The sequence below is a fragment of the Mus musculus genome, chromosome 5, assembly GCF_000001635.26.
Source record: "Mus musculus strain C57BL/6J chromosome 5, GRCm38.p6 C57BL/6J".
In the NCBI taxonomy this organism is placed as follows: Eukaryota; Metazoa; Chordata; class Mammalia; order Rodentia; family Muridae; genus Mus; species Mus musculus.
Window position 1 is genome coordinate 91,227,120 of NC_000071.6, and position 72,089 is coordinate 91,299,208.

At 40.0% G+C, this 72,089-nt stretch overlaps 1 long non-coding RNA gene across 1 annotated transcript; it reads right to left on the bottom strand.

Annotated features, from left to right (window-relative positions):
- Positions 1–30,451: 30,451 nt before the first annotated feature.
- Gm19619 (predicted gene, 19619) lies at positions 30,452–55,957 on the bottom strand. Its single transcript, NR_040428.1, has 6 exons — positions 55,877–55,957; positions 54,301–54,499; positions 52,605–53,783; positions 46,618–46,882; positions 37,514–37,590; positions 30,452–31,506 (listed from the first exon to the last, which is right to left on the bottom strand). It is a non-coding gene; the product is annotated as a predicted gene, 19619 (long non-coding RNA).
- Between the last annotated feature and the right edge of the window lie 16,132 nt (positions 55,958–72,089).

Below are 72,089 nucleotides of genomic sequence, written 5' to 3' on the forward strand. Positions count from 1 at the left end.
ACAGCTGTCAGCGCCATCTTGTAACGGCGAATGTGGGCGCGGCTCCCAACATCTCCCCCTATCCTTTTAATAAGAGCAAATAGGCCACCCATATTAATGAGAGTGGAGATAGAGGTCAAATCCCCAGTGTGTAGGTAAAGGAGCCATGTACAGGATTAGCTCTTAGGCTTACAGGCTTTTACCCAGAGCGACCCTGACCTGCTCCCGTGTCGTTTTGCCTGGGGGAAGGGAACTAGGACACTGAACCTTCATGAAAGATGACATGTCTCCCTAGAATAGGCTCATATATGCCGCAGAGCCTTTCCATTGCAGTGCTTAGCCTTGCAACTCTCTCGGGCTGCTGAAGCACACTCACTCTATCCCGTGCAATGAGACTAGCCTCGTGGGATATAAGAGCTGAGTGGCCAGCGACCTATTGCCTAAGCATAGATAAATCATATATCAGGGGGAGCTCTATGTTCTAGTCCTGCAAGCGCCTGGGCAATAACCACCTTGTCTCTCCTAGTTTGGGCCTTAAGCTTACAGACCAATCAAAGAAGCAACACTAATCCACAGCAAAGTGTATCTCCAAATAATATTAATCCCACCCATTTTTTAAAGAAAGAAAATGCTGAGGAGATCCAATTGGGTAATCCTTTGGTCAGCGACAGGTCCAAGCGCGTGGAGTTGACCTGAAGTCTCAATTCCCGAAGGATCTGTTCAAATTCAGCCATCCAATTCTGTAACATATACTGAAAAAGACTTTTTGACAAATTAGCTGTCCTAGTAAATTTAACATACTGAATGGAAATAACACACAATCCCGGAAACTTTTGTTCACATCCCTGCTGAGTTATTTGTCATAATACATCTAGTTGTATCTGGACAAGATCTATGAGTTGATTAACCAGCATGAGACCTCTCTGTATCTTGACATTAGCTGAGGCCTGTTCATCTATGACTGTAGTCACTGAGGCTGACAAAGTGTTAATGGTGTCAGTCGTCTGGACCTGTCCAGACAGAGCCAAGGCTGTCTGAATCAAGGCCAAACCCAGTTCCTAGTTAGTGGTAAAAAAGCAGGAGAATACTTGAGCATTATACATCACCGTCATTGGGAGTGGAAATGTCGACATTATCCCCCAACGCTGCTCTCTCTTTATTATTGACGCCCTGGACATCACCAAGACGAGGGACATTAGTATTCCCTTGGTCAGTCTGGATTTTTCGGGTGAGTCTTTCTGGTACCCAAAATGGGTTGTCTTCATTCTGTGGGAAAACACAGATAGCTCCCCTGGATCTTATCAAAATAGGATCCGGGCCATACCATTTATTATCAAGGACATTTTTCCATTTAACCATCTCATTGGGCCTATCTGGCTCTGAACAATGACGTTCAGCCGCAGTATGGCCATGAGCATCAATATTTAAAAAATTGAGTGTAAAGAGTGCCAAAGACACCGACACTCTTGGTGCTCGGGGTACAGTCTCCTCAAAAGTTCCCCTCTTCTGTTTTATAAGATAGGCTTTGAGGGTGCGATGCGCACGCTCAACAATACCCTGTCCTTGAGGGTTGTATGGAAGTCCAGTCAGGTGGGTCACGTCCATCTGACGGCAGAACTGTTGGAATTTTTGAGACGTATAAGCTGGTCCATTATCAGTCTTAAGGAGTCTGGGTTTCCCCCAAGCACTCCATGCCTCAAGGCAATGTTGAATCACATGTGAGGCTTTTTCTCCGGTTAACGGAGAAGCAAACATGATGCCAGAACATGTGTCAATGGACACATGGAGATATTGAAGTTTTCCAAAGGAAGAAACATGTGTAACATCCATTTGCCAGACCTGTAGAGGTCGAATACCGCGTGGGTTAATTCCCACATGAGGAACTGGCAAGAACTCACAGCAGCTTTGACATTGAGTAACAATGTCACGGGCTTCTTTTCTTGTCAAGGAGAAACGACTGCGTAATGTTTCAGCCGTCACATGAAAATTGTTATGAAAATTTCTTGCAGCCTCTACCGGGGATGATAGGGCAGCAGCCACCACTTTAGTGGCCTTATCTGCCAAATCATTTCCCAGAGCCATGGGGCCAGGTAGGCCTGAATGGGCTCTAACATGAGTAATATAAACAGGAGATCTTCTAGATAACAAAACTAATTGTATCTGCTGAAAAATATTGGCAACTCTACTGGAAGGCTTAATCACTCCAGCCACTTCTAAAAGATTTACTGCATTAACCACATAATAGGAATCTGACACAATATTAAGGGGTTTTAAAAAGGTTTTTAAAACTTCTAAGACCACTAAACATTCTACCACTTGAGGTGAATTTTCATTATACTGTTTGGATACCACTTTACCATTAGCCACATAGGCACCTATGCCAGTTTTTGATCCATCAGTATATACCACAATCCCATTTTTAAGTGGGTTTCTTACTGTTATTTGTGGAAACACAACAGATTGATTTTGGGCAAACTGTAAGATTGGATGTTTTGGATAATGGTTATCTATTTTTCCTGAAAAGGAGGTAACTAAAACTGCCCAATCATTAGATGTGGCTGCCAAGGTTTGAACCTGTGCAGCGGTATAAGGTACAATTAAAAGATATGGACTTTGCCCAAAGTGGGTGATTGCTGCTTTTAGACCTTTAAGGGCAAGCTGTGCAATTGCATCAGGATACCAATCTATTATTTTAGCTGGGGATACGTTTGGATGGATCCACAACAATGGCCCATTCTGCCACAAAACTGCAGTTGGCAATTGTGCTGTCTTAAAGACACACAAACTGAAAGGTTGCGAATCTTCAATACGTTGTAATTGTGCATTCTGTAAGGCTTTTTCCACTTTTTGTAAGGCCTGGTTAGCAGCTAGAGTAAGAGTCCTAGGGGAGGAGATATGAGGATCTCCTTCTAAAATACTAAACAAAGGCCTTAACTCAGCGGAAGGAATCTTTAAAAAAGGTCTGAGCCAATTAATATCTCCCAACAGCTTTTGAAAATCATTTAAGGTATGGAGGTGATCTCTTCTTATCTCTACCTTTTGGGGCACAATCTTATCTGGGGACACCACAGAGCCCAAAAATTGTCCTGTATCAGAAATTTGGACCTTTTCTGTGGCTATCTGTAAACCCCACTGACTTAAAGTTTTAAGTAGAAAAGGATATGCCTTTTGTAGCATGGTAAGGTCTTTATGGCACAGGAGGATGTCATCCATGTAAAGGAGCAAAATTAAAGAGGGGAATTGTTTCCTCACTGGCAAAAGAGCTTCTTGCACATAAAGTTGGCACATTGTAGGACTATTGGACATTCCCTGTGGTAAGACCTTCCATTGATACCTCTTATCAGGTTCCATGTGATTAATAGAGGGGATGGTAAAGGCAAATCTGGGCCTATCTCTTGGACACAAAGGTATAGAAAAGAAACAATCTTTAATATCTATAATAATTAAATTCCAGCCACGTGGTAAGGCGGAAAGTACAGGGAGACCCCTCTGTACTGGGCCAAATAAGTTCATTTGCTCATTAATGGCTCTGAGGTCATGGAGCAGTCTCCACTTTCCTGACTTTTTCTTAATTACAAAAATTGGAGTATTCCAAGGTGAGGTAGAGGGTTCAATATGGCCTAATTTTAATTGTTCCTCTACCAGTTGAATCACAGCTTCTAGTTTTTCAGAGGATAGGTGCCATTGAGGAACCCACACTGGGTCCCCTGTTTTCCATGGTATGGGTCGTGCTGCCCCAATGGCCGCTAAGGAAAACCCAGACCCTGTCTGTCTTGGTTTCCATTAGGTGAGATGGGCTCTATCCTTCCCTGTTCTTGATGTCCTAACCCTTTTCCTTCTTTATAACCCATCTTTGCCATGATATTTTTTGCTTTAGCTGAATACCCTCCTGATGGGGCGTTTTCATTGGACAAAATAAGGCCCAAATGCTGCATAATATCCCTTCCCCAGAGGTTAACCGGGAGTGGGAGCACATAAGGTATGAATTTCCCTTGCTGCCCTTCAGAGGATTCCCACGTCAAGGCAACGGAGCTTATAGTGGGACATGATTGATATCCTAGGCCCTGTAATGAATGAGATGACTCTGTGGTGGGCCATGCTTTGGGCCACCAATGTGTAGAAATTATACTTTTATCTGCTCCGGTATCAAGGATGCCTTCAAACTCTTTTCCGTTGATCTTAAGGCGGAGCTTAGGTCTATCATTTAAAGATACAACCAAATAGGCAGAATCATTTCCTGAGGAGCCCATTTTCTTTATCTCAGGTCCTGCAGATTTCTCCCTGGTATTATCAGGGAGGAGCAGCAGCTGAGCTATCCTATCTCCTTTACTAATAGAAAAAACGCCCTTAGGGCTTGAGCACAGGACCTGTATTTCAGGGGAATGTTGACAATCCATAACTCCAGGGTGGACTACTAAGCCCTGCAAGGTGAGTGAACCCCGGCCGAGAATAAGGCCCATGGTTCCCGGGGGCAAGGATGGTATAGGCTCCACCGGCACCGGCTGAATACTCATTTGAGGCATTAATAGGAAGTCGGAGGCGGCACGCAGGTCCACCCTTGTGGGTCTTCCTGGGTCGCCTCTCTGACTGCTTCCTGGGTCCTGACAAACCGGTTCCCATATCTTTGAGGGCCCTGGGACCGAGGGCCCGATGACCCGTTTTTTGGCACATCAGTTGATTGACTATCAGGTGGGGGAAGAATTCTGCCCTTTATATCCCTCACAGAGCGACACTGGTCAGCTCTATGATAACCCTTGCCACACTTAGAGCAAAGAGTGAGAGTCCCTCCCTGTTTATCTGGAGCTCTGCAATCTTTCTTAAAATGCCCAGGCTTTCCGCAATTAAAACATGTCCTCTGATCATTTCTGCTCATGGAGCGGTTTTGGGATTGAAGGATGGCAGCCGCTAAACCTGCATTGCTGAGAGGTCCCCCAAGCTCTCGACAGACCCTGAGCCAGTCTTGTAAGCCTTTGTTCTTTCTTGGGGCTATGGCCGCTCGGCACTCCTTTGTGGCTTGCTCATAGATTAGCTGTTCTATTAGAGGCGCAGCTTGCTCTGACTCTCCAAAAATACGCTCTGCTGCCTCTGTCATTCTGGCCACAAAATCTGAGAAGGATTCCTGAGGTCCCTGGATTATCTTTGTTAACTGACCAGTGGTTTCACCTGCTCGAGAGAGCGCCTTCCAGGCCCTAATAGCCGTGGAAGAAATCTGGGCATAAGCTCCCCAATGGTAGTTTGTCTGATCAGCAGAATAAGCTCCCTGACCCGTTAACAAGTCAAAAGTCCAATCTCTCTGCTCTGGAGTCAAAGCAGCTGCGTTTGCTCGGGCCTGCGCTTGTGCAGCTTCGTGCCAAAGCGCTTTCCATTCCATATATTTGCCCATACTAGGGAGAGCGGCTTTTACAACCGTTTGCCAGTCAGCAGGAGTTAGTGCCATGCCGGCGAGCCTGTCTAACTGCACCAAGGTAAAATTAGCATTGGTTCCATATTTACGGACCGACTCGGCAAGTTCTTTAATCTGCACATATTCTACCGGAGCGTGGACACGCCCACCCTCGGCTCCTTCAAAGACTGGAAATGCCTGTTCTATTTTCCTTTGTTCCTCTCTGGGAATGAATGAGTCTGCGCACTGCCTCTCTGCGCACTGCCTCTCTGCGCATTGCTGACGCACTACGCAGGGCGGGGACTCCGCATAGGGCGGACCTTGAAGCCGACTGCCCTGAGGCCAATCAGCAAACTGGCCTTCGCCAGCCGCTTTTGGCTTTTTTCTTGACCAATTAGCTGGTTGGTAATGGGCTGCTTCTTCCTCCCAGTCTGTTTCCTCAGAGGAGAATTCTTCATCTGCTTCAGAACTACTAAGAGCTGGCTTCCTGAGCTCATCTAGTGACGAGTATCTCCTAGAGACCTCCGCTAATCGATCTTTTTTCTTTTCTTTTTTCTTTTCCTTCCTTCTAATCTCTCCCCAGGTATTCTTACCTGACCTAAACTTTTCCTCGGGTTCAAGACCCTTGGAAAGGCCTGTATACTTATTTTGTGTACCACATTTTCTTTTTGCTCCTACTTTCTCTCCCCGCTTTACTTCTGATAGATTACCCTGAATTTCCTCTAGAATCCGCCCTATCTTAACCACTTGATAACATGTGAAAAGGAACAAAAGGGCTCCTAACACCAGAAAAAATTCAAGGCCAAACATATTCCACTTTACTTCTGATAGACTGTCTTGAATTTCGTTAGAAAGTTCAAGGCCAGGCTTACCTCGTAAAGCTGTACTCACTGGTACTCTCGTTCCCCAGCTGAAAAGTTCTGAATTCATACAGTTGAATCCTTCTTAACAGTCTGCTTTACGGGAACCTTTATCACCGTCGTTCCCCAGCTGATGAGTTCTGAATTCGGCAGTTGAATCCTTCTCAACAGTCTGTGTTACGGGAACCTTTATAAACGTGATCCGCAGTTCTGGTTCTGAAATGAAGTATCCCTCCTGCGCCGGTGATGGTTAACTCCCTCCCGGGTTTTTCTTCCCGGTCTTTCGGCACCAATTGTTATTAGACGCGTTCTCACGACCGGCCAGGAAGAACACCACAGACCAGAATCTTCTGCGGCAAGGCTTTATTGCTTACATCTTCAGGAGCCAGAGTGCAAGAAGCAAGAGAGCAAGAAGCAAGAGAGCAAGAAGCAAGAGAGAGAGAAGCAAGAGAGCAAGAAGCAAGAGAGAGAGAAAACGAAACCCCGTCCCTTTTTAAGGAGAATTCTCCTTCGCCTCGGACGTGTCACTCCTTGATTGGCTGCAGCCCATCGGCCGAGTTGACGTCACGGGGAAGGCAGAGCACAAGTAGTCATAAGATACCCTTGGCACATGCGCAGATTATTTGTTTACCACTTAGAACACAGCTGTCAGCGCCATCTTGTAACGGCGAATGTGGGCGCGGCTCCCAACACCATTCTCTGCTACATATGTATCTGGAGCCAAAAATCCCTTTAAGTACACCCTTTGGTTGGTGGTCTAGTATCTGGGAGAACTGGGTAGTCAGACCAGCTTATGTTGTTCTTCCAATGGGGTTGCAACCCACTTCTGATCCTCCAGTCCTTCTGCCGGTTCCCTCACCAGGTTCTCAGAGTTCAGCCTGATGGTTGGCTCTAAGCAACTGCTTCTGCTTTGGCCAGTTGCTGGCCAGACCTCCCCAGGAACTGCCACACTTGGTTCCTGTCTGTAAGCACCTCTTGACAAACACAACAGTGTTGGGTTTGGTGTCTGCAGACCTGATGTATCCCAGAAGGGGCCATTGCCAGGTTGGCCCTTCCTTCAGTCTCTGTTCCATTTTTGTCCCTGTTCTTCCTTTAGACAGGAACATTTCTGGCTTAAAAAAAAACTTTGAGATGGGTGGGTGGCCCCATCCCTCAACCAGGGGCTGTGCCTATCTACTGGAGGCAATCTCCACAGGTTCTATCTTCCCCCTTCTCTGCACATTACAGCTAAACTTATTCCCATTAGATCCTGGGAGCCTCATGTTTCTCTGGTGTCTAGGGTCTGGTCCGGTGCTGGGTCTCTACTCCCGGTCAGCCAATTAAATAATTTTATGATGGGACAGGAACATCATCACGACATGAGAGTTGCACTAAAGAGTTACTGCATGAGGAAGGTAGAGAGCTGCTGCAGAGACTAGATGATACAAACGTTAGTTCAAGTTCCCACACATAAATGTGTAGCATTGCTAAGGTTCTGTCTGTCCCCATTAAAAAAGATGGACCAATAGTCAATACCTGTTACCAGTGTTCTTTCTTCTCTTTCTCTCTATGAAATGTAAACTTTCCACTAGCATCTGTAATGAATTGAGTTAATGCCAAGATAGTTCTTTCTCCAATTTATTCTCCCACTTGGTAGCCATACAAACACTTTTATTTTCAATTTTACTCCATTAAAATCTCCTGCATTTAAAGACAAGCTCAATTCTTTCTCTAATCCCACTCCTCCAACATATAATTGGCACTCAATAACATTTTGTTAAGTGAAAGGAGAGTTTACAAATATCATGATGATCTCCATGAATACTGAAGATTCACCTCATATAACCCTACCAGAAAAACTGGGAACTGGGAAAATACTCTAATCTGATAATAAGCCCTGGGCAGAATCAAGAGTGATGATGAAGAGCTTTGTAATTGCCCGGTTTGTGGCTCTGCTTTGATGATACCCTAATTTAGCTGTGTTTTCACCATGGTACTTTAAAACATACACATAAATACAAATTGATTGGAACATAAAAATTAATTTATATTTTAAAACAAGCAGACCGAGGAGTCATATAGTAAGTACATAGTGTTGATTCAACATGAAAGGTGCTGTTTTTGACAGAGTAAGGGAATAACTTCATTCAGGGCAATCCAAGAGGATACATTTCCTTCACATTGTGGAACAGAGATCATGTTCCATGAAGTCATTTTCAAAGGCATAGAGCTAACACAGTCAACATTGCTTAGGTGGAGATTATTGCTTTTCTTCAGCCTAATCTGCCTAACATGGTCAACAAGTTCAGGAGTTGGCTAAAACATCCAAGTTCTCATATGATACACAACAGAGAGCTGTCTTGCTTCATATATTAGTTTTGTTTCTATTGCTGCTATAATAAACTGCCTCAAAATCAGTGACTTAAAACAATACAAGCATAAAAATCAAGTTCTGGAAGCCAGAAATATAAAGCACGTCCATCAGGTTAAAGCCCTGTGCTTTGCCTCTAGAGGCTCAGGGCAGGCTGCTCCTCCTTCCCTGCCTCTAGTGGCCATGTGCCCTCTTCCATCATGATCTATCCTTCATCTTCACAGCCATCCTGCACAATGGACGCAATCATGATGTCCGTTCTCTGACTGTCCCTCTGACCTTTTGTGAGGACCCTTGGGATACACTGGTTCTACCCAGACAACCCAGGGTAATGTTTTCCTCTTCCAACCTAAGTGATTTGCTCTTTCTTCCATGTAAAGTAACATATCCATAGGCTCACAGGCTTGGACCTAGGTATCATTCGGGAGGTTTCATTCTGCCTATCAGTTTATGCTTATCATGTCGATTATAAGGTAAAACTCAGTATCTTTTGCATATGTGTTGTAATCTTTAGTATACATGTTGTCATAAATCTGCATTGTAACTGTAAAGCACTCAGTGCATTTGCTGACATACAATGTCATGATATGATTGCTAGCACATATGTTCTGTATCCTGATATCTAGTTAATGTGAGATGGTCTTCTATAGTGCAATTTTCTCAGCCCCATTCGTGGTATAAATAATGACACAGAATCTTTTTAATATTTTAAAGCTTAGACCTTTTGCTTGGGCAATTTCCCATCCAGCTCATCTTCTTAACCATACTATTTCTGACCTATGTCATACCACATGGCAAAGTCTAACTCTCTGCTTTGCTCTTGCCCATCCATCCACTGCTGAGTACACTGGTGAAAGTCCCACTTCTCAATTCTTCTTCCAGAGTCCCTATCTCTTTCTGCCTTTCACTTCCTGCTCAGCTATTGGCCATCAGCTCTTTATCACACCCAACAGGCAAGTAAGGAAGAGTGAATAAAATATAAGGCTGGTGGTAGGCCAGAGGAACAACAATACCAAGACCCAGCCAGTATTTAGCTTTCTGCTGGTGTAACATTAACAAGCACATACACAGAGACACACTTTCACACAATGTATTTATTCCAACAGTCTTCTATTGGCCACATAGACTTACAAAATTCACAGGAGTTTTAGCTCTTTATTTCCTAAAACTCAACATCTTCTGTGTCCTAATTTTGACAAAGCAGTGTGATCAATTTTCTTAAAAGAAAAGCACAAAGAAGGAAATAGTTTAAAATTTAAGGAAAAGATAAAGAAGGTCTAGCTTCGGGAATTTGAACAGAGATCATTTTAATACCGAGGACACAGTGACCCAGACGCTTTTCAGGTGCCCCTGGACCTCCACCAACTGGGCGTGATGAACAGAGATATTTTCAATTCTGTTTGCTACACTCATATTCATTTTATTAGCCAGTGAAATCCTTATGTGTACACAGTGGTTTGATATACACACAAGTCACTTCAAAGAAGAGCTTGTCACAAAATACTGTAAACAATGACCTTGTGGGACATGTGTGTAATCTCCCAAAGTAAGTTTCTTCTCTATGCTTATTTATGAAAACTACTGAAATTTTACTTGTAATCTGTGTAAATATGTGAATGTGTATTGCCAGAAAATAACTTGATTCCTCCCAAAACATATAATAATTAAATATATAATTATGCTTCCCCTAGCAGTTTGCCTAGTAGAAAAGTTTTTCTTTTGTTCTAGTTTGGTTTCTATAATAAAGACAATGACCAAAGCAAATCTGGGGGGGGGGGGGATGTGTGTTCATTTTGCTCACATTTCCACATCACATGCCATCATCAAGGGAAGTCAGAACAGGAAATCAAGCAGGAACCTGGAGGCAAGAACTGAAACAGAGGCCATGGTAGACCACTGATTTCTGTTTGTTCCCCATTGCTTGCTCACCTAGTCCCAGGGAGCAATCATTGAGATTGCCTATAGGCCAATCTGTGGGACACTTTCCAATCAAGGTTTATCTTTCTAGATAATTCTACCTTCTGTCAAGCTGACAAAAACTAATCAGGACAACAACTTTATATTGAATCAATTACTATTTTTTTCTACCAAAAAGAAAGAAAAAACTCAGTTACTCTTTGTGTAAATGATAGTCCAACACTTTAATACAGATCTAAAACTATCTGCACCAATGTATATTGTAACATGATAGTCGTACTGTGTGGTTCTCTGCTGATTCTATCTTAATTTCCCCCCTCGTTCTGTTTAAGCTTACACACTGTGAAGCTGTTGGCTGGTACTCTGAAATTTTTATAACTTGACTTAATTTTTCAAAGAAAAATAGTAATTGAACAAATTCATTTACTAAGACATATTTCCTCTCTATTGAATTTGAGAGGCACATAAGAACATGGCAACTGGAGACACTGATTTGCAATTCTGAAATTTACAAATAACAAAATATAAACAGGGGATAATAAACAAGTTTGTTTCTTTCTTGTGTCATTGCAATGACATGTCCTATGAGAAAAAGTAACAAAAGTAATGCCATATTGGGAAGAAAATTATTAAGACTATATATTTTAGATGAACTGCAAACATAGAAGTCTCCAATTGCCATCAGCTGGGAGATGGTCACTGCATCATCTTCCTTCCAATCATGAAATATTTTACATAAAATAAAATCAGACAAACATTTCATAACTAGAGCAAAGCAAAAATGAAACCAGATAACAACCATATCATATAGAGAAAAATAAAACTGTAAAAATTACAAAATGACCAAGTATGGCTTTCGTGCAGCTAATATAACTACAGCTGATTCTCACTATTTTTGTCACTTATAGATTAGTCTCATATAATTCTTTCTAGCTAAAGAAAAGGAATCTGTTAATATACTTTCCCTTGCTGAGTGACAATCTACAATCTAGAAGTAAAACTGTGCTTCACCGAATCTCTTCCAAAATTACTTAGCATAAATCTGAGTCTGTGATTTGCTCCTCTCACCACCTCAAAATGAGTACATTACACGACTCCCCCTAGTGTGCTAATTCTCTCCTTAAAGACAAGATACAGTATTAGCTATAGGCATGATCCTAGTAGTCTTTGGTTGCAAGGCATAGATAAGCAAAGTTATTGATTAAGTATCTGAATAAAACAAAAGAATAAACCACATAATTAAAATAAGAACAGGTAGAATCCTGTTGGCAGACCTCCAGCTTCCAGAATTACAAGAAAACAAGTGTATTATTTTCTGTTATCCATCAAACAGATAGCATTTTTTATGGTTACCTGAAATGACTAGAATGGCCCATGGTCAAGTTATTGATCTTATCATTCTTTAAGTAATTTCAAAATTTGGGAGGTTGTAATGTTTTAAATGAAAAGGACTCCCATATGCTCTGGCATTCGTGTACTTGGTCTCCAGTTGGTGTCCCTGTTTAGGTAAGTTTAGGAGGAAGGAATTATGCAAAATTCATAAAATACATGCGTGTCACAACCCAAATGTTTCATAATGTGCCATCCTCAAACCATAGTTGTCTCCTAAACAGGGAGGATTCAGAACTTTAGTCCATTATTATTATAGCAGGAATCATGGCATCATGCAGGCAAACATGGTGCTAGAGAATGAGCTGAGAGTTCTGTATCTTGATCTGACCTCAGCCAGGAGAGACTGACTTCCAGGCAGTTAGAAGGAGGGTCTTAAAGCCCACTTACATTAGTGACCCACTTCTTCTAACAAGGCCACACCTCTTAATAGTGCTACTCCCTGGGCCAAGAATATTCAAACCACCACAAGGAAATTAAAAAGACAAGTTAAAACTAACTTCAAGTCCTAACTGTTGCATCAGGTAAAAATTCTGCTTGATGTATGAGTCAAGAAGATGAGAAATGGGGAGACTATAAATGAACATCTCTAATTTGTACAAGTTAGATTTGTAATAACTGGTTTACAACTTTTTAATTCTTTATTGAAACAATGTTTACACATAATAAACTTTTTCCCAGCATCTATTGATGCTGAGGAATTATAGGATCTGTCAGCTGTGAAGCCATCAAATTACTAACGAGTTCTCTTTTCATTCAAGCTCTATTTTCTTCCTAGATGTTCCTTGTAAGCTTTGGGTTACAGTCAAGGAACAATATGGCTAGTGAAAGAGAGCTTACCAGTGAACACTGAAAGCAGAAAACCATCAAGTGTCCTTCCTATCCAGTTCTGTGGCAACCACCATTGTTCAGCGTCCCACTGGATGTCAGAGAGCTTGTCTCTTCCCTGCCTTCCCTCAGAGGGGCTTGGCAACTTGAGTTTAAATTCAAGTTGTTCTCCATGTGGTTGAGCAGCTTCAGTTTCCTACTGACCTTAAACAAAACAAAAACAAATGGGTGGGTAGGAGAGTGGGGGGGGGGGTGAGCGCCTTTTGGGATAACATTGGAAATGTAATTGAGGAAAATACGTAATAAAAAATTATAAAAAAACAAAACAAAACAAAAACATGGTTCTGTAGGCATTTTGGCTCATTCTCATGGTTATAGTAGAAGAAATGAATGGTTTCTTGTGACCTTTATTTTAATCTTGAATGGATGTTGAGGTCTTTTTATGTGGATGATGTTGGATCTCAAACATGTTGTTGTATAAACTTTCCTATGGAGTAAATATTTACATTGGAACAAAGGTCTATCTTTTGTAGATGTCTACATTTCTGAAATACTTTAGATTTCAAGTTTTAAAACATTCTATCAAGTTCTTTTTCTTTTTTACCAAATTCTTTACCAAAATATAGTTTGGGTACACACACACACACACACACACACACACCAAATAGTATATCAAAATTCTCCTATGAAATAAGTAAGTAAAAAGTGTGAAAGAAACCATGGCCTGTATCATGCATGGAAAGTTGTTTGAAAGCTTTTTATTGCCAAAATATAGTGTGAAAGATAAATTGCAATATAGTGTGAAATTATTTTTGTTTTGTTCTGCTTGAGGCAAGGTCATGCTATGTAGCCCTGGCTGTCCTGGTACTTGCTACGTAAACTAGGATGGGCTTGAACTCACAGAGATAAGACTGCTATAGTGCTGCCTCTATAGTGCTGGAAGTAAGGATTTGTGTCACATGGCTAATGCAATGTTATACAATTTAAAAGAGATGTGTATACATAGAAGTTTAGAGACACTATGGCTAGCACTGTGATGCCTAATTCTTGCATTGTTTTTTGTTTTGTTTTGTTTTGTTTTGTCTTGTCTTGTTTTGTGTTTTTCTTTTCTTGGAAAAATAATTGATTTCTCTGATTTAGACTGTGGCCTACTAAGTCTTTATCCAAACTCCTAGATTCTAGCAAGGACCATAAATTTTCATGGTGAGAGATATGTATCAATAATATCTTATTCAGCTAAGAAACCCCAAAACAAGAAGTCAAGAATAATTTGAAAATATATAATTATAATGGGTGTGGTCAAGGTAATGGGCCATATAAATAACATGGTCCCCACACTTATCGAAGGAGTAGGCATTTAATTTGTCTCATGTTGCTGATGTCATACAGCCAATCACAGAGACACAGGGATTTGAAACTTATGGGATGATCATTAAATCTTGCACAGGAGGAATCTAAGGCCTGGATGGGCTGGCACACCGTGGAATGATTTACTTACCACATACATATTTTGGCTAAAATTAAAATATATTACATTGGGCAATTTATAAAAAGATTCTGCCCCAGATGTTAATCACATTGTACATGAAATAGTGTAAAAATCTGAACAATAAAAATCACAAATACTTCCGCATTTTTAAAATTCAGATAAAGTCAAAGAGTGTAGCAAATTATAGCATATGTTTTGAGTTCTGTACATAATTTGTCATGGAGAATTTTGTAATTGCTCAGTTGCTAACTGGATAAGGGTGAAGGTTAGGATATTATTTTACTGTAAGTTGTCATTTATAAAAGAGCAACATAGAGGCAAAGTGACTGTCAGAGGAAACTTAAATAAGAAGAGAATAGCCAGTGATGTGATCCAAAAGTTCTTCACAGCTTCAAAGCAGTGTAAGAACAGAAGAGAAGAGGGCAAATGGGAGAGTTGCCAGAGACCAGCCTGGGGCCTCATACCATCCTTCAGAGTCATTCCACTTACTAAATACATAGCTATTCATCTCAGTAGCTGTCTGGATCCCAGATTACTGCACCTTTATTTAAAAAATCGCTTAACAGGAAATGAGAATGCTTAAATATTCTCATCTCGGGTCCTGGAAGCAAGTGCTTAAGGAGTACCATTGGGAGCGTGGGGTGTTTGCTCTCAAAGAATGAGTGTATTTGTTTATTAGTCATTACTTTATTAACTGAAATAGACAATAAATGTGTGACTAAGAATCCGTGAGAATGAATCAGTGACATTTATACCTGGGTGGTTCCACTGAAACTTATAGTTTTTAGATTAGATTGGAGCAATTACTTATACTCTGTTTGATTAATGAATGAGCCGGATTCTGGTCAGACTAATCCTGAATCCCCACTGGGGTCAATGCCCTCACAAACACCTTTAAAGAAATAATGAAAAAGTGAATTATTTCCCAAGTGCTTTTTTTTTAATCCCTTACATGGGGGAACACAGCTCTCTGCCCCAGGCCAGGCAGCACTGTCTTTTATCAGGGAAAACTGATAGGGACCTGAAAAGCTGGTCAGACCTTGACAAACAGCTTTCAGGAAGGGTGCCTGCTGCCAGGTTACCAGACAGAGCTCAAGGTGAAAGATGTAGTCTTTTAAACTTCATGTGTTGTGATTTACATTGAACCCCAAAGACTGACTCTTTATGGTCAAATCCATTAAGATGCTTCGTGACTCCAGGGTGCTCTATTATCCATGGGATATTCTACTTACTATTTAGATTGGTTAAAGCATTATGAAATACCTTTATACATAAATATTTAGCAAAAATTCAGATTATAAAATGTCTGAAGAATTAAACATATTTGCTAATTTGACACATAAAAAGGAATGTGTTTATTTTAGTTTATGTCTGTATATAGCTCAATGTCCTAATTTTCTGTTCAGTTAGTTATGGTTATTTGCCTCAATAATTAATGGAAATTGTTTATATATAACTTCTGTGATCATTTTTTTCTGTCATTGTTTTCTGTTGGACAGATTTTCATGGTTATTTATATGCCTTTTAGTTATATACAAGTTTTTATTTGAGCAGAGTATTAATTAAAACAAATGTAATAATTTATTGCCTTGTGACTTCCTCCAGGAATTTAATATTTAGACAACTATATGACAACTGCGTTTTCTTCCATTATTATTATTATTATATATAATAAAATGTGAAAATCTCTCCATATACAAAATACTATAATTTTAATGTTACATTTAAACATCTCAAACATAATGTTTCATAGAACATAGATACAAAGAGCCATATAATCAATTCATTTTATATATAGTTCTAATTAATGTATGATGTCAAAAGTCCAATAGTCATTGGTTTGGGAAGGAGTGAGGCTAAAGGTGTTCGGAGGAGAGAGAAGCTTTCTGCAACTTGCCTTCCATGATATGCTTTGATTCATGATAATTCCTCAAGAGGATTTTTCTGAATGTATATATTTTAAAATTGTCAAGTAATTACTCATAGTAGTTCATATTTTGTTTGAGGAAATATGTTATGATTTGCAAGTTATATCATATAAATCTTTAAAAATTCATCACCTTTTACAGGACATTTTATCCATGTTTCTAAAAACCAATGTAAAATTGTTTCTATTGTTATAATTTATATTTTTAAAATATATATATGCATATATATTATCTCCTGTTGGTTTTAACAGTACTAACTTAATAATTAGTTTTTCTGACTGTATATTACTACTAGGACTGTTAGAAAATAAACGTTTATCACTGTGCATTAGTTTTGTCCCATAAAAGTTATATGCATTTGTTCAGGAAGGTTTGTGTCTATCTAGTTCCTTTGTAAAATGTCGTGCTGTAGGGATTCTTATGCTGCTTATGTAGAAACAGCCTGTCCACTGCCTCAATGTAGAGCACTCCTTATGACTATACCTCACTTATCTACCCATAGTAGTGTTGAAGGATATATGACTTGTTTATACACTGAGATTATTATGAATGATGCTACTGTACACTGAATTTGCACACTCCTCCATCCTGATGCTCTTCCTCTTCCCTAAAAAAATGAAGCCAACAACTGTAGAAGAGAAACCTCCGAAAGCAGGAGCCAAAACATTTCCTCTTTTGTAGTTGACAGTCTCTGGTATTTTACTACAAGGATGAAAAGCTGATTAATGCTAAGATAATAAAATATTTCCTAAAGTAAGATTAGTTAACAGCAAAACTACAGGTTTGAGGGGAAGAAACATTTAAGAACATATATGAGATGTCTACATGAGAAGCAATGCTCCACAAACTTATGAATAACACAAGAAACACAGTCATAAAATAAACATTTAAAATAGAGCTCCTAGCTGAATTATAGAGGTTGGAGAGATGGATCAGCAGTTAAAGGCATTGGCTGCTCTTCCAGTGAACCTAGATTAGATTCTCAGCACCCACATGTGGCCAACAATTGTCAAAAACTCCAGGCCCAGGGCATCTGACACACTCTTCTGGCCTCTACAGGCACAACACATACACATGGTACACAGATATATACGTAGGCAAAACAGCCATAGGCATTAGTCTTCATATATATATATATATATATATATATATATATATATATATATATGTGTGTGTGTGTGTGTGTGTGTGTGTGTGTGTGTGTGTGTGTATATATACACACACACACATACACACATATATATATGGTGTATTTTCTTCTTTCTTCTTTTAAACCATTCATTTTTTTCCTTGTTTCACAATCTGTCCTTTTAGTCTTCAGAATCATAACTTGGTGCTTGTTTGCTTCAGCTTATAAATGATAGCCATTTATTTGTAGGGTCTCACAACTTCCTTTTTAAATCACACAAAGAACTCTATGAAACTTTTGAGTGTGCCAAAAATCAATTAACCTTTGTATATCTGGTGTTAAATCTCAAATGATTTTCACTTACTCAATAGATTGCAAAACTGGCCACCTGTATCTTACTGCTCTTCAATTAATAGTTACAGCTTTGAAAATGAGATTATAATTTTTGGAAAGATTCCAAACTACGGTATACTAACTCTTCAGTAAATGCCTGACCTCTAAATTAACTTGATAACTAAAATGGCTTTGTGTAGTAGGAGTTATTATTCCTTGATAACTGAAATAGCCTTGTGTAATAGGAGTTTTATAGATAAGGACAATGAAGCTTAGAGAGGCTAAGGAGATTGCCCAAAGCACACAGAAACCTGAGATAATGAACTCAAAATGCCCTGGATCTATATTCCACCTGACTACTTAGGGAACTGCTTCATGTTGGCAAAGTTGTGTAAAGAAAATTTTAAGGGAGCATAATTTCAAAACTCTATGACATGCAGAAAATGTACTGTGTAACTAACAGTAGGCTACGGGGTCTGGCGGTTGATGAACTTGACTACATTTAGATTCTCCTGAGAGTCTTAAGAATTATTTATAAGATTTTCCCTTGATAAGAGAGAGCACGGAGTTTTTCCTGATCATCTGGGAAGTATCTTGTGTTCAACTGACCTTGACCCTCATGAGACCAGCCATGGTCTAAAGGTCTCTGTACTGCTTAGTGTTGTCCACACTGGCATTTGGTTTGTAGCTGGCAGAATGCAAGAGTTATGGGGGCATGGAGGCTTCAACTCATCGTTTTCAGAAGGCCAGGGAGGCTAGTAATGATGTAGCAGGGCCCTCTGAGAAAATGATATGTGGATCAGTACAGATGTAGCCTAAGCTTTAATGAAAACCCTAGGATGTTTGAAGTGCCAAGAACGTGGAATGTCTGCCGAGGAAATCTGGGTGCAATGCATAGGAGACTGAATGTGAGAGTGCCAAATAGAAAGACCACAGAGGACAGGATGCCTTGTCCATTAGAACTCATAGCACTCCACCATATGCCCAGGATGGCAGATGTGGATCTTCGCTGATGGTTTTCAGTCTCACTTTGAACTCATCTCTCCTTCCTATGTACCCATCTCCCCTTTTGTAATAGAAACATTTACTCTGTGAAAGTGCGTAATCATTTGATTTTAAAGCATAGACAGATACAGTTTTGAACTAAGCACCAGAAGAGTATTTCAGCTGGAACTCTTGAGCCACATTGGAATACTTGGAGCTACGGACTAAATGCCTTTTGCTTTATGAGGTGGGCGTGAGCCTCTTGAGAACTAACTGCAGAATGTCATCTTTTTAAATGACAATTTTGGGTATCAAAGTGACAAAAGGGTGGACCTCTGATGGCTTACACTGTCAGCTTGACTGGATTTAGAATTATTATGGAGATTGGAGCACACCTCTGGGTTGCTGTGGGATTAACTGAAGACAGTAGTCCCACCATAAATGTGGGTGTGTCATAGCCCTAGGACCCAGATGGAATAAGAACGGCTAAGGGAGTTGTCCACCCAGCCCCAGCATTTCCTATTTCTCTGCTTCCTGATACAGCATGACATGAGCTCCTCATACCCAAGCCCTCCCTGCCATTACTCAACAGTCTAACACTCTGAGCAAAATACCTTCTGTCCTTTATGCCATTTCTGTTAGATGCTTCTGTCACAGTGCTGAGAAAGCTCACTAATGTAGTGTGCAAAGAGTATTTATGTCCTACCTAGATCACCCAGTGACTATGTTTATTGAGGCAAATAGAGCATAGGAATTTACTTAGCGGCCCCCTCCCCCCCGGAAAGATCGAAAGATGGTCTTTGTGTAAATCTAAGCTCTTTACTAATTAAATGACAATTCTTCAAAATGTGTTTTCCAATGTCATTTCTGGGGTCACATTCTGCCTCTATCCCATGAAAGCCCTTCCCTCCTTCTAAGCCTGCTTGTCATCTTCCTTTCATTCCAGACAACTGATGGGTGAGGAGAGAGGTTGAAGCAGTGGCTGCCATGTTTAAGACACTAAATTCAAATGTGTGTCAGCCACACAAAGGATGAAAGCAGCCCACATTTAAATTTAGCATTTAGATAGATTATTTGGGGATCGTTGGTGTTGTTATCTTTTTTTTCCTGAATGCACTTTCAATATGAATGTGAATAGTAAAGACTGATTTCAGAAGAGAGTAAAGACTATTGGAAAGTGTGCTGAAGGCCCTTCATGGCACATTCTGTCAAAAAAAAAATTCTCTACTTTTCCCCTATACCATGAAACCTCACTGGAGGCTGGATTTAGTAAGTACTCTTGAGAGCGCCTGGGTTCTTTCAGAGAAGCCTGGTGACTCTTTGCGGTGTCCTGAGAGACTCGATCTGCAGATTCTTCAGACTGACACAGGGAGGATGTGAGAGGCGCCACCGCATTCTTAGAAGATGGAATTTTAAAAGTATGTTATGTAAATTTCCTGGTGACGTCATGACAAAGTACTGAATTATTTAAACAAACAGGGTCATTTAGGTAATAGAAATGCCCTGTGTCGTTTCTGGAGGTTAGTAGGAGAGCTCTGAAGATTTCTCAAAGGGTTGAAAGGGAAAGTCCGCCCCATGCCCTTCGGTAACATCTAGTGATTTGTTTTTAAGAATCTTTGGCATTAACTGAACATAAATAGCATTCTGCCCTCTATCTTCATCTAGACCCAGCATAGTCTTAATACACACAGTTGGTTCCCCCCTGTTAAATTCACTCCTGTTATAGACACATATAAGGGTCATTTGGGGGTCCCATTTTATTAACTATTATATCGTCTTACCTCAGTTAATTACATTTTTAATTACATTCACATTCTGAGATATTATATGTCAAAAATTCAAGATAGGAATTTGGAAAGACATATTTAAGGCACTCAGTGTATTTCTGTTTTTGAAATGACCCAGTCTGTCTGGGTACATTATGCAATATGTACGCAAATGGCTCTATTCTTTATATGGAGCCGTTTGTGTTACAAAACACTCGGCTACAGTGCTGGTGTCGTGGGACAGCCCTGTGAGCTTGTACTAATCATCTTTAGTACAACTTGAGTAGAATTTCAGCAACTCTCATGGCTTTCATTTTTATGTGACTATATGCATGTACATTCCTTTCTTTAAAACTGTGACATTCTCTGCAATGGAGAAGGGACTGCATGCCAAAGCCCAAGTCAGGATAATGACTGTACCTGCATTGTTTCTATATTGCATTAATAGTCAGAATAAAGACTGTCCCTGCATTGCTTCTATATTGCATTAATAGTCAGGATAACGGCTGTCCCTGCATTGCTTCTATATTGCATTAATAGTCAGGATAACAACTGTCCCTGCATTGCTTCTATGTTGCATTAATAGTCAGGATAACTACTGTCCCTGCATTGCTCCTATATTGCATTAATAGACACTTTTTTTAAGGTATTTTCCTGGTTTACATTTTCAATGCTATCCCAAAGGTCCCCCATACCCACCCCCCCAATCCCCTATCCACCCACTCCCCCTTTTTGGCCCTGGTGTTCCACTGTACTGGGGCATACAAAGTTTGCAAGTCCAATGGGCCTCTCTTTGCAGTGATGGCCGACTAGGCCATCTTTTGATACATATGCAGCTAAAGACAAGAGCTCCCGAGTACTGGTTAGTTCATATTGTTGTTCCACCTATAGGATTGCAGTTCCCTTTAGCTCCTTGGGTAATTTCTCTAGCTCCTCCATTGGGGGCCGTGTGACCCATCCAATAGCTGACTGTGATCATCCACTTCTGTGTTTGCTAGGCCCCGGCATAGTCTCACAAGAGAGAGCTATATCTGGGCCCTTTCAGCAAAATCTTGCTAGTGTATGCAATGGTGTCAGCATTTGGAAGCTGATTATGGGATGGATCCCTGCATATGGCAATCACTAGATGGTCCATCCTTTCGTCACAGCTCCAAATTTTGTCTCTGTAACTCCTTCCATGGGTGTTTTGTTCCCATTTCTAAGGAAGGGTAAAGTGTCCACACTTTGGTCTTCGTTCTTCTTGAATTTCATGCGTTTGGCAAGTTGTATCTTATATCTTGGGTATCCTAAGTTTCTGGGCTAATATCCACTTATCAGTGAGTACATATTGTGCAAGTTCCTTTGTGATTGGGTTACTTCACTCAGGATGATACCCTCCAGGTCCATCCATTTGCCTAGGAATTTCATAAATTCATTTTTTTAATAGCTGAGTAGTATTCCATTGTGTAAATGTACCACATTTTCTGTATCCATTTCTCTGTTGAGGGGCATCTGGGTTCTTTCCAGCTTCTGACTATTATAAACAAGGCTGCTATGAACATAGTGGATCATGTGTTCTTCTTACCGGTTGGGACATCTTCTGGATATATGCCCAGGAGAGGTATTGCTGGATCCTCCGGTAGTACTATGTCCAATTTTCTGAGGAACCACCAGACTGATTTCCAGAGTGGTTGTACAAGTTTGCAATCCCACCAACAATGGAGGAGTGTTCCCCTTACTCCACATCCTCGCCAGCATCTGCTGTCACCTGAGTTTTTCATCTTAGCCATTCTGACTGGAGTGAAGTGGAATCTCAGTGTTGTTTTGATTTGCATTTCCCTGATGATTAAGGATGTTGAACATTTTTTCAGGTGCTTCTCTGCCATTCGGTATTCCTCAGGTGAGAATTCTTTGTTCAGCTCTGAGCCCCATTTTTTAATGGGGTTATTTGATTTTCTGGAGTCCACCTTCTTGAGTTCTTTATATATATTGGATATTAGTCCCCTATCTGATTTGGGATAGGTAAAGAACCTTTCCCAATCTGTTGGTGGCCTTTTTGTCTTATTGACGGTGTCTTTTGCTTTGCAGAAGCTTTGCAATTTTATGAGGTCCCATTTATCGATTCTTGATCTTACAGCAAAAGCCATTGCTGTTCTATTCAGGAATTTTTCCCCTGTACCTATATCTTCGAGGCTTTTCCCTACTTTCTCCTCTATAAGTTTCAGTATCTCTGGTTTTATGTGGAGTTCCTTAATCCACTTAGATTTGACCTTAGTACAAGGAGATAGAAATGGATCAATTCACATTCATCTACATGATAACCGCCAGTTGTGCCAGCACCATTTGTTGAAAATGCTGTCTTTTTTCCACTGGATGGTTTTAGCTCCCTTGTCAAAGATCAAGTGACCATAGGTGTGTGGATTCATCTCTGGGTCTTCAATTCTGTTCCATTGGTCTACTTGTCTGTCACTATACCAGTACCATGCAGTTTTGATCACAATTGCTCTGTAGTACAGTTTTAGGTCCGGCCTGGTGATTCCAGCAGAGGTCCTTTTATCCTTGAGAAGAGTTTTTGCTATCCTCGGTTTTTTGTTATTCCAGATGAATCTGCCGATTGCCCTTTCTAATTCGTTGAAGAATTGAGTTGGAATTTTGATGGGGGTTGCATTGAATCTGTAGATTGCTTTTGGCAAGATAGCCATTTTTACAATGTTGATCCTGCCAATCCATGAGCATGGGAGATCTTTCCATCTTCTGAGATCTTCTTTAATTTCTTTCTTTAGAGACTTGAAGTTCTTATCATACAGATCTTTCACTTCCTTAGTTAGAGTCATGCCAAGGTATTTTATATTATTTGTGACTATTGAGAAGGGTGTTGTTTCCCTAATTTCTTTCTCAGCCTGTTTATCCTTTGTGTACAGAAAGGCCTTTGACTTATTTGAGTTAATTTTATATCCAGCTACTTCATTGAAGCTGTTTATCAGGCTTAGGAGTTCTCTGGTGGAATTTTTAGGGTCACTTATATATACTATCATATCATCTGCAAAAAGTGATATTTTGACTTCTTCCTTTCCAATTTGTATCCCCTTGATCTCCTTTTGTTGTCTAATTGCTCTGGCTAGGACTTCAAGTACAATGTTGAATAGGTAGGGCGAGAGTGGACAGCCTTGTCTAGTCCCTGATTTTAGTGGGATTGCTTCCAGCTTCTCACCATTTACTTTGATGTTGGCTATTGGTTTGCTGTAGATTGCTTTTATCATGTTTAGGTATGGGCCTTGAATTCCTGATCTTTCCAAGACTTTTATCATGAATGGGTGTTGGATTTTGTCAAATGCTTTCTCAGCATCTAACGAGATGATCATGTGGTTTTTGTCTTTGAGTTTGTTTATATACTGGATTACATTGATGGATTTCCGTATATTGAACCATCCCTGCATCCCTGGGATGAAACCTACTTGGTCAGGATGGATGATTGTTTTGATGTGTTCTTGGATTCGGTTAGCAAGAACTTTATTAAGGATTTTTGCATCGATATTCATAAGGGAAATTGGTCTGAAGTTCTCTATCTTTGTTGGGTCTTTTTGTGGTTTAGGTATCAGAGTAATTGTGGCTTCATAGAATGAGTTGGGTAGAGTACCTTCCGTTTCTATTTTGTGGAATAGTTTGTGAAGAACTGGAATTAGGTCTTCTTTGAAGATCTGATAGAACTCTGCACTAAACCCGAATAGACACTTTTATAAGAGATTATTTTCATTATTCTGCCTTGCTTGGATAAACATTGAAATGAGTTTAAATTCTCTGAAACCATATCAACAGGAATTGGAATTTCTCACTAAGTTATGGAAATTAGTCATCGATTCAACACTGACTAGGAAATACACTTATGCCTTGGTTCTGTGAGCAGGTGAATTTTAGCACTATGTTAAAGTTTTAAAACATTTACAACAAGGAAAACTTAGCCTTTCATAAGAAATAGCCTTTCATATGACTAAAATGTATAACTTTGAAATTATTTTTCAAGATTTGGCAATTCAAATACCCAAATAAACTTACCTTGCCAACAGAGCTTTAATAGGGCCCCCTTACAATTCTTTTGCATGAACTTTTCTACAATCTTGGGAGAGAGTTTGCATGAGAAAGACAGAATACCACCACATAGCCTAGGATGGCTTTGAACTTTTACTTTTCTAAACTTAGTCTTTCATGCATTGGGGTTAAAGGCCTTTGTCACACTATACAGCATCCTGAATTCCAGAAATTTTATTTTTTAAATATAAAACATCAATTGTTTGGACAAAATCAAAGCTTTTGAATCTTCCTAGACAAGCCACTGTGCAGTGGAAGGCTTTCTTAGTAGTATTACACAAAGAGGATCTGTCTTGTGGAAGAAAAACAAGTCACCATATGAACAGTTCCTTCGCAGTGGAGACCTTGACTTCTTAGGGGCATCAAGTCTTAATAAATGTCACTGTAGATGTTGTGCTTCCAGGACACCTAAGAGATGATTTATAAACAATTGATTATGGATTATACTTGAAAATTGGTGTTACTCATGCTATTGACAAAGCATCATTAATGCCACACAGATTTCAGTAGAGCTAATCCAAAATTTCCTGTCTCCTGTATTCTCACTGTGAATTGATCTCTGGAGTATTGTATTTTCTTGTTCCTTTTTGTTGTTGTTGTTGTTTTAAGTCTTGACACTTTTCGGAATCAACACTGAAGAGACAGGGGTTGACTTTAATGCTATGGCCTCTGTCATGACCACTTCACACACACACACAAAAAAATGTCAACTAGAGAGAGAAAAAAAATGATTACCTAGGCAAGAGAAGTAGGCTATGCATACTTGGGAAAAAATACACTCTAAAATTAAATAACTAGAATTTCCTCATCCCCATATGTTACTATATCATGTCAGCTGAATTCCATATGCTTTTTTTTTATGAGCAATGCCTAACACATCCAGAAATTGCTATCAATTTCTTGGCTCTTTGCATGGACCCTTAAGGACCATCCAAGGAACATCTGCCCAGCAGTAATTAAAGCAAGGCAGCTTTGTATGGGTTTGTAGAGGAGGCTAACACTCAACTGCATTTTATTGACCTCCTAGGCAGATAATACTATCATCCTAGTTGCCTGACTTACAATGAATATCATAGGTTGGGTTTAAGAAAAAAGAGTTTCTCTCCATCATTAAGACATTGAGCATGAACCCACATCTTCAAATACATTTTTAACAGGATTGGGACCTGGCAGAGAGCACATGAAAGTCACTCAAAAATGGAAAATTACAAAAAGTCATGTGACTAATGAGTTGAAAAATGTTGTTTTTTCCCTGCCACTGCATAATCAGACAAGAGCTCTGAGGTGGGAAAAGGCCGTGATTCTTGATGCCCACCAAGGGTTAATATGACTGCACTATGTGACAGGAGGATTGTTTATTTTGTTTTTGCTTTGTCCTTAGATGAGCACTTATCACCTTATTTTCTTTACAGGATGGTGGTGGAGTTTCTAAGATAAGTAACAAAGCAGACAGCTAGTGTGTCCTTTACATAGTTCAAGGAACGGTACGGACAGCTGACTCTCATCCTCACAGACTCAGGGAATGTATTCATCAACAAACCAAGAGCCAGGACAAGCATGAGAGCATTAATTTACACGTAAACAAAGTCCTTACTGTATACAAAGCAGTGTAAGAAGGCATGAGTGAAAAAGCCAAATTATGACTTCCAGCTCAACATGATGGCATAGAATCATCACATTTTAGGCTTGGTGAAGTCAGTTTCACTGGGCACTCTGGGGAGGTTATACTACCCACACATATTGATGAAGATTCCTACTGCCACTACCAATAGAATGTCTGAGCATCCTTTGTTTATTTCATTTGGTGAGCATGACACTATCTGACCATTCTGATCATGTTACTTGGTACCTTTCTGCCTTACTGCATTAGATCATTAACTTAAGTTATAAAGGTAACTTTCTTCACATTGTATCATTACCTTTCAAACTCTTTTATTTTATTTTATTTTATTTTATTATGTATTTTCTTCAATTACATTTCCAATGCTATCCCAAAAGTCCCCCCCCCTCACCCCCCCCCACTCCCCTACCCACCCATTCCCATTTCTTGGCCCTGGCGTTCCCCTGCACTGGGGCATATAAAGTTTGCCTGACCAATGGGCCTCTCTTTCCAGTGATGGCCGACTAGGTCTTCTTTTGATACATATGCAGCTAGAGTCAAGAGCTCTGGGGTACTGGTTAGTTCATAATGTTGTTCCACCGATAGGGTTGCAGATCTCTTTAGCTCCTTGGATACTTTCTCTAGCTCCTCCATTGGGGGCCCTGTGATCCATCCAATAGTTGACTGTGAGCATCCACTTCTGTGTTTGCTAGGCCCCGGCCTAGTCTCACAAGGGACAGCTATATCACGGTCCTTGCAACAAAGGCTTGCTAGTGTATGCAATGGTGTCATCGTTTGGAGGCTAATTATGGGATGGCTCCCTGGATATGGTAGTCTCTAGATGGATCATCCTTTTGTCTCAGCTCCAAACTTTGTCTCTGTAACTCCTTCCATAGGTGATTGTTTCCAATTCTAAGAATGAGCAAAGTGTCCACACTTTGGTCTTCGTTCTTCTTCAGTTTCATATGTTTTGCATATTGTACCTTATATCTCGCTATACTAAGTTTCTGGGTTAATATCCACTTATCAGTGAGTACATTTCATTTGAGTTCTTTTGTGATTGGGTTACCTCACTCAGGATGATGCCCTCCAGGTCCAACCATTTGCCTCGGAATTTCGTAAATTCATTCTTTTTAATAGCTGAGTAGTACTCTATTGTGTAAATGTACACTTTTTCTGTATCCATTCCTCTGTTGAGGGACATCTGGGTTCTTGGCAGGATGAAATATAAGTGATAGACACTTCCCAGGGGTACCCTCATGTACATTGTGTAATAGTTTCTGCTGTTTCAAAATGATTTTGCCTAGTACCCTAGTCGTGTTTTCGGTCATACATTTCCTTAGATTCGTCATGTCATGTATAGCTTGAACATCATGAATTTATTAATATTCCATTACGCTAAAAAGATCATTAAGAAAAATATCCATACTGATTATAAGACTCAAGCAGCATTAAAAGTATTAAGATGTGTCGCTGGTTCCTTGATAGTACCTTGCAAATGATTGTGTTTGATAGTCAAGATTCCTTTTCCCTCTAATTTGTTATCTGGCTGGTTTCTCCTTCTCAAAACTATTTTATCATTACAAGATCCCTTGATCTAACCCTCCTTGCTAGGTCCTTAATAGTTAAGGTTTTATACCTCATCTCTCTCATCCTCGATCAAAATCACTGGCATCCAAAACTAACTACTAAAGTTCATACTGATAACTTTATTGTTTTAACTTTTTCTAAAAAAGAAAAAAAATCAAACCTCAGTGTGTGTGTGTGTGTGTGTGTGTGTGTGTGTGTGTGTGTGTGTATGCTTAAGCTCACATTGCAGTACCATGAGGGAGTCAGAGGACAATTTAGAGGAGTCGGCTATCTCTTACTGTCATGTGGATCTCTGAGATCAAACCTAGCTCCTATGGTTTTATAGTAAATGCCTTTACTCATTGAGCCATTTTCGTAGCCCTGATACCTTTCGTATTATTTTAAATGTTTTCAACTTATTTCACTTTATTATTGTGTGTTACTTTCACATACTATTGAAGTTTGGCATGGTATTTCTACACATTCATACAGTAAGCAGTAACCAAGTACAGCCTCCTCTTTATCTACATACCTTGGTCATTCCCACTCTTTAGTAAACATAAGTCTATATTTGGGCTGATGTCTTCTTTCTGTCTGGTTATGTGATTTAATATATCGACTTAAGAGTTTCAACCATATTACTACAGATGAAAAACTTCCACTTTCCCATATGGATGAATAACATTAAATTATGATAACTATAACATTTAAGTAAAATGTTTTCATTCACTACCCTTTTGGAGCTTTAGGACTGTCTTTACAAATTCCTGGACATAGCGGTGAATTAGTTAAACCAGTTTGGCTCCCAGCAGGTCGCATGCATACCGTACCTGCCCAAGAGCTCTCTGGATCTGAGAATATCACGCACGCACGCACGCACGCACGCACTCACTCACGCCCACCCCCATGCCCACATGCACTCGTGGCCAGCTAATTTTGATATACCTTGACTTTCTCAATGGCAGGACACTTTTAAATATCCCTGTGGCTAGCATACATTCGCCCCTCCAACTTTCCAGAGTCAACTTGCTAAGTCAACATTTCATCTTTGCTACTCCAGACCCAGTCAGGAAAGTGGCCTCTTACATGCCAGAGGTCCTTTAAGTTTCATCTTTCTGCTTCCCTGTCATGGCACTTCCCTCTTCTCCTCTCTCTCCCAGCCCCTCAACTGTACAACCTAAAAGACCTGCCTTGGTCTTTCTGCTTAGCCATTTGGCTGTATGGCAATTCTATTTTTATATATTTTCTTTTCTTTTTTTCCTTTTTTTTTTAATTAGATGTTTTCTTCATATACATTTCAAATGTTATCCTCTTTCCTAGTTTCCTCTCCAAAATCCCCTATACCCTCCCCCTCTCCCTGCTCCCCACTCCTACTTCCTGGCCCTGGCATTCCCCTGTACTGGGGCATAGAATCTTCTCAAGACCTCTCCTTTCATTGATGGCAGACTAGGCCATCTTCTGCTACATATGCAGCTAGAGACAGAAGCTCTGGGGGTACTACTTAGTTCATATTGTTGTTCCTCCTATAGGGCTGTAGACCTCTTCAGTTCCTTGGGTACTTTCTCTAGCTCCTTCACTTGGGACCCTGTGTTCCATTCAATAGATGATGATGTGAGGCTATGCCAGTACCTGACAAATACAGACGTGGCAATTCTTTATTGTTGATCAAAACCAGCTTTGGGCATAGACCTCAGGTGTGAAAGTGCAGCTTTTGGGGAGCCAAAATAAGACCACATTAGAACCAATCCCCAACACCTGGGACAATCTTAAGAAAGACCTCTGGGATCTATCCTAGATAATCCTGTAAAATCCAGCTGTAACTCTGAATCCTCTGTCCTCCTTATCTTATTCAAGCCTACATTCCATCAAACTATAATTCCTAAACTTTTTACATTGGAAAATGATAGTTTGGATTGCTTCCTGATACAGCAGGCCCTCTTACTGTGATTATTTGGCTCTTGTTCTTTCTAAAATACTCTTCCCTGCCCCCTGCAAATGTTATTCTTAGATTTGCACAAATGAGAAAACAGTAGAGATTAAAAAATTCTCCACTTGAGGCTTAAAATGAATAGCAGTCATGACTGCTTCATGCTTGCTTCACAGGTAAGCATTCTGAACCTCTCCCAGGTGATGCTTGCAGGTCCTTGGGTGAGCTTATTACACAGCTCCATATTGGGCTGTCATACACTTCAACACCCACCCAAGCCAGCAAGTCTTCTCTTCATTCATCTTCATTCATCCTATCTCAGAAGGAACTGCCATTTCCCATGAAGACCAGAAGTAATATTTTACCTATTCTCCTTCCTTTAATCTCTTCTGCTTCTGCACTCTAGCTTATAACTGGTGACTAACTTCTGCATAGTCAACATTTCAAGTATATTCAATACTTTTTCTCCTTTGTGCACTTCCATCGGTTTAATCTAAGGTAAGGTTCTCAAAGCCTTGCATTTTGTGATGAACAACTCTGACTTCATCTTAACTTTGTAGAATCTACTCTTCATATTGATACTATATTAATCCTTCCAAGGCTTAACTCTGACTGAAGTTTCACTGTTTAGAGACCCTACATAATATGCTATGGCCAACACAGAAAAATCTACAGTTTGTTTTCAAAGCTACACCACCCTACCTGAAATGCATACCTAAGAACATTTTCTTTCAAACATCCCTGACTTTTTTCTTTTTGTTTAAAGTAGTATTTTTTCTACTTAAATCATATAGAAAATTCATTCTTCCCAAATGCATGGGAGACATTGCTGATGCTACCAGAGTAAAAGGTTGGCAAAAGCATCCTTCCTTCCTGTTCAAATCCTATAAAGAGGAGAAAATTTTGGAATGTTATGTTAATTACTATATATCTAAATCTACCCCCATACTTTTTACATGGAAGTCAAAGAACTCTTTTATTCTTAAGATATTTTGGGATAGATTTCTGTTAGTCACAGTATGAGTGTTAATAAATACAAAAATTAGACAATACAATAATATATAGGGAGTACAAATAATAAATTGATCATCAAGCAAAAGTTATAGTTCATAATAGAAACTGAGCAAAACATAGGACTCATGAATTTAGTGGCATACTGTCATATATATTAGAACAAAGAGCAGGAGGAGTATATAGTTTAATGGAGTATTATTAAAGGTAGATCTTATCTCTTTTGAGTTCTACTGATGTGGTTCAGTTTTTAATTTTTTAAGAGGGACAGATGATACGATGTCCCAAGAGAACCTGGAAGCTGCTAGAGTTAATTAGCAGATTCAGTAGCTGGTGCTAGCTTTCTAAGCATCAGAGTCCAGGGTCACATCACCCAGATGAGCTAACAACATACAGATCTTAACCACTGGTTTTTCCCTGTCAGAGGCCTCCAGTGGCCTTTGGTGATTGTTGACCTCATTACACAAGCACAGCATTTATCTTTGAGCTTCGAGACCATTAATCTTTCTATCAAACCACAAGACTGGAATAATTTACATTAATAGTGCCACTGTTTGCAGGCCAAGTGCTGTGTTAGGGCAAGCACATTTCCGAAGGAGTAGTTTCATTAAAAGAGACTGGGTGAAGCCACCATTCCCTCTGAGTTGAATTCCATTCTTTTGTGTGTGTTTTTTTCTAATGTAACTATGGGTTCTGGACAGCTCCTTTGTTTGTAGATTTTAATTCATAAAGATAAACAAAGGTCACTTGTCAATAATGAAGACTTTTGTAGATTACAGATTGTGGATAGTGATGAAATAAAACAATCCAAATGACCATTACTTCAGAGGTGTCACAATTTATGAAAAACAGAAGTTAAAAGGACAGGGGAACTGAGCTGTGAGATGTAGGAGTAATAGCACAGATGTAGTGACAGCCTTTGTCTTTCCTGTCATTGTGTTTTCCTGGGAGCCAAGAACTACTGCTACATGAGATCTTCTTTTCCACTTCCAATACCATCTGTCACAAAGAGATAAAGGAAAAATCCAGTCATCAAAGGAGCCCCTCACTTCTCTTTAGCTCCATTGTTCTATTGCTCTTTAGTGGCCCAGAGAAGGCTCTGCAATAGGTGTGACTTCAGAGACAGTTCAATTTGAGGTGTAGGAAAGTGTCACACAGAAAAGATGAAGAATACACAGAGGTCATTTCCAAAGAGCATCTAATTTGAGCAACCCTCAATGTCACTTTTGTAGTGCCTCCTCACTCTGGGAGCTTTGGTGATTCTGAACACCTGCCAATAGACACATACCATGCTCCCCTCCCCCCCCCTCTGGCCCCATACCTGTTGTTCAGTCTTTGACCTGTAGTACAGGCGTATAAAACTGTAACTCAGTGTCTCTTATTCCTTGTCCTCCAAGCAAGCTGAAATGTCACACTCAGACCTCTGAACTGAGCTCAAAGAGTTTCCACATTGGTCCTATATACCAGTGGAAGCCAGGTGCTAATGGAATCAAGAAGAACTTGTCAGAAGTAGTCGAAAAACAAGTCTAAAGTTAGGCATGAAGTAATCACAGCACTTAGGGACCAGAGATCAGGATCTCAGAGTCAAACTCCAGTTCATCATAAGTTCAAGGTCAACCTGGACAACCTGATGATCTGTTTCAAAAGAACAGCAAGAAATAGGTAGACAAATGTGTAAACAAGATCTCTTTTTAGTTCAAAACCTCACAAATGTTCAGCAATTGCTCTACCACTAAGCCCTATCCACAGGCCTACAAAATTTTGTTTGCTTGTTTTTAAATAAAATGCAAAAAAAAAGAACAAATGGATGACAGAAATAAATAAATGAGCCCACTATTTTATAAAAGGGAACACTGGGGTCTGTGTTGCAATACACTGAGTCTCATCTTGAGGGAAAGGAGAGGCCAACTTTATCTGGATATCTTTGAGGTTGATTTTTATTGGAGTGCAACGTGGAATGTGGAAGCTGGCCTCCAGCAAGCCTCCACTTCTTAAGACATCATAAGAAAGGAGCTAAAGAGATGGTTCATTGGATCAGAGAGCCTGGTTCTCTTGCAGAAGTGCCCAGTTCTATTTTGAGAATCACAACTCTCTGTGACTTCAGTTTCAGGGGATTCAATACCTTCTCCTGAACCATGCCGGCACTTGGCACAGATCCACATCTGTGCACACACATACAGACACACAGACAAAACACTCATACTTAGAAAATAAAATATTTTTTTAAGAAAGAGTAGGAAAAGGACACCTTTTAGTTTGTTCTTTGAGTTTGTGATAACTTCCATTTGCATATTTGCTGTAATTATTTTACTTTGCTTTCAAGGAATCAAGAGAGAAGTAATAATATACTGACTCTTGTGTGGACTTTTGAGGGGAGTATGAGTGTAGATGTGCTGATAGACCATGCTTGGCTAACATGCAGAAGTCCTTAAATGGATCCCAGTACTTCATAGGACCCAGTTAGTGGCTCATGTCTGACATCCAGGCAGTACATTTCTAGGTCATTTCAGCTACACAGAGAAAGCAACCTGGGTTACAAGCAATCCTGTGATTCTGGAGGGAGAGAGAGAGGGAGGGAGGGAGGGAGGGAGGGAGGGAGGGAGGGAGGGAGGGAGGGAGGGAAGGAGGGAGGGAGGGAGGAGAGAGGGAAGAAGGGAGAGAGAGAGAGAGAGAGAGAGAGAGAGAGAGAGAGAGAGAGAGAGAGAGCAGGATAACAAGGATAGATAATGTTATATTGTTAACATTGTTATGTTTATATGGCTCCTTTTGCCAAGTCTACTTGATTAAATTCTTTCATATCTGTGCTGGATAGTTGATAGTTTCAGGACAACTTGACACAAACTAGAGTCATCTGACAAGAGAGAATGTCAATTGAGAAAATATCTCCATAAGATCCAGCTGTAGACATACTTGTGGGGGATTTTCTTAATTAGTGATTGATGGGGGAGAACCCAGTCAATTGTGTGTGGTGACACCCCTGGGCTTATGGGCCTGGGTGCTTTAAGAAAGTAGGCTGTGCAGGCCTTGAGGAGAAGGCCACTAAGTAGCATTCCTCCATGGCCTCTGCCTTAGCTTCTGCCTCAAGTTTTTTACTCTAGTTCCTGCTCTGAAAATTAAAAATAAATAAATAAATAAATCCTTTCCTCCCAAGTTACTTGTTGTCATGGTATTTAATCACAATAATAGTAACCTAACTAAAAGACTATCCTGGAGTCAAATCTGAATTACTGTTTCTGAGCAAAGTCTGATTAGCAGATGAGCATGCAGTTGCATTCTTGTGCGTATTGTCCATGGCTGGCTTGGTTTTTGTTTGTTTGTTGTTGTTGTTGGGTTGTTTTGTTTTTGTTTTTTGCATTTAGCAGTAAACTCTTGGAGTTACACAGAGACCATATGGCATATAAGATTAATGTAGCTACCCTCTGATCTTTTATAGAAAATAAATAAATTCCCCACTCTACTCCTAATCTTGCCTACTATCTCCACACTGTAGCCATATTCCAGATCTTACCTTCCCTTGATCATTCTAATCTTGGACAGTCTCTTAGAGTCAAGGCCACCTCTTGAGGAAACACTTGATACCTTGCCTCTCTTACAAGTGTTAGCCCCCTGACCACTGGGATCTCACTCCATTATTCCACTATTTCTTTCAAAGTATATCTCAGACAATCAATATTTATATTCCCTTGGGAATTTATATTTGTTATTCATCCCAAAAGGTGGTATAGGATCTACTTCCAGGCAGAACCTCTCAGGCTAAACGTGTTGGGGCTTCCATTCTTGCTCAAGAGGGTTCCAAGTCTCACATTTGCTTAACTCCCAAGTTTGTTCAACTCGTACCTCTCCCTCCTATAGGCTGTTTTAGCATGGAAGCCTTAGTGATCATTTGAAACATAGGCAACCACGTCATTTAGCAACTCATACTATTCCAAGATTTCGTTTATCAGCATCTTTACTCTGGTAAAGATACACAACCTCATACAGTCTGCTCCCCAGCAGGAATTATAGCTGCTCTCCTGTCACTCTCTTCATCCTGGCTTCTCTCTAGCCTGTCAGAACTCCCACATCACTCTTTTTAAACATAGCCACCATACCTCTCAGAACTTTTCACCTGCTTTTCCCTCTTCAGGAAATATCTGCTTTACTGACTCTGGTTTCTTATTCAAATATCTGATGAGCCCTACTTCCCAGGGAGGCCACCTCTGGCTCTGCAGTCTTAATTTCCTTAAGCCCACTCTCTACATTCCCACTTTTTTTTTTGCCATGAATCAATGTATTTTGATTAATTTTCTCTACTTGGAATAAATTTTAATACTTATTAGTATAGTTCATAGTCTAGTACAGTGTAGTAAGCACACTTGAGTGAAGTGTTTGATAAAATCAAGGTAAATTATGTGTGCTTGGTAACAAGAGCATGACTTGGGAAGAAGACAGATGTGAACTGGAAGGCCAGCTATGCCTAGCCCAAGACAAGGTATGTGACCATGTGACAGCAGGCTGCCTGCTGGACAGGTTTATCATGTGGGAAATAGACTACCTAACCAATCTACTTCCTATAAGAACCACATACAAGATGTATGTAACTTGCCTAATATGTAACTCTTTTCACCTTCTGTGTTAAAGACTAAATCCAAAGCCTTGATTAGGTGAAGAAAAATATGACCTTCAAAACTATGAGCATCAGAAGCCTGGAGTTGGAGACTCATTGCAGTGATACAACATGGAACCATGCGGTTGAAGACACAGCCCACTTAGAAACACTTTAGAAATAGTTTAGCTTATGTTATTAACCAGATAAATTGCTGATATTCCTCAAAGTTCAGCAGTTTTCTTTCTTAAAAATAATTTTTTAAAAAGAGACAGTTTTAGACGGCTCTTACTGGAAAATGCCAGATCAAACATCCTACCTAGCTCTCCCTGAGAACTGGCTGTGCCCCCAGGAGACAGTTTCTAGGTAGCTAGACTCTCCAAATATTTGAGGATTAAGTGAAAGAATAAATAAATGCATGAATTCATTAATGAACACTCTTTCAGAGGCCAAGGAGTGTCTCTGTGGTTTTAATCTTTCAACAGCCACTTAGCAGGGAAGTAGAGGTGGGGTGGCCACCCTGTGGGCCTTGTGTGTGTAACTTGGCACAAGAGCAGGACTATATCACTGTTTTGCTCTTTTGCTTCCATAGAAATCCTGGATATGGCCACAAGAGCTGAAGGCTAGTGACGATATTTTCCCAGTTAAGCTGTTTCACTCTTAATCTCAAGAAGTCACTTGCTTCTTCTAACCACACCAAAGGGTATTTATTTGTGGATTTTAACCAAAGACAGATCTTTAGTGGTTCATGAGATCATAATAACATCTCTTGACATAAAAATCCTAGAATTCATTTCTTTTATAAAGCCACACTCTTTGTTTCTGTTTCTCTGTGCTTAGCACAATACTTCTTGACTCATAAATACCCTTTTTAAAAGTATAAAGAAGCCCCATGTTGATTCTTCCATTGAGCTCTAGTCAGTGACAATCAGAGATAGTGAGCTGAGGCTTCATTCTTTAAGGCTTGGTGTCTTCTCTGAGTACACCCCATTCATGTAACTTCTCAAGGTCTTTCCCATAGAACTGTTATGAAAATATAGTGCTGAAATATGCACTTCTTTTGAATGTAATTAAAACGCACTCAAGACTCACCTAAAGGACTCAGTTACTATGCAGTCCCCAAAGAGAAGGATTAGCTCACAAGCCTGTTGCAATGATAAAATACCCTGACAAAAGCAACTAAAGACGAAGAGAGCATTGTTTGGCTCACAGTTCCAAATTACAGACATTGCTGAAGTCAGAGTGGCAGAAACCAGAAGCACCCAGTCACATTGCAACCATGATAAAGTATAGTTATCCCTGTTAGTACTCACACTAGCTTTCTCCATTTTTTTATACTGTCCAAAATCTCTTGCCTAAGGAATAGTGATGCCCACAGTGGGGGTATTATAATAAAGATATCCCCCACAGACATGCCCCCAGACCAATGATTAGAAAATTTTGCAATAAGATTGCATTCCTTGGCAATTCTAGATCATGTCAACTTGACTACTCACCACGATGTCATTGGGCTATTTCCTCATTTATAAATTATTCTCAGTAACATTATCAACAATGAGATGTTACAAGGAAGAAATACATACAAGATGATTGAAAATGTTGGCCATTATAATTCTTATCATAATTAAACCAAACTAGTAAATGTTATTGTTATCTTGATATGTCATGGTGATATGATATATTTATATATTTAATGTTTTTTAACTTTTTTTTCTCTTTGAGGAAAAAGCCATCAATCATTATTTCTGCCCTAAAACCTCCAATTTCGGTTTCTGATCACACTGTTTACTCTGAACATTTGATTGGTGGAACAAGCTACTTTTCAAAGTTTCAAAACAATAAGGCAACAAACTGAAAGACTCAAATAATGCACCAAGAAAGAAGTTACTGTATTACTAAGGAGGTGTGAACTCACAAGGGAGGTAGTGTCTCTGTTTATTACTTGTAGCATCTAAGCATGGACTTAGGACTATTTCTCAAAGCTCTGTGAATGTTAGGATGAATGGAAGAGCTGAGAACCAAATGGCAGCAGCAAACTGCCTTTGAAACCTTGAGGAACTAAAATCATGGCAATTTTCCAACTGAGCAAATGCATACAGTTTTCTGGCTATTGGAATATTTACTGCATGACTTTCATAAAAAGTACTAATGGAAAAAGTGAGTCTCAAGAACCTGAGAATCAGAGAAGCCTCTCTGGAAAATTCTCTGACAGGGTATGAGTATCTTCTTAAAAGTATGTTTGTGGTCTCCATCAGCACCCAGGAGCTCAGACTGTTCACAGCCCTCCAAACCCAAACCCTGTCCAGGAGAGAGCTGGTCTTGCCAGGAGTGCTGACACAGGCTTAAACGCCCACAGGAGGAACAAGCTCCAGTCAGAGACAGCGATAAACAGATGGTGAAAGGTAAGCACAAGAACCTTACCAACAGAAGCCAAGGCTATTTGGCATCATCAGAACCCAGTTGTCCCACAACACCAAGTCCTGGATACCCTAAGACACCTGAAAAAAAAAGACTCAGATTTAAAATCACATCTCATGAAGATGATAAAGGACTTTAAGAAGGACATAAATAACTTCCTTTAAAAAATACAAGAGAACACAAGTCAACAGGTAAAAGTCCTTAAAGAGTAAACACAAAAATCCCTTAAAGAATTGCAGGAAAACAAAACCAAATGGATGAAGGAATTGAACAAAACCATCCAGGATCTAAAAATGAAAATAGAAACACAAAAGAAATCACAAAGGGAAACAATCCTGGAGATAGAAAACCTAGGAAAGAGATCAGGAGGTATAGATGCAAGCAACACCAATAGAATACAGGAGATAGAAGAGAGAATATCAGGGGCAGAAGATACCATAGAAAACAGTGACACAACTATCAAAAAAATGCAAAATCAAAAACTCCCTAACTCAAAAGGACCAGGAAATCTGGGACACATTGAGAAGACCAAATCTAAGGATAATAGGTATAGAAGAAAGTGAAGATTCCCAAGTTAAAGGGCCACTAAATATCTTCAACAAAATTATAGAAAAAATTTTCCCAAACCTAAATAAAGAGATGCCCATGAACATACAAGAAGCCTAGAGAACTGCAAATAGATTGGACCAGAAAAGAAATTCCTCCCATCGCATAATAATCAAAACACCAAATACACAAAACAAAGCAAGAATATTAAAAGCAATAAGGGACAAAGTCAAATAGCATATAAAGGCAGACCTATCAGAATATCACCAGACTTCTCACCAGAGATTATAAAAGCCAGAAGATCTTGGACAGATGTTATACAGACCCAAAGAGAACACAAATGCCAGTCTAGGCTACTATACCCAGCAAAACTCTGAGTTAACATGGATAGAGAAACAAAGGATATTCCATGACAAAACCAAATTTACACAATATCTTTCTACAAATCCAGCCTTCAAAGGATAATAAATGGAAAACTCCAACACAATCTTGGAAACTACACCCTAGAAAAAGCAAGAAAATAATCCTCTTTTAATCTTCTTTTTAACAAACCAAAAAGAAGATAGCCACATAAATACTCTAACAACAAAAATATCAGGAAGCAACAATCACTTTTTCATAATATCTTTTAATACCAATGGATTCAATTCTACAAATAAAAGGACAAAGACTAACAGACTGGATACATAAACAGGACCCAACATTTTGCTGCATACAAGAAACATACCTCAGTGACAAAGACAGACACTACCTCAGGGTCAAAAGTTGGAAAATAATTTTCCAAATGGTCCTAATAAACAAGCTGGAGTAGCCATTCTTATATCGAATAAAATCGACTTTCAACCTGAAGTTTCAAGAAATATAGGTAAGGATATTTCATACTCATCAAAGGAAAAATCTACCAAGATGAAATCTCAATCTGAATACCTACACTCCAAATGGAAGGATACCCACATTCATAAAAGAAACTTTCGTAGAGCTTAAAGCACAAATTGTAGCTCACACAATAATAGTAGGAGACTTCAACACCCACTCTCAGCAATGAACAGATTATGGAAACAGAAACTAAACATAGACAGTGAAACTAACAGAAGTTATGAACCAAATAGATTTGACAGATATTTATAGAACATTTCATCCTAAAACAAAAGAATATACTATCTTCTCAGCACCTCATGGTACCTTCTCCAAAACTGACCATATAATCGGACACGAAACGGGCCACAACAGATACAAGAAGATTGAAATAATCCTGTGCATCCTATCAGATTACCATGGACTAAGGTTGGTCTCTAATAACAACAAAAACAATGGAAAGCCCACACAGACATGGAAGCTAAACAATGATCTACTCAATTATAACTTGGTCAAGGGAGAATAAAGAAAAAAATTAAAGACTTTTTAGAATTCAATAAAAATGAAGACACATCATATCAAAAGTTATGGGACACAATGGAAGTAGGGCTAAGAGGAAAACTCATAGCTCTCAGTGCCTCCAAATAGAAACTGGAGAGAGCATACACTAGCAGCTTGACAGCACATCTCAAAGCTGAGGAGTAGAGACAGGAAATAATAAAACTCAGGGCTGAAATCAGCCAAGTCAAAACAAAAAGAACTATACAAAGAATCAACAAAACCAGGAACTGGTACTTTGACAAAATCAACAAGATAGATAAACCCTTAGCCAGACTAACCAGAGGGCACAGAGACAGTATCCAACTTAGCAAAATCAGAAATGAAAAGGGAGATATAACAACAGAAACCAGGGAAATCAAAAAATCATCAGATCCCACTACAAAAGCCTATACTCAACAAAACTCGAAAATCAGGATGAAATGCACAATTTTCTAAACAGATACTAGGAACCAAAGTTAAATGAGGATCAGATAAACCATCTAAGCTGTCCTATAACCCCCAAAGAAATAGAAGTGTCATTAATAGTCTTTCAACCAAATAAAGCCCAGGACAAGATAGGTTTAGTGCAGAGTTCTATCAGACCTTCAAAGAAGACCTAATACCAATACTCTTCGAACTATTCCACAAAATAGAAACAGAAGGAACACTACCCAGTTCGTTCTATGAAGCCACAATTATGCTTGTACATAAACCACACAAAGACCCAAAAAAGAAAATGAACTTCAGACCAATTTCCCTTATGAATATCAATGCAAAAATACTCAATAAAATTCTCCCAAACCGAATCCAAGTACACATCAAAACAATCATCCATCCTGACCAAGTATGTTTCATTCCAGGGATGCAGGGATGGATCAATATAAGGAAATCCATTAACATAATCCACTCAATAAACAAACTCAAAGAAAAAAACCACATAATCATTTCATTAGATGCTGAGAAAGCATGTGACAAAAATCCAACACCTATTCATGATAAAAGTCTTTGAAAGATCAGGAATTCAAGGCCCATACCTAAACATAATAAAGGCAATCTACAGAAAACCAGTAGCCAACATCAAAGTAAATGGAGAGAAACTGGAAGCAATCCCACTAAAATCAGGGACTAGACAAGGCTGCCCACTCTCTCCCTACCTTTCAATATAATACTTCAAGTCCTAGTAGAGCAATAAGACAACAAAAGGAGATCAAAGGGATACAAATTGGAATGGAAGAAGTAAATCTATCACAATTTGCAGATGATATGATAGTATACTTAAGTGATCCCAAAAATTCCACCAGAGATCTCCTAAACCTGGCAAACAACTTCAGCAAAGTGGATGGGTATAAAATTAACTCAAACAAATCAGTAGCCTTCCTCTACTCAAAGGATTAACAGTCTGAGAAAGAAATTAGGGAAATGACACCCTTCACAATAGGAACTCAAAAAGTTAGACTCTAGAGAACCAAATAACCCTATTAAAAATGGGGTATAGAGCTAATCAAAGAATTCTCAACTGAGGAATACTGAATGGCTGAGAAGGATCTAAAGAAATGTTCAAGATCCTTAGTCATCAGGGAAATGCAAATCAAAACAACCATGAGATTCCAGCTCACACCAGTCAGAATGGTTGAGATAAAAAACAAAACAAAACAAAACAAAACAAAACAAAACAAAACAAAAAACAGCAATTGCTGGCGAGAATATGGAGAAAGAAGAACATGCCTCTATTTTTGGTGTGATTTCAAGCTGGTACATCCACTCTGGAAATTAATCTGGCAGTTCCTCAGAAAATTGGACATAGAGGACCCAGAGTTATACCCAGCATATACCCAGAAGATGCTCCAACATGTAATACGGACACATGCTCTACTATGTTCATAGCAGCCATATATATAATAGCAGAAGCTGGAAAAAATCCAGATGTCCCTCAACAGAGGAATGGATACAGAAGGTGTAGTAAATTTTACACAATGGAGTACTACTCAGCTATTACAAACAATCACTTCATGAAATGCTTAGGCGAGTGGGTGGAACTAGAAAATACCATCCTGAGTGAGTTAACCCAGTCATAAAAGAACACACATGATATGCACTCACTGATAAGTGGACATTAGCCCAAAGTTCTGAATACTCAAGATACAATTCACAGACCACATGAAACTCAAGAAGAAGGAAGACCAAAGTGTGGACACTTCAGTCCCTCTTAGAAGGGGGAACAAAATACCCATGAGAGCAAATACAGAGACAAAGTGTGGAACAGAGACTGAAGGAAAGGCTATCCGGAGACTGTCCCACCTGGAGATCCATCCCATATATATAATCACCAAACCCAGACACTATTGTAGATGCCAACAAGTGCTTGCTGATAGGAGCCTGATGTAGTTGTCTTCTGAGAGGCTCTGCCAGTGCCTGACAAATACATAGGTGGATGCTCACAGCCAATCATTGGACTGAGCACAGGGTCCCCAATGGAGGAGCTAGAGAAAGGATTCAAGGAGGTGAAGGGGTCTGCAGCCTCATAGGAGGAACCACAATATGAACCAATCAGTACCCCCAGAGCTCCCAGGGACTAAACCACCAACAAAAGAGCAACATGGAGGGACCCATGGCTCCAGTTGCATATGTAGCAGAGGATGGCCTTGTTTTACATCAATGGGAGGGGAGGCCCTTGGTCCTGTGAAGGCTCAATGCTCCAGTGTAGGAGAATGCCAGGACAGTGAAGTGGGAGTGGGTGTGTTGGTGACCAGGGGGAAGGGGAATGGAGTAGGGGTTTTAGTAGGGAGGGAAAACTAGGAAAGGAGATAACATTTGAAATATAAATAAAGAAAATACCTAATTGAAAAAGTTTTAATGAAAGAAAATGCAGCCACCCAAAACAATTGAAATATATATATAAAAGTATTCTTGTATTTCAAAAACTTGACTTTTAGAGCTTTTGACACAAAACTATCTTTTCATCACTTTTGTTTTCAAAACCAATACAATGGAGTGTTATCTTAACATGCAGAGGGTGAGTTTTCCATATAAAAATATGAAGCTTCCAGTTTCTACTCATTGGCCTGCCCGCTCATCTTTGGGTTTGTACAACATATAAAAGATGTAGCCAAAAATAGAAGCACTCCATCTGGAAAGTTCAAAGTATAAGATGAAAAGTCTCACTTCGGGAATCAACTTGTTGATAGGGGATAGCAGTTTCCAGTAGAAAAATAAAGTGATTTTCAAATGAAGTTCAGGAGCCTTATAGCTATCATGTAGAGGGTAATCCAGAATGCAAAGTTTGCTTGAGGAGGTTCAATTCCTAACGCTAAGGAACAGAGTGCAGCAGGGCCTGTCTGTCTATCATCCCAGAGCTTGGAAAGGAGAGGCAGAAAGGTCAGGAATTTGGGGTTTTTTCTGTCTTTCAGTTTAGTTCTAAGACCTAGAACTTCTCTTCCACATCTCTAGCACCACACACCGACCCTCACATCCACAGCCAGACACCAGTTCTCACATAAGAGTCAAACACCAACCCTCATGTGTCTCTGAACCCTGATCAGGAGAGCAGGTCTCCTTTAAAAATAGCAAAACCCAGGACCCAGTTAAGCAAAGATTACAATAAAAGCATGTGTGACTTCCTTTGGGCTTGTCCTGGTGAAAGTGCACTGAACACACTAGGCTCACAGGGTGTCCTTGTTCAGTCCTGCCCCCTCCAGGAGTCTCAAGCTGCAAGGGTTAGGTTGTATCTGGCCTTTGTGAGATGTTTATGAAAAGGAAAAAAAACTTAAAGTATGGTGACTACTGACACCAAGTCATAGTTCCCTCATTGCACAGTGACTCTCAGCTGAGGACAATGTGGGCATCTCACCTACTTCTAAGGAAAGGAGTGATGGGGACAGTAACTGGAGAGGAGCGGAGGGACCCTAAGAACGGTGACAGCTGAGCAAGTCACGCGGGAACAAAGCCACTGTGAGAAGGATGATGGGGAGTGGTGCTATAGAAATCAAACAACAGAAAGCACAAACAAAAGGGTAAGTCATCACTTAACCAAAAGTAGCCCGAGCACTGTGAGATGGGAGACTCTTCTCTGACAATCTGGGGATTTACCACTGCCTCAATGTATGTCAGAATTCTTCAGAGTGCGTTAAGTATGAACCCTTTGGATATTCAAAGCATAGCATTTTAACTTAATGTAAGATTTTCATAATCTCTAACATGCAACTTAGAATACTCACTATAATGTTAAAATTTCCTTAAACATAAAAATGCACATCCATGGGAATCCCACATTTCTTATAAAATGAGGGACAAATATTGTGAGGTACTCTTGAACTTCAGGTGATGGTAGAGAGCCAGGGCACAATGCAGTGGTGCAGTCACTGACAGTATGCATGCTGGTGTCCCCTACTGGCATAATGTGACATGACAAGACAGAAGCTAATGTGCCAAAGTACTTAGTTACTGAGGGCTGCGGGCTGCTCTGTGACAAACACTACCAAGGCATAAAAGTTACAGCACTAAGTACACTGTGCTCCTCCTCTATCAGTTGAAGCAAACAGTAATCTAAGAATGACAATGGCCTTGGGTCCATATACCCTTGGTCCTGTTGCTGTGGGCCTTACGAAGTCATGCATTGCTATGGGAATGCATGGCAGTGAAGGTGATCCTTCCATCACAGTCAGAGAGCAAAGAGACTAGGAGATCTTGGGATCACAACCAAAGGCACAGCTCCAGTGACCTAAGTTCACACACACACACACACACACACACACACACAGAGAGAGAGAGAGAGGAGGGCAGAGACAGACAGACAGATAGAGACAGAGGGGAGACAGACAGACAGACAGAAAGACAGAGAAAGACAGAGAGACAGAAACAGACAGACAGAGCCCAAAGTTTCCACCACTCTTTATTGTGGCATAGGCTGGGCCTTGGCTTTAGTGTATAGACCTTTGGGGTAAGGTCCAACCCTCACACATGTTCTTACTGGAATTGTCTACTTTGTAAATGTTGGAAGTATAAATAGAGCACAGAGAAATTACTTGAGGTCAGTTTGTAGACTGGAGCCTTTGCAACACTACAAGTGTCCTTGAAAGGACTTGCATTGCCTTTCTTGTTGGAGCCACTTGAAATGATGTGAACCAGTCAGAATAGCCAGAGAGAGTATGTATCATGTATCATGGGGAAATTGGTGGATACACAGCAAAATTAATATAATTTTTCAACAGCAATAAGATAGGGAGTGAAGCACCATATATTCACACAATGTAACACTGTGTAGCAATGAAGAGAAAATACATTTGTATTAGAGCACCTTTTAGGGAAATTGGCAAGAAATAGACAAGATACATTGCTAATGGAAAATAGTAGTAATAAAACAGTGTACCCATAAAAGTTCCACTTAAAGGATAGGTACATGGACATGGAAAAGAGACCAGATGACATGTTTCAATGTGTTGTTACTGTGTCTTAGGGTATAATTCAATGGCAAGCAGTGTGCTTATATATGATAGCCAATCCTCATTTGCATACCCACACACATACACACACACACACACACACACACACACACACACACACACTCACTCATATAAAGTCTTGACAGAAAATTGATTGGTAGTTTTTGTTTCTTTATATTGCTTACATATACATAAAGACCAAATGATTTTTATGAAGAGAATTAGAAACTCTAAGACCATGGAGTTACTTTTTACTGAGTGTGTGTGTGTGTGTGTGTGTGTGTGTGTGTGTGTGTGTGTGTGGTGTGATATATGTTCGGGTATCACAACATGTGTGTGGATGTCACAGTATGACTGTGTGTGTGTGTGTGTAACATTTGTACCTGTATCACAGCATGTTGTGGATGTTAGTGTATGAATGTGTATGTGCATGTGTGTCACATATACATGCATCACAGCTTGTGTGTGGATGTCAGAATAAGACTGTGTGTGTGACACATGTACCTGTATCACAGCATGTTGTCGATGTCAGAGTATGGCTGTGTGAATGTGTGTATGTGTGAGACATGTGTACATGTATCACAGAATGTGTGTGGATGACAAAGGATGACGTGTGTGTGTGTGTGTGTGTGTGTGTGTGTGTGTGTGTGTGTTATATCTATATAGAGAGTGTATGTGTAGATGTCAAAGAACAACTTGTAGAAGTTGATTCTAACATTTGGGTTCTCACAATTGAACTTAGTTCATCAGGGTTGGTGGTTCCTTTACCTGCTGAGTCATCTCACTGCACAGAACACAGAACTGCTAAAGGACAATTGCACAGTATGGCTTTAGCTATCTATAATCTGTTAATTTTCAATTTTATTGGAATGCTCCCTTAACTAGATAGTATTCCATAGTTATCACAAACTTATTCTCGGGTTTAGTGAAAATGCTACCATGGAAGGTAAAAGTACAGGAGCTGGGGACATAGATCAGTTGGTAAAGTGCTGGTCATGCAGGACTGAGGTCCTGATTTCCATCATCAGCACCAAGGAAAAAGCTGGGCATGGATGGCACATATGCAGCAGAGGACTGACAGCTTTGTCTGGCACCAGTGGGAGAGGATGTACCTAGTCCTGTAGAGACTTGACACCCCAGAGAAAAGGGCTACCTGGAGGAAACCCTATCAAAGGCAAAGGGGAGGGGTATATGGGGTGGAGAACTCTGGGATGGGGCAACATTAATTAATGTAAATTAATTAATTAATTAAAAAATAAAGGTACTTCGTATGATACAGAAAACAATCTGGGCATGAGGAGTAGGGAGGAAAGGATGGGGGATACCTGGGGTCTGCTGACCAACCAGCCTGGCTTACTCTCAGCACCACACCAATGAGAAACCTTGTCTCAAAATTAAGGGTGATAGCATCTAAGAAATGACATTAGAAGCTGATTCCTTGCCTTCACACACACGCACACACACACACAAGAGTACATACATACAAGTACACACACACACAAGTACACACACACACGAGTACATACACACAAGTACACACACACATCACACACACACAAGTACACACACAAAAATTAAAATACAAATAAACAAATCCCAGATTTCTAATTATTTTCAACAACCAGGAATTGGAGACTCAAATAAGTTGAACTTTCAAGGAAATAAAAAGTCCTACACCTAAAATTAAATAGGAAATACAGGAAATAATATGAAAGAAACCCACCTTACCAGATGATATGGAAATTGAGTTGACCTCGAGTTGATGAAAAGACCCGGACTTGGTATTCTCCAAGTATGCTTTCTGGATCGAGGATGGTCACTGTCAAGAAGAATCTCTTACGTTCTCTGCATTGTATTTCAAGGTCATTGACACACCGGAGGGTGTGAGCTGAGTATGATGCCTCTAACTGCAGGCCAGACGAGATCCTGGCCTGGAATAGGAAAGGCTCTGTTTCCAAACACTGGGAGCTGTGCCATGTGAAAGCAGAGAACCCTTCAAGAGAAAAGGCAGAATATATGTCAATGGGCAACACTCCTAGGAGTAGAAATTGTGATGAACACTTCCTAAGCCCCCAAGAATACTCAAATCCACACTTTAATCTTGGTGGGAACTATATTAGTCATGATGGTGGTGATTTCAGAGGCCTACTGGTTTCATATGAAAGAAACCTACAAAGGAATGGAAATTGGCAAGTGCTACGTTTCTGCTTTATATCATAGTATGTGTAGTCAGTGATGAAGTTAGCCATCAAAAGGAACATAGAAAAGGGATTGAAGGAGATGATAGCAGATATTATGAGCCCTACAGAATTAGAAAAAGACTAAAATGGACAAAAATGAATTTTAAAAAATGCTTCCCTTCCTCTCCATATCCATTTTTTCACTTTGCCATGAATGAATTTTTAAATTTTTTTCTTTGATTGTCACCAATTCTCTTGCCCTTCTTGACACATGAGCATAGTTTTACTTAGTGAACCTGGGCCCTTGAGGTTTTAAAGAGAGGACTTTAGAACCGTAAAAACCACAAAGCCATCTAATAAACATTACAAGGTATTGCATAAAGTGAGACAGAGATGAATCGAAGTGGAGTTTAGACATACTGATGAAACAGCATTTCCCTGAGTCATAGAGGAAGCTGGGACAAGTCTCACTGACATGACATCAGTGAATCCACATGTCTGTCTTGCCATAAAGTCCACAGGGCTTCTCTAGCCATATGAGTAATAAATCTCTGAGTGTCAGGTGAGGAACAGCGTTGACTTTCTAATGTTACTCTTCTGTCTCCTTTTCCAAGAAACCAGTTTAGAAAAACAATTCTAGACAGACAGCCCCTGCATCTGCCCATGTGAGCCAGTTACCTGTTCCAGTGAGAAGTGATATTGTAGCCTTGGATTGAAAATTAAATGCAATTGCCAGTGTGTGCTTATCAAAACAAGGAGCTGAAATAAAGATTAGAGAGAATAGGACTATTTTGTCATAGGTGCAGGTGTAACTGAGCTATTTTTAAAAGATAAAGTAGATTTTTATTCCTATAGTGAGAAAATGGTCACTTGGTGAACATATTGCTTCAACAGGGATGTTAGATAGCACATCAAATTCTGGGTAAAGTTACACACACACACACACACACACACACACACACACACACACACACACACACACACGAGAGAGAGAGAGACTTTTCCTTAAATTACCTACTGGTTTTGAAGGGAATGGTAAGATGGTCCCATCCAATTCTTACTTAGAAACAATATTTCTGATGTTATCTTGTGCTGAGAATATGAAAGAAGATGGTACAAAAAGAGGCCTTCAAACTGTATATACCCCAGCAGTCTGAACAAACAGGTGTCCTTCTTCATGGCTCTGCCCTATTCCAGCTGTGTCTATACAATAGTCTACGTCTCTCTATACTGCTGATATACTTAGGTTTTGCTGCCGGGAGAAAACACAAAGATTGTTTCATGGATGAAAAGGAAGCACAATAGAAGGGTACGGTATAGCGCATGTCTTTAATCCCAGCCCTTGGGAGGTAAAAATGGGCAAATTTGTGTGTTTCAGGACAGCCAGAGCTACACAGAGAGTTCCTGTCTGAAAGGAAGGTGGAGAAGTTTAAAATGAGTAAAGGATAATGATTCTAAGGCAATTTAATACAGACTAGCTAGCAGTAAAATGCTTAACAATCATATGGTAGCCTATAGCCGTACCATTGTGTGATGAATGTCCTTTTACACTTAGCAGTGTTGCTCACTGTTTTCCTGCTGTTAGAGCTGTAACAAATAGTTGGCATCACTTAGTATGCTATTTTCCAATTTCTCCCTATAGATTAGAAAGAATTCAAAAAGTACATGCTCCCCTGACCTTAGATAGAAATAGCATGATTCTCCAAGGGAGAAACAACATATCATAGGGCACAAAAGTATTTAAATATCTAGACAAATAGTGGACCAGTTGTCAAAACCTGATGTCTGTGACTTGACGGATATATCATTGTCATAAAAGGAAAATAAATCCAAAGTGTTATCATAGGGAAATGGCTAATCAAGATTCTGGATCGGAAACTGAAGATGCTGCAGAAATTCTTTCATTCAAAAACTATAGCCTTAATTATGTTGAAAAGGGAAAAAAATCTATCTGTTCTTCAATTAGCTCTCAAGGCCGCACCCTGGAGTCTGGAATAGAGGCACTCGCTAGCAAAAACAACAGAAGTACCCCCCGCCCCCAAGATGGTCTCAGTCTCCTGTTTTTTCAACTGTTGCACACACATAAGTCACTGGCCTGATCTGCTTTCCATTCAGAAACTGGGCAAGAATGGGTTATGCAGGAGAGTAGGAGTCATAATACCATTGCCACACTCAGTGCTGCTTAAACCCAAGCCACATCATCACTAAGTCTGCTATGATCATTCAGTGCCATTTGACAAGCTTGACTGTCTATCTTCTGATCACTAAAATAGGTGTGTGAAAGACCTTTGGTGGATGTTTTAGCTCTCTGGTATATTTCATGCCCACGGCAATCATTGTGATCATAAGTTTATTTCTTATATGCATTGTCTTCTGAAAGACGATGCACTGGTCAGAGGGTCCTAGTCCTTCGTGGTCTTAGACCTCACACTCTGATGCCAGTGTTTACCCAACACTGAAATGCTGACTGTCATATTCCATTTCTTTTACCTGACCCTTAAGAAAAAGAAATTACACAATGTTGGAAACATTTCTCGATTGAAAGAAATACCTTAGTATCTAAAGCACTGCCACATTTAATGCAGCTTAGCATCAGCAAATCCAGGAACAAATTTGCATTCTTTAAGGTCATCTGAATTGATTATGAGAATGAGATCCATTTTCAGTCTGTTTAATCACTTCGGTTTCCAAGCCAACCATGCTGAAGGCTAGACTCGCATGTGTGGTACTTAAAGCAGGGTGGTAGCATCCTTTGCAGACCACGTTCCGTGACCAGTGCTTCATGAAAAGCCTCTTCCCCAACTCCTCTTTAGAACCATAATACCCACGGTGAAATGGTAGCAAAGGCAGATGGAAGTCACTCTTCCTGCCTCACAAAGCTATCACAGCCTTGGAGTTGGTAGTTCCAGGTCTCAGATGCGGGACCATTATTATTTTATTGCTACCATTTCACATGTATCTTGAACAATGTGTATCAAAATACATGACATGCCACCAATCGGTAACTGAACAAGCAAGGTAAAATCAGAACTGTATGACCTAATCTTATGGAACTGCCTACAACTGGCCTCCTCTTCGGTTATTTACCAAGAATCCAACAGTTGCAAGTTTGAGAGGCCATAGAAGAACATGATAGCAAATCCATATTCAGTCTAAACAATCTAGAAAATATAACAGAAAACGGCAAACTACTGTATGAATGTGTACAGACTCTTTCACTAATAAAAATGAAACTGTTGGTGCAAATTCTAGTTTTGCATCTTCCTAGTCATACCACTTTTAAAAATTATTTATGTTACTAAATCTATTTCTCCACAAATAAAAGATATGGCCATAGGTTCTTCCTACGGTACTGTCAAGCTGAAATCGAAGTACTATGGTTAGATGCTTAGTGCTGAGTTTAGTAATGGGACACACTTAAAATAGAGTGGGCATTTTAATTATCACGTATACAATTGTTTGAAAACATATCAAACACAAAAGATAAATGGGTAAAAGAATGCCAGTAGTGGGAGAAAATCTACTCTGGTCGGGGATATGAGGTTCTAGTAAAGAATGTCTTTAGATGGCCTGAGATGGCTTTTGAACATGAGCAGGGGGAAGATGTGAAGCATAAAGTTAAAAGATATGCAGCGATAGACTGCTTTCCCTAGAGGATGCATCCTGAAATAAAGTTAACTTTTCTTTCTTGTGTCTGGGTGTTTTACCTCCGTCTTTATTCATACACCATGAGCATGGCTGGTGCCTGCAGTGACAACAATGGACATCGGATTCCCTGAAACTGCTGTGACAGGAGGCTCTGAGTTACCAGGTGGTTGCTGAGAATGGAACCTAGGTCCTCTACAAGAGTAGCCAGTACTCTTAACCACTGAACCATCTCTCCACCCCCACGTAAATATATTTAATCGGTATGATTTGAGAGTCTTTGTTCCTTTTTGGTACATGAGCTAAGTCTGTTCTAAAGTTATTACGTGCATTTATTAAGTATTAAAAAAAAGATGCATCCTACTCTGTAAGACCCATGTTTCCCCAGTCCCGACTAGCAGAAACCAGGAGCTCTCCATTAGTATTCACATTTGGCTTTAGATTTAAAGACAAATACCATTTACGTTAATTAATTTTTGTCTTGATCTTGCTTTCATGACTGGTCTGGCTTTTCTCATGGAATTCCAATAGTACTGGGGAAAGTAGCATTCTTGGTAGGTATTTTTTTTCAAAGACAAATTCATAGCAGAGTTTACAAATCTCTGCAAAGAAGCCAGATAAAGAATCAGGCTTAACAACAAATATGGCTGAATAAAGACCTTATACAACTGTGCCATGGAGTCAGAGATGGATAGAAGCTTGCGTAGACAAGAGGGCAAGTTTCTCCATGCCACCCATTCACCCTCAGCTTCCTGTTGTGGGCTGATTACATCCTATGCCTTACCTAGATTGTAATGGGGGAAAGTGCTTAACTAGCCTAAGCCGAGTTGTACTCATCAGTTCTCAAATGAGTCATAAAGAGGAAGTGTCTTTATGGCATACAAAGACATTCTCATAGCCATGGCTGTGTTTCCTGTCTGTGACAGCTGAGAACAATAGTGGAGTGGCTCCTTAGTTCTACATTATAACTCTGGTGATCTTACCCGAGCTTCAGTTTTATTGCTCAGATTCCTATAAACATCCCTGAACTTAGGGCTGGGGGTGGAGGGAGAAGACTCAGTGAGTAGAACACTTGTAATATACCCATGTAAGATGCTAAGTGTAGCCGTGAACGTTTGCAACCCTTCTGATGGGGATAGAGATACAGAGACAAGTGGGTCCCTGGAGCTCACTGGCCAGGTTGTCTAGCTGAACTCCTAGTGAAAGAACCCCTATTGAAAATAAGCTGGAGAAAGAATGAGGAAGACACCTGACATAAACACACATGATCACATACACACATGTATATCTGCAAGCACACACACACACACACACACACACACACACACACACACACACACGAACAGGCTCTCTAGGTTATAGTTCCCCAATAGCTTGACCCACTAAAAGCAAAACCAACCACAACATCTTCAATTTTCCCCTAATTTTTTTGTTCTGTTCTTATAATCCCACTGTTTAGATCCTGAACCCACCCCTACCCAGTTCCTTCCAATACACACTCTGAGATTCTCTCAGCTAGTCAAGCTCCCATAGTCTTCCTCGTTCACCAGTAATGAATCAACTTTCACCAAAACTTCCTCATCTACCAAGCATTCCCAGTTTCCACTGGTGCTGCCCTGCTCTGAGTGAGCTTGACTTCTCACCTGACCCTGTAAATGGCTCATGACCAGTCTCCAATCCTCATATCTCTTTTTGATCCAACTCAACATCACAGTCAGTTATCACATCATGAAAACTCTTATGATGCTTCAAACATATCACATGCTCCCACCCACCAGTGAACTAGGAACGCTTAGCCCTGCAGTCAAGGCTATCCTTATCTTTCTAAGCACTCTTCTCCCCAGACTCCCGTTTTCTTATCTATGTTCCATTCAGACCAATCATAAATACCTGCTGTCAACCTTGCCCTTTGGCTGTGTTCCTCTATAATGGTCTTCTAGAGCATTTGGAGTAAATGAAGCACCAGGCTGTCACAATGGCAACTACTTTGGCCATCCACTCTTCCTTGGCTGATTCTCTTTCTTGCCTCACTCTGTGTTTTCTTCCTTTCTTCTCCTAGACTTAATGCACTGAATGTCACAATGTTTGCCCTTTCCTGTACCTTCTGTTTCTCTCATTATAGAGGCAGACCTACCTTTACAGTCTGACCTGAACCTGTATGGCATCCTTGAGAATCCAACCCATGAATAGCCAATGTCCTTGAAACATAATCTACCACAAACCTCTGGCCCTGGTTACTGCAGTTTAAAATGAATGGGAGGAACAACAATATGAACTAACCAGTATCTCCAGAGCTACCTGGGACTAAACCACCAACCAAAGAAAACACATGGTGGGACTCATGGCTCTAGCTGCATATGTAGCAGAGGGTGGCATAGTTGGTCTTCAATGGGAGGAGAGGCCCTTAATGCTAGGGCCAGGAAGCGGGAGTGGATAGGCTGGTGAGCAGGGGTAGGGGGAAGGGATAAGGGGTTGGGGAGGGGAAACTAGGAGAGGGGATAATATTTGAAATGTAAATTAAAAAATATCCAATAAAAAATGGGGAAAAACCCAAAAAATTAAATTAAATTAAATTAATTGGTGCATCTATTCTGAGACAATGCTTCCTATGAACAAGCAAATCTCAGCCAATGATCTCCAACAAGAAGTGACATAGGTCCTTTGGCTTGAAGACTCCTTGCTGGGCTTGGCATTGCAGCTTTAGATCACAGTTCAATTGCAGTTGATTGCAGAATCTCCCAGGATGCTCTCAGCTAGTTTTCCCTCTCTCCCTTTCTATTGGAGCCAGGCTTGCCTGTCTCCTCAGGACCACTCCAGCATTTCTAGTTTCCCTTCTCATTTTCTCATTCAGCATTTCTATAACCAAATGCTCATGTGTTTAGGACACTCTTGGGCAGCCTTTACATCTGTTTCTTGACTTTGTACCATCTTGGTTCCGGAAGCAAATCACAATAAGGGGTGGGGGTGGGGATCTAAAATGTACTTGTCTGATTCCGCTTAAGCTTGCCCTCTATCATATTCTTAAGAATAATGTGATCCTGGTTTCATCAGAAGATGGAGACACTGAGCCTGTCAAGAGAACAGACAAAAATCATCACAGGTCAGAGAAAACTGTAGTACTGCCCTTCCCCCTAGTCCCCAGAGTGACCGCTGTTTCAATGCTATGAACATAAAGCAGGACAGCTATCACTACTGTGCATTGGTAGATGAATATAGATAGGACGAACTTGCTATCTTTTGCCCCATCTCAACACCAGACACAGACACAGAGTGATCACTTTTCACACATCTGAACAGGTGAATAAGTATTTTTTTTATGATGACTTCCTCTATCCAACAAGACTTTTCAGAAAAATGTGTCTTCGTTAAAAAACACCTGTTAATTTGGCCATCATTAGAAGCCCATGTAATCCTGATTCAGCTAATTGCAAACAGGATTCCTTCATCTCTCTGTGACTCAATTTCCTCTTCAGGAAATTGGAGATAATAGTGTTAACTCAGAGTTGTTACTAGATAATAGGTAATTAAAATACATCAAGTGCTTCAAATAGTGCCTGCCATTTGTTAAGTGCTATATTAGTGTTACCCAATAGAATGCCCAGTCTCTTTCAGCTTCTTGTTGGGTCTTCTGGAGTGTGGCCATGACAGGGTCCCTTTTTGTGAACGCTCCATAGCCTCAGTAATAGTGTCAGGCCTTGGGGCCTCCCCTTGAGCTGGATCCTACTTTGGGCCTGTCCTTGGACCTTCATTTCCTCAGGCTCCTCTTCATTTCCATCCCTGCAGTTCTTTCAGACAAGAACAATAATGGGTCAGAGTTTTGACTGTGGGATGGCAACCCCCTCCCTTACTTGATGCTCTGTCTTTCTGCTGGAGGTGGGGTCTACACGTTCCCTCTCCCTACTGTCTGGCATTTCATCTAAGGTTCCTCCCTTTGAATCCTGAGAGTCTCTCACCTCTCAGGTCTCTGGTACACTCTGGAGGGTCCCCTTAACCTCCTACCTCCTGAGGTTGCTTGTTTCCATTTTTTCTGCTTGCCCTCAGGGCTTCAATCCTTTTCCTTCACCCAATTCTAAATCAGGTTCTCCTCTCCACCCAACCCCCAGTCCACTTTCCCTTCCAGATCTCTTTCTCCCTCCCCACTTGTGATTGCTTTCTTCTCCCTTCTAAATGGGACAGAGGCATCCTCACTTGGACCCTTCAGCTTATTGACCTTTTTGAGTTCTGTAGACTGTATCTTGGGTATTCTATACTTTTTGGCTAATATCCACTTATTAGTGAGTACATTCCATGCATGTCCTTCTGGGTCTGAGTTACCTCTCTCAGGATGATATTTGTGCCCAACCAAGAAACAGAAGCTGCTGAGCTCTGTGGTTGAATTAGAGAAAGGCTGGAAAAAGCTGCTGAGCTCTGTGGTTGAATTAGAGAAAGGCTGGAAGAAGCTGAGGAGGAGGGTGACCTTGTAGGAGGACCAGCAGTCTCAATTAACCTGGACCCTGGAGATTTCTCAAACACTGGATCACCAACTAGGCAGCATACAGCAGCTGACATGAGGCCCCCAACACATATACAGCAGAAAACTGCTAGGTCTGGATTCAGTCAGAAAAGATGCACCTAACCCTCCAGAGACTGGAGGTTCCAGGGGGTTTAGAGATCTGGTTGGGTGGGTGGTGAGGGCAGGAACATACACGAGGAGACAGGGGGTGGAGAGGAGGTATGGGATGTGGAACAGTCAGAGGGTGGACGGGGAGGGGTAAAATACGGAGTGTAAAAATAAATAAATAAATGAATGAATGAACAAATAAATAAATAAATAACCAAAAAAAGAACGCACGGTCTCCCATTTTCTAGTCAGAGCCCACTAAAATCTATCAACATCTCTATTGCCTCATCTGGCATTTTTGGGGGTTCTGAGCTCTGACTTTGGGTCATCAGGTTTTACCCAATGACCCAACTCCACAGCCCCAATAATAGGTCTTAGTTATTGGTCTCTAACCCTCACTATAAAATATTTTATCTCTAGCGATAAAGCAAAGTAAATATTTGAAATGTGAAGACATAGGTCCCTTGACACATAGTAGTAACATTCGGGAGGATTTTTGTTGGCTGTAGTACATTTCAGGTTCCATTTTTTTTCCCTCCAGGATGTCTTGGGACACACTCACCCTTTCCTAAGTTCGGCTAAGCATATGAAGGAGAGTGAAGTGGCAGTCCTTGGTTACACTCCCCTCTTGCTTGAAGCACCTAAAGTCTCTGTTCCTGGGTGGGTGGTTTCCTGTCTGTGTTTGGTTTGAACCTGTTCCAGGGCTTGTGGTTTGGGCCAGGCTTCTGCTCTGCACTGTCATCCTGAAGAGTGTTTAACCATGGTGTTGATTTTGCAATGGGCACATGACGTCAGCCTTTCTCAAAGAGAAACATGGGATCCTTTCATGCTCTGGTTTGCACGTTTTTCAGTTTTCCCTCTCATGCCAGGAAGCTCGCTCAAGTGGAGTAGTCATGCTTCGCAAGTGTACACGTATTCCATCCTCAGAGACGACAGACAGTTTGAGTACAAGAATCACTCATTAGAACAGAAAGCTAACCGAAGCATCTAGCAAAAGACACAATTAGGAAATCTTAGTTTCCTTACAAAGATAAAGTTAAGACAATATGAGGAGAATATGAGTTTGCCATGGAACTAAGACAGAGGGAATATAAAAAGTTGTGAGTATAAAATTATCAAGCAGACATGGAAGAAACAAACACCCTTTGTACTGTGGTTTCCTTGACCACTCATTTAACAAGAATATTTCCTTCATGATAGTTTGGATAGATTCTTCAAGTTTAAGATTCAACTCTTTAGTAAAAATATATCTGGGAGGAGATAGCATTTGAGACCACGGTATCTATCAGACATTATTTATATCTTAACATGAATCTGCATAATTCTCCTTCCCTCCCTTCTTCTCTCCACATTGATAGCTATAGCAAAATATCATGTGATGCATTAGAAGTCTGAAATTTTACTTATTCATCAGGTATATGCTACAAATTCACTTTCTGCCAGTTACTATTCTGATTATACTATATGCCTTAGAAACAAAAACTAAATCAAATAGTTTTCCCTGTCTGAGGTAAAGAACATACCATATGAAAATATTTTGAACCCTAGTGCTCAAATCCCACTGGTAGTTTTTTAATTACTGCCTTAAATATTAGTGAAGTTTTTCTGAAAGCCCTTAGGCTAAAAGGTATTGCCCAGCCTTCACCCATCCTCCTTGACATGGACAGTATCCTCTCACCACAGAGCTGTACTGCCCAGCCCTGTAGTATGAACATGAAACAAAACACAGTATTCTATTTCCTCCACTGGTCAGAAGAAACTCGAGTTCCTTGGAACTGTGGAGGCTTAGCAAGGAAGTGTAGGCGAGGCAGGAGGTGGGCACAACAGAGCACAGTAATGCAAACACAGACACCAGGGTGCTCATTCATTCTCCTGCGTTTCTGCATCTTGATAATCTGGCCACTTCCCACAGACTGCCTCATTTGGCATAAGCTCCTCTATTATGTAGGAAATCACTGACAATAACAGCTAAGACTTTGTATTACCTGAAGAAATAGAGTCTTGTTGGATTCCAGGAGAGAGCAGGTAGCTGATTCAGTTGAAGAGCTGTGAATAATTTTTTAAACTAATTATCTTCTACAAAATTGTGGTAAGCATTGATACCTTTGCCAAGAGAGAACTTGTCTGCTTAAACAGCTCAAAATGCCTTGTGGCAATCTTGAGCTCAAAGCTTTAGAGCCATTCCTTTGTTCCCAGATTAACAACAACAACACACACAAAAATTGATATGTACAATTTAAGGAAAGAGCCTATGGCACAGTGCTGCTTATCAGAGTCCTTGTCACAAACAGGGAATCCAGTTTATGAACTCATTTTGCTGATAACAAGACTGAAGCCCAGGAAAATACATAATATACATATTTATCTTAGAGCAAAGTGACTCTAAACTAAATAAACCCTGAGCAAGCAGAAATCTCAACAGCAACAAAAAAAAAAAAATGCAAAAAATGAGGTATATGCTTAACAAAACCTAAAATATAAAAATCTGAACTTAAGATCAAGTAGTAGACTGATTATTTACTTTATATAAAAGGAACATGGATTCAATCTCTTTAAATAATAAATACTTGATGCGTTTAGTACAGTTTCACTACTCCGTATTTTCATTTCTTTTTCTGGTGTGTGAGATGGGTTCTTACTATGCACCCAAGCTGATCTTGAACTCGGGACCATCCTGCATTATTCTCTATGGGTGTTGTGATTGCTAATATGAGCTGGCTTTATTTCTCCAAATGTTGCCTACCCACAAACATTGAAAGCAATGCTTCCTAGCCTGAGTGAGTCACTGTAGTCCTCCAAAGAGGCAGCCAAGGTGTGAGACGCAACACTGTGAAGGTGACATACAGCCTCTGTGCACGGAATAATCAGTTGTAAAGATTTAAAGATATAAAAGGGACACTGAGATTTTGGACAAAGAGTTTTGACTGCTGAACGAAAAGAAATCTGATTAAATATCCCTAAGAATGGAAACTGCAGAAGAAAAAAGATATAATGCAGAAGTTGATGTGTCAAACAGCTCTATGTTAAAGGGCAGGATGAAGAAGCCCAGTTTACAAGGTGATGTGACAGTCTAATGTGGAAAAGAAAGGGCTCAGGTTTGGGTGACTCCCAGTTCTAAGTACCAAAGGCTGTGACTCATCTGTCTCCAATGTCCATCAATGATCTCTGGGTGACATGGAGGAGCCCTAAGGGGAAACGAAGGTCATAGAATAGATTTTGTTAGCTCGTTCTTCCAGCTTTCCAGGAAAGCCTTAGCTAATGTCAGGACAGCAACTCCTAGAAATTCTGAGGAATTTCCAGCACTCCTATGTAAGTCACAGAGATCTATGGCCACGTCACTCCTTTCCTGTGTGGTCCTTGTCATTGGATTCTGCTCGTTTCTCAATCAGTGCAGTAAAGACCATGCACATCCTATCTTTGAGTGCTACTTGCTTCCCCAGGGGCATCTATTCTTGCATTACAGCATCAAGTAACTGTTCTCGCATTCTTATAAACAAGTTTCATAAAAGAAAGAAGAGCTACGCTACATTCTTTAGAATGAGACCAGGAGAGGTGGAAGTTGGTCCCCTATAATGACAAGTGCTGATAACACAGCCATAGAAGTCCAATGCAGCTACATTTTTTTCATGAATTTATCATGCAAATTTCATATTCCCATTGAATTTTTCTACTAATTCTGGAGCACACAGAGACTATGAGATCTGTGAACCAGTAACCAAAGGCTTTGGCAGCTGCTGCATGCCTGTTATTAGTTAAATTGGAGGTGGCATGTGGGTTTTAACTCGTATGTCATTTCTGACCAGTTGGAAATGACAATTAAAAATGATGACGATTCTGAGCCTTCATGTGTACCTCAGGGGGAGTACTCTGGTGGCCCCTAACAAAGAAGGGCATAATGGTGACATTAGGCTATGGTTTTGACCTGAGAGGCAAGCACTTTGCTCTTGTTTCTGCAATGCTCTGAGTTACAAAATACTTTGTTCTGTAAGTGACTCAGAGGACAGATAAAGGGTAAAGAAACCAAGAATTTATACATTTAAAGCTATCATGTTAGAACATCTCAAAGTGAAGTATATATAATTGCCATGACCATCAGAGTAATGTTATTCTCCTTGTGTAAAATATGGTAGAAGTAGAAAAGAAAATATACAATACATTAAAATCTGTTTCTCAGGCAGTATAATTATGATTTAACATCCAAATAAATGTGCAGTGAGAAAAATCAAAATACTTTGTTGCACAGACCCTCATTTTCTGCATCAAGGAACTTGCAAGTTTACACTGGGTTATGTCTTTCTTGAATATAAAATCTGCATTTTTTAAAAAAAAAAAACTAATGCCTCATTGGTTGTTTCTGTTCTAAGTATTGTCAGAAATTTTTCTAAGTGCTTCACAGATATTTTAAATTATCTAAATTTGTATACATTTTATACAATCATAAACAAAAATTATATACAAAATTACAATTATACAAATATATCTGTGATGAGCATTATCCCACTTCACAGACAAACTGTGGTGAAGAGAATTAAGGTGGTCCAAAGCTAAGGGACAGAGATAGAATTTGAATACATAGAGTTTAGCTGCCAACCTCACTGTTCTGCACAGCACGCTTGCTCCAGTATTTTTCTAAGAAGGCCTCCTTAATGTCAGGCCATTAAGTCACCATCACCAACATATCTGTCATCCATACAGACAGATGACCTTATCACACACTGACGGCTGGGAAAAATTCAAACAATGATCCAGTCTCTAACTGTGAGATTCTGTCACACCTCTGGAAGAGTTGATATTTTTGTTTGGTTTTAAATAGAAAAGAATAATTCAATGTCCCATAAATTCTGGCTGTCTCTTGTCGTTGGTCATAGATATGCATGCTGCCTGTCTTTCTAGATCCCCAACCAAAGAACAGGACTGTCAGCAGACTGGTTGCTTCTGCAGAGGCTTGGGAATAATAACAGCATCACTAGCTACTGTAGCCTAAAACTGAGTATAGAGAGGTCAAAAGCAAAGAGCAGAGGAACGAGAAGCAGTTAACTCCTAGGCATTTAAATAAAAGCTTTATATGACAATGATATTAGTTAGTTGCAGGATCTTCTTCCTTTATTTAATATTTAATTTTCTGAAAATTTATATGAAACAATTGTGAAGTTCTAGGTGACAATTGATCTTAACAGATAATTTCTTTCTAAATCCATTTTAAGATGTCTCATCCATACAGCTGTCTTTCTTTTCAATAAGGAGAAATTAAGGCAAAGACATAAAAGATAGCAGAGTATACTTCCACAAACAGAAGTTGAAGTTATACTAAAGAAAATTCAATTTAAAAAAATCAACTGTGATGTGATGAATCCCACATAAGTTTATTTAATACGACAAAGGTAAATATTCCAATATAGAAACAATGTACAATTGTCTCATGAGAAAATGACTCTTGTTGGTCTTGCTAAACCAATGATCATAAGCTTCAGACTTTCATCTGAATCATCACCAGCTATATACTTGTTCAAGGAACTATTGGTGCCATTAAACATAGTTAGTTATAACACAGACTATATTGCAGACAAATTTCAACTCAGAGCTTTAGCACAGTGTTGGACTATCTAGAAAACAGGAAAATCTCCAGAGATAACATCAAACCCCCAAATCAAGCCACATAAGAGGAGGTGGAAGGGAGAGAGATAGGGCAATGGGTTGGTTCTACTATGGTTTGAATGCTGTGTCTGTTTCCTTCTCAGAATGCATACACTGAAATCTTAACCATTTAAATGGTATCTTCCAACATGTATATGTATGTGTGTGTGTCCGTGTCTGTATATATTCATATATATATATATGTTGTTAATGGTATGACTTGGATAATATATCACTCAAATCCTTATGAAGACTGACTATTCCATGACATTTATTATATTAACATTATAACTTAAGTCTCAACCAATTGGGTGAGCCAAAAGCAAAGTAAAATGTTTGGAAATAAAAGTAACTATAATTAGTAACAGATTATGATTATCTAAAAAGATATATAAAAGAATTTGTAAGCACAATTTAAGAATTACTGAGCTAGAATTACAATATTGGAAACAATATCTAATATAATATTAATATGGGAATTAGAATTGAGCTATAAAGATGCCACAGTGGTGAAGAGTGCATGCTGCTCTTCCAGATAACCTAAGTGATTCCTTGAATCCATATTAGGCAACTCACCATTGCAGGTAACTAGATAGAGCTCAAAGGGATCCAATGCCTCCTTGGGATCTCTGTGGGAACCTCCATACACAGAGAGTACATATAAATACATATAGAGCCTCTGATGAGCTCATTTGGAATTTTCTAAATGTAAATTGCCCCAAATCAATGTAGGGATGGTGACAAATTACTAGTGAAAGCATAAATGTGGAGGCTTGGCATGGCGTGTGCCATACTATTAAGAGACTATCTTGAGATTACTGTAAGTGGGCCAGAAGAACTATAACTTGTTTCTTTTGCTGGGAATTCTACTTGTGTACAAAGAATCCTTCTAACTAATCAAATAAAAGTTTCTAAAGCCTTCTTATATTAATAATAGTCAGTAATACTTTGTCTTATCAAACTACCCTCTAAACATGTGACTCTATACAAGTTAGCTCTCCATCCTCATCAGAGAATCTTTGTGTGATGGATAGTAACATGGCAACTCTCAGCTTGTCGAAATACAAGAATAAGTGCCTGTGAAGGGCTCAGTCGTTAACAGGGTATCTATATCATATTTTCCTTCCCCAAGGATCAGATAGCAGAAGAAAAATAAGAAAAATACTGTAAGAGCCAGAGGTTTGAAGGAGCCATAGTGAGAACGTATCTTCATCCTTAAGGTTGTCATCATAAGAACCTAGCTCAGGAATTTTAAACATATCCTAAGCCATTCATGACACAGACTGTGCAGGAAACATCCTAAGAGATATCAATTAGGAGGGACTGAGTTGTCCACAGAAAGTGAACATGTGGTTGATGAAGGTTTATTTCCACTCTAAAGATATCTACTCATGAACCTGCTTATAGGGCAATATCTTACATATGTGGCTTTTTTGAGTGTTGTCTAGCAGTTAGGTTGGGAGGGAGGGCATTCAACAAAATCAAATTTTAAAATGTAGCACCTAGACCTTGAGTCCTTATGCTTCTTGAGGCTCTAGACTGTGTTTTACCACAAAGGGTAGCTCCCTTTCCTCCTCACAGTCCCAAGGATTAAGTCATTTTCTCCTCTTGCCTACTTTGGCTGCAAGAGAGTGATGCATTTCCTCATCTCTCAGCCAGGGATTTTTTGTTTTATCTACAGATACCTAGTTTCAAAGAAAGCAATAAACAGCTTTCCTCCACTGTCTTTTCTTTGAACTTTCATCTTCCAGATTAGAAATTATAAAGATTAAGAAATGATTACATCATTCTTATTGACCTAAGACCTGTGACTGTCATCTTGTAGAAAATAGAACAGGCCTGTCTGAGTGACATGACGTAATCCTTACTCAGCTCCATTTATGCTTCTCTTCTTTATGCACGAAAAATCTGTGACATTGACAACTCTGATTTTTGACCCATTAATGACCCGTAAAACTAATTTACTACATTTGGACCAACATTTTTTTTTTTTTGCAAAAGAAATAAAATAGATTAGAATAAGAAACATGTTACAGTTCAAGGAGCTGGAGCCAATGTTTGTTTCAATTTCTGTGTAAAATGAATTCACACATACATTCACTTACAAGTTTTCTTGATAGCAACTTGATCATTCCCATTTGCAACTACTCTTGCTTTCCTCCAGCCCCTAGCGGCCTCCTCGGTCAACTTGTAGGACTGCTGCTCTCCATTAGTCCATCTTTCATTCTCCTTTCCCAAGCTGATCCAACTCAAGGTGCCTTATGTATTATTGAGCATGCTCAGAAGGAGGTTTTCTCTCTCTCTCTCTCTCTCTCTCTCTCTCTCTCTCTCTCTCTCTCTCCCTCTCTCCCCCCTCCCTCCCTCCCTCTCTCTTTCTCTCTCCCTCTCTCTCTGTCTTCTGTCATTCTCTCTGTCACTCTATTGTCTCTCTCTCTGTCTCTCTGTCTGTCTCTGTCTCTGTCTCTCCTCTCCTCTCCTCTCTTTTATGACTAGTTCTGAGGCCCTGTCATGGTGGATGGTCACCTTTTCCTGGAACCTGTGACATCCTCAACACTCCATTATTCTCCTCTGGAAACCATTCCTGGAGGACTCTGAGCTCAGTGCTTCCCATGAAACACCTCACACCCTTCTTAGAACCATGGCAGAATGCTTTCTTCTGACAATGTGTGATTCCCTCAGTTCAAAGGCTTTTGGGTGTTTACTTGTAGTGTTTCTTTACAGCACATATAATATCTAATAGAAATGTGTTCCTCCAGGCCAGGGCTGCCAGTTTCTATGAGAGGATATTGACTCCCTAGAACTGCCTCTGGTGGTCGTCACCTCTAGTCATCTGTACTATTCAGGTCTAGAAATGAGGCCAGTCTAACTGAAAAACTAAATTTTATTTTTCATTCAATTTTAATTGATTCAAGCTGATACATATGGTTATGACAATGGTGTGGTGTTGGAAAGAGAAACAACCTGACTGAAGTCATGTAATGGGCCGAGGAGGAGGGAAGGGCCCTTTATGGATGATATTGTCACACAAGCTTACACTTTTCTCAGCAATTTTATATAAGTGCTTTTGTACTGTACAGTTGCAAATGTCTGTAAATGTACGGTTGATGAGTTCTGGCCTACATATATGTCTTATAATGACTGTAATAAAAATGCATCCTTATCCCCAATGACTCCTCCCCCTTTTTCCTGGTCCCTGTCAAACAGTGATCTGGTTTCTTTCATTCCTATTCTGTCCCATTTGCAAGGATCTCGTGCAGATGATCAGATACACGCAGTCTTTTGCCTCTTGTATCTTCCAAGCAGCACAATGATGCATTTGTCCGTGTGCCTGCTAATGTATAGCTCTTCTTCTTACTACCCAGTCATATGTCATTATAGACATATCCTATGAATAACTTTCATATGTTTGTACACTGTCCCTGGATGGCTCTTCATAAGTTCATTTAGCTTATTTTGAAATCATGTTTTTAAAATTTATTCTTTGAGAGTTCCATAAATATATTTCTGTCATTTAGCTTCCCTTCCCCCAACTCCTTCCAGACCCTCCCCACCTCTCTACCTACCCAACTCCATGTTCTAGATCATTCTTAAGAGAAAAAACCCACACATAAATGAAAATAGAACAGTGGATTCCAGTTTGTGTTGGGACTACTCCTGAGCATCAGGCCTGCCTAGGGTTAAGGTTGATATGTCCCACTGTAACTCCACTGAAGAAAACTGCCTTCCCCTGTCCTGGCATCAACTGATTTCCATCTGTTGCCTTTACCCCTGGAAAATCTCTCAGTAATATTTGGTCTTGTGGTAAATATGTATGAATAAAATGAACTTCCAAACTGTTCACTAAAACTGACTACATCATTACGGTCATTTGGCATTGCTGGACTCCTAATTCTGAGATCTTCAGTGACACATCCTGTAATACGAGTGGCCTGATGACCGTGATGTTATACATGTTGTGCTATCTTCTTTAGTTAGGTGTTAAATTATTTCTAAACTATCATTCTCTTCATAGTTAATCAAACTATTATTTCCCAGGTATAGCTGCAATCCTCCGCCCAGCCCCCCAGTCTCCACAGGCCGGTGATTTGCCTCCTTCGTTTCTCATGCTCTTCCTGTGCTGTGCAGTTCTTCTCACTGCTTTCCCGTCCCTGGATTCGTGCTGCTTGACTTCACCTAAAACTACCCCTGCTCAGGGTTACAGATATTTCTGTTCATCATTTCTTCCAAGGACTGTTTTAAATGACATCTTAATATTTATTTTTTAGTTGAAAAAGTCTTTTTCCTAAATTAAAGATAGAATCCAAGTTCATTTCCTGTTTTCTTCCAAACCTCAGATGAATACACAATTCGCCTGGTAAAACAGGTCTTAGCCCAGTCTGGATTAAATAGTGAATGATCGCTGTGCGCACTGTGACATGGGTAACTCCAGGTCCCCTTAGATCACAAAAGGGAAGTCTTAGAGCTAAGAATCATCACAGATAACTTTAAACCCTACAAAGATGCAAAGTAAAAACTAACTAAAGTTCCTTGACTTTAATGTTTTAATGAACATAATCATTCTTAATCTGTCCCACGTTATCTCTCTCATTGCATTGATTTGTTTATCCTTATGGCTAAGTAATAAGGACAGATGTGTGACACCGTGGGATCTGCTTGCTTTCCACGATCAGATTCCACATATGTCTAAAACTCAGCCTAGAATTGGGGTAAAATCACAAAGACAGAAATGTTTTCTAATAAGCTTTGGAGATGAATCTCCAGAGTTGCTTTCAGTTTTTAAAGTTGTTATATACAGAGTATAAAAAAAAATAGCTGCTTTTTAAATTGTTCAGTGAAAGAATGGAATGGAATAAAGATCTAGAAATATGCTGCTTATGTGCCTCTTAGAAGTTTATGTGCCTCTTCTGGGTGACCTGGTCGTACACAGACTTGGAGGTACAAGACAGGGTAATGCCCAGAGGAAGCTAATGTTAACTGCACAATGTACTCCCCTCCTCATTTCCGCCAGTGAGACTGGGCTTTCCAGAGTCTCAGGAGAAGTGACCTGACCTGGAAAAATGATCTGACCTAAGGACTTTCCGAGAGGACTGCTACACTGAAGAGTTTGACCGCTAATTACCCCACTGCCTCGTGACAGCTATGGAAAACCTAAAGCAGTAAAAATTATTGCTCAGGTTCTCTGTGTTCTCTGAAGTCACCTTCCCAAGGCATGCACAAAGCTGGGCCACCTCCTATTTGGTAAATGATTCTCCTGAGTGATGAAACAGGTAGAAAGGAAGCTCACAGGTCACCTCTGGACTGGTTGGCAAGTATTTGCAGGGACAGATAGTCACAATTTCTGCTCTTAGGACGGAAACCTGTTCATATGTGAAAAATAATGACAGTCACATGCACCTGAGCTGGCAATAAACCTTGTGAGGTTGGCTGGTCCTCTTGTGATCTGATGCTAAGCTCTTCCTTATTACAGGATGCTGACTTAGATATAAGACTGCCAGAAAAGAAAAAAAAAGACCTCCTCAGTGTGCACACCTGCTTCTCCGTAAATATCCATTTGCCTTCTACTAAGTACAACTTCAGTTCTTAACTTGAATCTCTGTCTTCATCCAGTGGGATTATGGCAAGTCATATACACTGATTGAATATATGTATCAACTTATCTGCCTTTCATTCCTTGCCAAAGTGAGTAAGATATTTTAAAGGAGCAGGTTTCTGAGTCCTCATTCCTCAGTCTTTCATTGGACTTTCATTGTGCAGAGAAATGTAGAAAGGAATTTACGGTTCTAAAAGGAAATATCAGATCCAAAACCTAATTCTTCTCCAAAAAAGAGCAAAGGTACTGAATCCTGTTGTGTGTCTTGAGGCTGAACTTAGCCTACCCTCCTTCCGCTCAGCACACCAGTTCCTCTCTGAGCACTTCCATTTGCCCACCCATTCCAGGAGGGGCTTTCTTAACTTAAAATGGATCTTTGGCACATCTTGTCTCACACTGGATGCTATTTTGTCCAGGCCCGGATCACTCTGTATTACTATCACACAGCTGGATCCTTAACCTAATTTAGGAATTTAGTTCAGTAGTCAGAGATCCATCCGTAGGGTATAGTCTAGTTGCCTGTGTTCCTGAGCTCCAGTGTAAAGTCAAGTATGGAAGATTGGGATTAAACCAGGGTTTTCATGCTGGGACAGTGAGGAGACACAAATGAATTGGAGTTGTGAGGCAAGGTGCAGGGCTTGATCAGATATAGAAGAAGAAAAGATTTAATTATAGCCAGGTAGCATGAACTTGAAACTAAGCCACCAGGAACCCACCCACTCCAAATTCTAGCTTTTTAAGAAAGTATCACCTTTGTAGCTTTCTGACCATGGTTTTGGGCACTAAGGAAATACCTTGAGATGAAGGGAAGGAAAGAGGGGGTCTCGCCACTGCAATAGATTGGCCCATACATGTTAAGAGACCTGGCTAGAAGGAAGACTGTAGAAGAAGGATGTGTGCCAAAGCAATTATGTCACCGTGATGTACATCTGCTTATCACAGAACAAACCTGTCTATCTGAAATTCATTTTCGAATTATATTCAACCGGTATCAGAGTTATCTTGAAATATTTGATCTTTCCAAACCAGTCCTTTGGGAAAAGGCAAGAAGTAGAAAATCAAGCCATAATCCTAAAGATCTGATGCCCCTAAAATGTCAATCAATCATCAGAGGCAGTCCGAATGTAAACCCTGAGAAGTGACTGGCGGTGCAGATCCGTCATTCCCAAGCAATGATCTTTGAAATCTGTTTTATTGCCTTTGTGTGCCCCATGTTTGAGATCTGGATTAATGGCTGTGGGTTTCTCAGTTCAGTCTTTCTAATATAGAGAGTTTAAGTAAAGTAAGCAATGTTAAATGAAAGTTGATTTAGGTTCACGGAATGTATCTCGTGCTAGCTGTTGGACTGTTTGGGCCAGTAAAAGTATATGAAGCTTTCTAAAACTACAAAGTTTCTTCAGAAAAGTGTTAAAATGCATGGGTGAGCATGCGTAGTCATGCTTTTGGCTAGCTGGCAGCAAGCTGGTTGAGAGATGGAGTTTGGCACATCCTCAGTGCTAATTTCTGTGTAGATGGGGGCATTGTCTATGGTCAGTGGACCATAAAATAGAGGAATAGTTCACTCCTTCACCAAGGGCTTGTTGAGCTCCTGCAGATGTGCAGCTGGAACTCTAAGTAGTTAGTGTGACATATAGCTCTCTAGGCTTACTGAGACTTTGGTTTTAGAGAAACAAGATTACACAAACAAACAAACAAATGAATAAAAGCTTATGGTGGAAGGAAGGGGAGACACCAGGACAACCAGATGACAGGTGACAGGGTGATTCCTGTCAACCAGGTAGCCAGAGGGACTTTGGAACAAATACCTGAATAACAAGAAAGACAGAGACATGCAGAGATTCTAGATAAGAGCACTCGCCATTGCATTTGTAAGAAAAATAAATAAATTTTGGATAGCCAATGTTTAAAACTAAAACTAAATAGCAAAGATGTAGGAGGAGCAGTTAAGCCCCCCCCCCCCCACCCCCGGCCGCCCACGCCTGAGGAGCTATAAGAAGTTGAGGATTGCTGGGAGAGAATAGTCAGTTTTATTTAAAGGTGTGTCCCCGGTTGGCTGACCATGTTCCATTGGGAGGCTCCATGCCATGTATATGAGTAACATTAATTGGACTCTGTGAGTTATTTTTTTTAAGTGGACATCAAATTGGGGTAGGGTGGAATTGGGGCAGGATATAGAGAAGTTAGTGAGAAAAAAAAAGTGTGGGCAGTGAATTTGATATAAATACGTAATATGATGTTCCCAATGAACAAGTAAAAGTATAATTTTAAAATACTAAATAAATTTAAAATGGAATAACATTGTTACAAAGCAACAACCACATGTTACTGTTCTTATCACTAATCAAGGAGAAATGAAAGAGAATACCAAGCAAAGACCACATTGAGAAGGCCATTTGGACTACAGTCTACATGTAGGAAGAAGCTTCTAGATTCAAGGTCCGTTTTAGTAAGAGAAAACCACAAGTTATTCAATTGAAAATTTACCTCATAGGAAAGACAATAACTTTCCCCAGTAAAAGTAACTCCCTTTAACAAAACCAACTTGGCATCCATTCTGAAGCCTTTACAGTTCCTTCAGAGTAAAGTACCTCCCTGCTCATGTAAGTGGGAGCAGACTACCTCCCGCCCCTTCTTTTCTTACATTTTTCCTAATGCCCATTGGAGTACAACCTATTGCTAAAGCTTAGTTTTCAACATTTGAAAGATGGTTCCATGGCACTTCAAAGTATCCCACAAATGTCAATAGACGAGTAGATGCTCTCCTCTGTAACTTCATGGTGAATTCTGACTCAGAAAGATGAGAAATGTAATAGATGAAAATATAGTCATGTGTGAAAAGGGAGCCTGGACACAAGGATACATAAAGATAACTCATGTTGTCTGTCTTACAGTAACATTGAATTCAGATGTATCCATCCTCACTATTAAAAAGAAAGCCCTGATCCAGTTGCTAGACATGGTATATTTACAAAGTGAAGATGAAGCTATGCTACAGTTACCTCTGTGTATTCCTAACATAGTTTCACTTATCTTCCCAGAAGAAATAATAGAAACCTTATTGAAGATTTTACTCTAAATAGGTAAATACGTTTCAGAATATGTCTTTGTAGTAATTTTTTGTTTGATTTCTACTGTGTAGGTAGTTTAGATTTCATAATGTAGCCTATCTCAGCCCAAATGCACAAGGCAATTATAACTCTTAATGACACACACCTGGTTGTCACTGATCCCCATTCTATAAGCCTGCTTGAAAACCTTTACCCAAGAAGTAGGGCACTGTTCCAGGTCTTGTTCCAGGAAAAGTGAAATAGAAATGATAACAAGTCTAAGTTGTTGGCATTGTGCTTTCTACTCTATGATATGTCTATAAAATCCTGAAATGGTCATAGCCTATTTCCGTGAAAAGTTCCCCATACCAAATGAGTTAAGACAAGTTTAGTGTGGGTGTATGAATAAAAAGTAATAATCAAATGAGTTTCCTGTCATGTCACAGGTAATAAGAGTGCTTGTATAAACCACCTTTCAAAGCACTACCCCTTCAATTGAAGTTACAGCTTTTAATTCTCCAATTGTCTAGTCCTCTACGTCTATGAGTGAGTCAGCAAGCTGGCATCGGGCCCTGCTTCTTGCTCATTCAGAAGTGCTTATCTACCAGATGCCATATATTTTTGGAAGAAATGGGGTGGAACCTTTTCTGTGAGTAAAAAGACAATGGGAGACAGAGGTAAGAAGAGAGGTGGCATCCCTATCCCAGTTTCACAAAGACTACTCAAGGATAAAAGGATAAGGGGATGGGGATCTTAAGGGGGCAGGAGGAGAGGGTTAACCAAAACAAAGGATGTGTGAAAACACCACTTGGAATCCTACTGCCTTGCAATCTAATTAAAATGATCTGAAGGGAGGTACTGTATAGCTTGGAGCATGGTGTCCATAGAAACAAAGCATTACTAAATAAAAATTGCAGTACCAGGTACAGGGTACCTCTGTAAGAGCTGCTGATCAAGGAAGTCCCAGAAACATCCCTGATTTCAATCCTAGTGTATGATAGTTTCAGTAATAATTCTAGTGGGTTACCAAGAGGAACGTTAAAGACCTGTAATACTTTGTACACAGTTTGATGCTCTGTCAGTCTTCCTAATAAGCATTAGTAAGTGTCTTCCACCCCTGAGGACCTATAGCTTTCCCAGCCCCAACTATGTAATAATGGCACAGCTGTTAGGGATGCCTATCTGCTCTCTGATTGGATTTAATACTTACCGTTAGAGGAAGAAATATATCTGACACTCTAACTTGGTTAAATATCCATGACTAGGAAGACTGCACATTTCATAGATCGGAAGCACTTACTACTGTTGTTTAGGGAGACCAGCACTGTATCAACCTGCCCTTGAAATGTCTGTCTTTATACCAATAGACAAATGGTACTCTCAACCTTCATCAGAGAAGCCTCATTGTGGTAAGCTCATGATGACCCAAGATGGCAAGAATGCCCTAAAGAAGGCATTCATTCTACCTGCTCCGAGGCTTAGAAAACACTGTGTTAGACAGGGCAGAAAGAATGAATGAGCTGGAAGGGAGAGAAGAGGATTGTAATAATCACGGAGATGAGAAAAGAAACCCAGAAAACCTACAAGTGTTCATTTAAACGTCACAAAATAGTATAATAAACCACAAGCCCAGGACCGTGCCCAAGTAGATCTAATGAAACTCCAGAAACCATGGTCTCCCTTGGGCTCAGGAAATGTCAAGAGCATTAAGTTTCGAGAACACTAGTTCAGAACAAGCGCATGCTAAAGTTTTAGAATTTAGCTAATAATTTTGCTCAAATATTTTAAAATACATTTTAGTAGTCTCTCAAATATTATAAATTAGAAATCTGCTTGAGGTCTTACCTCCTTAACTTTATTATTTTTGAAGTATGAATAGCTACATTCAGTTGACTCCAGGCCTGATTGACTGCCAGATGGAAGAGAAGAAAACAGAGAGTAGTGGTCAGATGGTCTTTTCCCCTGGCATCTGCTGTGCAAAATCTTCTAGAGTGACCTTCCTGGCCACAGTGAATGGCGTTAACAGTACCAGACTGCAGGCTTTTCTTTCTCTTCCCCTCATGAGCTTAGCTTTCAACCACTGTACTCTCCTTTCTCCAAACTTAAAATGAAAATACTTGCTTACTTGCCTGGCAGACTTGTGATGGACATTAAGTGTGAAGTGCTCAGAACAGGGCATGTAGAAGCCCTTTGAAAATAAGCACTTCAGGAGCTCATGGTGGTCTCTGGAGACTACAGAAGCACATGGTGGTCTCTGGAGATAGAACACTGGCCTTTTCTGGGACACAGCAGCAGATCTGAGGTCTGAATGGAATTCTCTGGAAGCCCTGCCCAGCAGGCACATAGTTGCACATTCCTGTTTACCTGGAGCTATGTGCTAGAATAACCATCATGTGAAATACCTGTGGCCAAGTTAGAAGGCTTTACTTAAAAGTTGAATTGAATTGTTCCTTTTTTTTCTTTCTTTCTTAAATAAAGAAGTCATAGAGAAATCTTCTGAGCTG